Below are 72,089 nucleotides of genomic sequence, written 5' to 3'. Positions count from 1 at the left end.
TATTAAGCAGGGCAATTATAGGGTGTATTTTCATCATAAGTATTAATATTCCCATTTATGAATTAATTTACTAGCATAGGAGCAAGGATCTAAAGGACAATATAATTTTAATTCCTTGGTTTTATCTCTAGAAACAGTTGTTTTCACTTCTTCAACCCACAAATTAAATGGAAAGGAAGAATTACATAGAGTCAAAGCTATTTAAAGTTGAGATGATCAAAAAGAAAAGAGCAGGGCACTTCAGCTTTCTGTCAACACATATTTTATATGCATCGCCTTCATATAGTCATACGGAGGCCAAAGATAACTATTAGCCGTATTTTCCCTATATGCTGGGAAAGCAGAAAAGGTGACACTGCTCCAAGCTTGTCATTTTATTTCTTACACACAGAAAAGCACACACATTTAGGAGGTGCTCATTCATTGCACTACACAATTGCTAATCTCTGAATTCAGGAGACATAGAAATAAAATCAAATAATCCCTGTTTTATTATGATGCTATTCATCATGTATTTCTTGGCTGGTGAAAACTGGCACTGGAAACAGAGTGATCTATTGTATCAGCTGAGAACTGGGCAGTCGCATTCAAGTTGGAGCTGGAAGACTTGCCCTAGGTTGGCTGCATTAGGTGCATTGCTCCTAACCCCACGCGGCGTGTCTTGTGGAGCTTGGCTGCTCCGTATCACCTGAAGTTTAAATGAAGCACTGCCCTGTCTCAGGTTCATCCATGCACTAATTCCCAGTCCAAGTGTTTAATTGTGTGTCGTCATAAGCAGCAGCTTGAGTGAGCGAAACTCACAGGCTGCTTCACAATCCCTTTTCTTCAGCTCAGGTGTTATTTCCGTAGGAGGGCTGCTCTCCTTCAAACTAAGCAAACACAAGAGGAGTACTTTAAGAAAAACTAACTCTCCTGTGAGGACTTGCCAGAATATGTTTCCTATTGTGCCAAAAAAAAGTTTAATGCAACTATTTTCTTACGGGTTTTGTGCTCTTGTTGATCCTGGGATATGAAACAGTTAAAGTAATGTATATCAGGTTTTGCATATTCGTTACCCAATGTAGAATATCTGTATTTTTTTGAGAAAAAGTGCTGAAGGTGGGAGAATTTAATCCACTATCATCTGGGGAATCTGAATTTTCACAAACAGGATTGCACATATGTTCCTCCATTGTGTTGCATTTCTGTTTAATTGATAGAGAATACTTTAAACACAGCGTGTTAGTTCCAGAAAGCTTATCTGAGGAAGAACAGTACTATTTAAGCCACTTTATAAAGCAGGCGACTCGAGTGAAAGGTTAGCAAATGGGCAAAACCATCACTGCAGCTGTGAAAATCACATCTGGATCCAAAAGTTACCATTAAAGCTGATCTCTTCACAACAGATATGTGTACAAATACATCTTTTTTAGCTTGTAGAATACAAAGTACCTAACTGTGTAAAACTGTCTTTTCCTCATTATATACATTGGCTTGGGAATAACTACAAAACTGAGTAGGTCTGTGTGCACTACATTTCTTTCAGTTTGTCGGGATCAAACTAACTCATGTTTTTAAGCATATATTTTCTGCATACCTCATATGTGTCACATGTGCTATGAAAAGTCAAACCTGAAGATGGCCTATGGTTTGATACAGGAGAATGTACAATTTTGCATGAAAAGTATTAATTTTCCTTCTTTTCTGATGAAAAAAGTGTCTTTGAATGCTCTCATTTGGATATTTAAAATAAATGTCTTCCCAATCAAATTGCAATTTAATTAAGTTAGAATTAAATGCTATATACAACAGCTATAGGTTTTTAATACACTCCTTAGCATAAAAGTAGGTTACAGTCACTTTTGAGACTGGGATCATCCCATGAAATCAAACGGTAAAACCTTACCAAAGTCACTTTTTCTCTGGCATTTAATTGAAGAGCTAAGTACGCAATCACTACATGCATTTTCATAAAGCTACTCAAGGGATGACATGTGAAAATAATTTGTCTGCTTTATGCAAGGTCGTTAGCGCTCATACAGAACACCAATAATGACACTAAACCATCCATATACTTATCATGTTTGCATAATACAGTATTTTTGGTGAAAAAAGGAATTTAATGGCAAAGGCTGTGTCTTTTGAAATAGAGTATTTAAAGGTTGCCGATGTTTTGATGGAATTCTTTTTTGTGGGATGTTTAGTCTGCATGTGAGTTGCATAAAAATAGACTCATATAAGTGAAATTTCTGTACAATTTTGAGGAAATTTTAGCTTTAGAAAAAAACAGCTGTAGCCATTAAGTGAAGCAGCTGTGTACTGTAAGAGTTAGTTTTGGTCCATGAGGATGACTTTTGTGTGTCTGTGTGTTCTTTGCTTTTGGACTGCTACATTCTGTATGGTTGATTAGAGCATGCAGCTGAAGCACAGACTTTATCATGTATACCTTTACAAACACAGAATAAGAACCAGACTTTGCCCTGAAAGATTACAGTCTAGGCAGATAAATAGGATGGAATCTTAAAATAAAGTCAGAATAATCTCATCCTAAAAGATGATGAAGAATTAGAAGTGATACAGGACTTGGTACAAAAGCATTAATTTGGTCAAATAGAAATGGTTAATTTATTTAGTTCCATTTAAAAATCACCAGGAGTTTTAAATTCTCTTTCTGCACATAGCCATCACTGCCCCAGGCAGTTCAGCAGTTTCCTTCTAGCCACTCCAAGTTGCAAAATCAAAATGTTCCTTGCTTCAGTTGCCTAACCTGAGCAGGTCAGGCTGTTAGGTGGGCTCATTCCATCCCTATCCCTACTGATAGCATTGGGTGGTTTAAAAAAAGTAGTTGAATTGGTTTATTTTAAAAATAATGCAGCTAATACTTTCATAATAATCTAGTCTTTAGGGTACTCAGTAAGAAACCTACGTGCCATACTCTTCTCAAATCCACACTATCCACAAACTAGGGTAATGCCTTATCCTTTTGCATAGGAAAAGGGAATGAAAATGCATTTTCTGTCTGTCCTGCTACAAAAAAGGTAATGTAGTGCCATGTGTTACACTCTTAGGGGAGAGTAAGCACTGCTTGTGTGTAGAGCATCGTCTTCAGTTAAACCCCCCTTAGACCGTTCTGCTCCCTGGGACCTGTGCACATGGTGGAACATCCTTCTCCCACATCATCCTGTGTTTGCACGTTAGAAATGCCAGTTCCAGAGTGTTTGTGACAGGCGTTCGCTGGGACAGCCTTACCCATATTGTACTGGCCATGAAAAGACATCGTCTACTAGTTAGACCCACACAACGTAGGCAATAGTAACGCTATTAGCATGCAAGGCTCTGTATCTTCTTACCCATTATCTCAGCCTTTTTCTTACAAGCACGCACATCCTCTTCACTACCTGGCAGCTGTATCCACTCTTCCTCAAGACTATCCATATTCACTGATTTAAGATAAAATTTTGTGGACAAAAGCGGCAAAGCAGTATCTCACATGCTGTTTATTGTTAAGGGGATATTTAATAGCTTTTAAATTCATTTAAGAAAATGGGAGCAGTGAGTCACATGTAATTATTCCCAGATAGATCATTAATTACTTGATAAAGTTTCTACATAATGCTGCCTTTTGCTTCTTTGCCATAATGATGGGTTATTTCTCATTTATCTCAGTTTGCTTGTCAGTTATTCCAGTTCCCTTTCATCCCCTATCTGTGGTATGTATGTAAATGTTACAGATTGAGATTGATAAAGGTTTTAAAAAAAAGGCTGTTACTTTATTGGATTACAGAATAGTTTACGAGAAACTCATTTGATTATTGTTAGAATGGCATCATTTGCACCAATACAAGTATGGCTGGTTTGGTACCTAAACAGTAACTGCATTTTTCATAGGTTTGTTATTCAGCTTTAGAAATTTGAGTTTGTCTGAGAATGCCAAACAAAAATACAAATACAAAAACTACATTTGGAACTAAAATTGCTCTTTAAAAAAAGTTCACCTGATTACACTAGGCTTTTCTTCATTTAATCACAATTTTAGATGAAGTCCTCAGAACTTTAAAAAGGTTGCAGGTGCATTTAAGCTATATGTTTTTTAAGAACAACCAGTATATAGGCTCTAGCAAATTAGTAAGATGGATGTGCCAACTTAACTGGACATCTAGATTGATATCTTTTTCTCCCTTGTCTCTTTTGAGACTCAACCTGGAGAGTTCAGAAGGAAGGAGAAACATGAGAGGCTGAAACTCACGGAAAAGTCATTTGTTCTCCCCCATTTTTATCAGTTTGTTAATTTTACTGTTGAGCTAATTGGGATAACCTGTGGCAATGTGTTTCGTTGGTGCTGCTTCATCTACCACCTGCTGTATCTTCAAACATTCCTCCCAACGTAAGTTAGAGAGTAACAACAGTACAGAAAAGGCACACTGCTGTACCACTTCCTCAGAGGTTACGTTTGATTACAGCTATCCCCTAGCTGTATTGCCTTTGGCATTCAGACATAATCAGAATATCTGTGCTAATGTCTTTCAAACACCAGAATGACACAAGTAGGTGTGTACATTTTATACAAAATAAAATAACGTCAGGTAGCCAGACGGCTGACAATTTGATTGTTCTTTGCAGGCAGCACATAGTGTCTTAGATATGCCCAGGTGATTTAAGTGTCTGACTAGGCACAGCTCTCCAGCAACACCTATAGAAGATCTGAAACAGAATAGTGATAACTTGCTCAGTAGCAGCTGGTGAACTCTGGGAATAAATTTATTCTCCTCCATAAACACTTGGACATTTATGAGTGCAGGCTGTATTTGTTCTCTGATACACCCAATGCTGTTGTGAGGTTATTACTAAGTTATTATTATCCTGCCGACTAAAACACATCTAGCAGAAATGTTTTAGATTAGCTTTACTGTTCCACATTATACTCTTTATTTCTCTGTAAATAAACAAAAATAGAAGAACTGCCATGGGGAAGTGTAGAGAGCTGAAGTCAAACATCTTTATGATGTTTGAGTCCTAACTGTTCCCAGGATCCCAAAGATTGTGTACTTTACCCTATGGCAGTTGATCGTTCTAGCGTACCATGAGGGATATGTTGCTGTTTTAGCAATCGTTGCAAAGTGTCTTTCTTCCAAGAAGACAGGAAGGATCATCTGCTGTCCGGTGAACTGATAACACGACAATAATGCTGGCTGCAGTACTACCCTACATCTGCTGTCAATTACTCTGCAGCTAGCTTAGTGCAAAGCTTAGGGATGGACGTCAGTAGCAAGTCTTAAAACTGTCTGCAAAAGCTAAACAAAGCTTAACAAACCTAAACATCTGGAAGGATGCCCAGTCGTTGTCACCAATAACCAAGGTCAGCTGTCTGTCCAAGCTTCAGGCATCTTGGGACCAAACTAAAAGTCCAAGTAGACACAACTCAGTGTTACAGCACCTTCCAGTCAGAGAGATTAAATAATGCACGCGATTACGGGCTTTGGGACTAGGCTCAGCTATTAATTCTTTAGAACCTTTGCAGTCTTTGTTTAAAAGTAGCTGTCTGCTTCTTGCTGGTTTTTTTCAATGCCTGAATTATTGAGTAGATGCCATGATAGTGTGGGATTTATAACATCTTACAAATATTTTGGCCAAAACAAAGATTCAGAAATTCAGATACAAAGTTCGTTCTTCCAGCAGCACAAGTGTATGGCATAAATGGTTTATTTATATAGTGCATATAAATGGAATACAGGATCAACCTTAGATAATGAACCTAGAAATACTTGTTTGCATCATCAGTGTTCAAAACCTGGGGACTATAGACAGTGAAGTGGGAATTAGTTCAGACCACCAACCGAATCCTAAATTTATATTCTAGCCTGGGGAGTGAATGCAAATACACCTCACTAGGCTATCAAAGATTAAGGCATATTTCACATTTTCTGGTCAAGATATTATTTTGAAAAAGAATGAAAAAACAGAATTTGTCTCACCAGGGTTTGATGAAGTAAGATACCAGCTATAGGAAATGGTCTGCTTCAGCTGTGGCATGGATGATGTTAGCCCTGTCCTACGCAAATTACATTTATATCAGTCACAGAGATAATTCTCTGATGTAGTATGGTATAAAATAAAGTAAGTGGAAGCATCTGGTTTTCTAGACTCTTTGATACTTTCTTCAGGTTCTCATGGGACACGTGCTCCCCAGAGCCTGATGTGAAGGCCTTTGAAGTCTACAGAAATCCTTCTGTTGACTTCATACAGCTTTGGACTTGGTTTCTACAGCTGGGGGTGTAGAAATGTGCTTCATCTCTCTGGATCAATGTCATCAGCTTTCCTGGCCTTTTAAGGACAAGGTCTGTTTTTAGAGAAACATGGAACAATATGAAAGAGCCAGAAACAGAACAAACTTCAATACAACTTGGAAACCTGTTGCTTTGGAGCAGTAGGCTAATACTTGTTTTTTTAGCATCTTGGCTGCTTTAAGGATACTGATTGCTGTAGGATTTTAATGACAATTCCCAGATCCTGATCCAGGCCCACCCATCCCCTTCCCGCAGGACAGTGATGTTCAGTCAGCTGGAACAAATTTCAGCAACCACTGACCTGGGATAAATCAAACTAGTAGCCTTGAGATAAAACACCTTTTCCAGTTCCCAGCCCACAATCATGGTTTGAGTACTGTTATATTTAACATGTGAGACTTCACAGCAGATTAGCAGAACTAGCTTGTAAGAGGAGCAGAACTTCCCAAAATCATGTTTATGGAAGTTTAATAACAGCCCTCTTGTGCACTAAATGATACGTGGCACACACGTTCCACTGTATGGGAAGAGTGGTTTATGTATTTCATGTTAATGACTGCAATACAGTTAGTAACAATTTATACCAAATTTAATTTTAAACGTTCTAAATGTGCTGTATTTTTTTAAACATACTTTGTAAATATTCTAGGGTCCAAACATTTTATTCTAATAATATATCTGTCAGTTAATGAAGCTAGCCAATTTAGGGCTAATTTGGTACATACAAAAGTTAATGTAAATACTTAAATTGATTTAAATGAGACAAATACTTCACTTTGAGGTCTGCTGTATTAGCATCCAAGTTTTAGGACATAAAATATATTTTTAGATTAAATCTATTTAAAACACATACATTAAAATATTTTAATGTTGACTATTAAAATTTTAATTCTAGGGAGCTAGAGGTAACTGCCACATTACACTTTATTAATTACAGTACCTTAATTTACATTACTGGTGTTTTGTCTAACAGTACTATTATTCCAGGTCTGGTTTTATGTGGACACCAGCTTGCCTCTGGGGCAGCAAAGGTGTGTAATGACAAGGCTGTTGGTGGGACAGCATTCTCTGGGAACACTGAGCTCTCCCTTGAGGATTCAGGTTAATATTTCTGCCTTCTTCAGCTTTCTGTTCTACCCATTCTTCATATTATTTATCTTCATACTAAAGATGTTTTCTATGGGATGGGATAAGTAGGACAGAAAATAACCTTGTAGTGACCAGTAGCAGTGAAGTCTGAAGTGGATGCTTTCACTTTAAAAAGGAATTACTCATTTCCTTTGTGGCAAAGCATTAACAGCTCACATGAAGCAGCCCCCTCCTGATGGTGAGGACTCTTAATTGCATATATTTGCATGGAGCTGAGCATGGATGTGTGCAAGGTTTGATGGAAGTAAACAAGCAAGAACCATAATCAAGTGGTGTACAAGTATAAATCAATTAATCAGTTCATAACTGTGATTTTAACCTTATGGTCTTTGGTTTAATAATGCTAAACTTTGAATTCAAGCCTTACATGTATATCTTCATTTATCCTGGAGCAGTAGGCTGTAACTTTAGAGGATTAAGAACTATCTTTATCTTGTAGCTCATTTCACAGCTTGCTGCCTTTATACCTGAAGATTCATCATTGGGGTTTTTTTGCCCTTTCCATTCACTTAAGAAAAATTTCTTTAAATAAAAAAAAAAAAAATAAAGGGCCTCAAATGGTTATACCCCATGCTGATTGCTTTTGCTTAATGGCCTGTTTTCTGAGCTTTAAAAAACCCACAACTTCAAACATAATAACAGCATTTGCTATATGCTTGGGACTGGAAGAAAATTATAGGCCTGAGCCATTTTAATGTAGCCATCTTTTCTTTTGGTTCATTTCTGAAAAAGAAGCAAGGGACTATATTTACCACTGTCAATAACATTTGATTTATTATTTATTATGTGTCATGGTATGCAGTGACTTAAATTTACATTCCACTTTTAACAAGAGGAGAGTTGTGATATAAATTGTAATAATAATGGTTGATGTGTTGGAAAACCTGCCTGCATTGTGTAACACTTTCTAAATAACTAAATACTATTTGATAAATATTTGTTAAATCTTTTTATTTTTATTATTGTTTTTACTTCATTAGTCATTCAGGATCAGGTTCACTGTTTGTTTCTCTTTCAATGCCAAGAAGAGGTGGTAGTAGGAAGTGAAAGAAAAGGCTACTTTATTTTTGGAACCTGCGTGTAGAGGTAGAGGTTATGTTTTGGTTTTAGAACTTTCTGGCCCACATTCTCCAATACCAGGTAAGCTGAGCTTTGGCGTAAGTCCAAAGAGGAAAGTGCCAATATGGGTTACAGCTACCTGGAAGGTCCTCTCGGATCTCAGAGTGATCTTGCTGACAGCGTAAAGTGGTGCAGTACACACGAGCTGCTTTCACACCACCTGAATGCACCCTCAGACTCATCTTTCTGTCTGGATTGGCTCAAAATAAGTTTCCATTTTAGCACTTTTTAAATAAGTAGACAGCTGTAGTGATCCACAGACCAAATGTATCTATTTAATAGCTAGCCAGGGTAATTTTTAAAGAAATGCTGTGATTTCATTTAGCAATCAGTAAGTGAAGCCTTCAAAATAGGTGTCTTGCATGCAGAATGGTTTGCCCAGTTTTGATGGTTGTGGGAAGGTCAGGCTTTGAACAAAGACAGTAGGAAAATAGGTGAAAGAATTTTACAGGATTTTCCAAATTATTTTTAAAATTAGCTTACATAAAATGTTGAATGTTTTGATGAGGAAAAAGAGAGGCCCTCCTGGATGCGTGAAGGATCAGGTGGAACTAGAAACTCACTGAACTTCAGGCAAAGGATGAGTGCAGAGCTGATGAGGAGAACCTGGGGTTTACAGCCAGAACCCTGGCTGTAAAGGGAGCACTTCTTCTATTTTAGAGGTGGATGCAGGGGGGAGACCTGTTATTCATCTCTAGCCCTCAAGCTGCTGGCTCTACCACTAAATTAGACCTTTTAAAATAAATGAGTTCAATGTTAGATACTAGCTAGGGGTTTTTTGTTGGGCTTTTTTAATTTGTCAGTCTTGAAACTCCTCCAAACCTCAGTATTTACAACCTAGTAATAATACCACAATATATGTATTTTTACTAGACTTTCTATTGAACACTAGTCTAATACCTTTGCTGTCTTTATTTATGATGAGATTGTTTCCAGCTACTGTTAATTTATTTTACACAGCCCATGATGTAATCGTTAAGCAGTTGTAATGAAGATTGAAGGTTTAATAATGCCAAGTGTTACAAATTTCTATTTAATCATTCCTAAATCGATTAGTTACTTTCACCCAAATGCCGTGCCATTGAATCAGAGAGAGCTAAAGATACAAACCACTGTGGCCAGTGTTTGATAAATGTTATTTTGGTGCAGTGGTAATTGAGTTATTGAATTTACTCATCTTCCAAATGATGTTTGCATTGTCTCAGCCATATGTGTTTAGGGCCAGGGGAAGGTCATTAGGAGCTTCAGACCGGGGGCATGTTTGGGTTAAAGTGATTTTGAACAGCCAGTGTTGAGGTTAGTCAATTAAAAGAAATAGCACAGAGAGATGCTACAGAAGGGCATGTTAGACGCTGGTCAGTAGGAAGGTCCCAAAGGCCTGTTTAAAATAGTCTAAAGATTCTGTAAGTAAATGTCTAGTCCTAGCCCCAGGCTCTTTAGCCACTGACAAATTACTGTGTAAGATGCCCTTCACTTAAAACAGGCTTCAGCTATAAACAAATATCACACTTTTATGGCTACATATAGGACAAGCCTATAAAGGCCAAGGTAAAACATTAAATGATAATACCTTTTGTATGTATAAACACACCCTTAAATGAACTTCCTTAAGGGAGAATCAGGGCTGTGGGTAGGACACAGAAAATGTACCCAAGCTGCTCAAGGCACAGCAAATTCTGCAGATCTGTGTTTGGTGGCATGGGACATCCTGGGCTGGTTTGGTGGCTCATCCTTAGCGCCTGTGCCTTGTCACTGCTGAGCCCTGCATAAAGATCAGCTCCATATTCAGGGATTATTAGTTTGATACGGTTAAGCTGTTTCAGAGACACAGTTCAATAGATAATATATCTACATCCTGGACACAGAGCTTGCAAGTGCTTTATTCTCCCAAGGAGTGCGTCATTTCTATTTAAGGCTGCGTGCTGATGACCGCATCTCTGTGGTGATCAGCTTCCCTGAAATGGGCAGGAAGATTCCCCTCATAATCAGACAGTACATCTCTTGAGTGACCAAGTACCAGTTCCAGTAGAGTTCAAATACCCAATTCATAATCGCTGTCTGCATTTTGAATTAAAAACAAAGGAGTTTTGTCATTTTTTAGGTGTTTATGAATAATTAGACTGCTAGAACCAGATAAAAGTAAGAAGGCCTCCATGTTTCTGTGTTCTCACATTAAATTCAAAGATTTTCAGGGGACCTGGTATCCTCTACTACCCTGAACAGAGTCAGGGGGAGAGCAGAATCGCTCCTGAAGTGAAAAATGGACCCACTTTATTTTTAATATTTGGCTAGTTGCTGTATATAGAGATCATTTTTTAGTTTCAAAGTACTGGAGAGAGGCTCATGTTTTCTAATACTTCTGTTGTGCAATTCTTTAAAAACCTGTTGTTTTTATTAATACACTGCTTTGTATTTGATTTCTGTCTTCTAAACACTATTTAAATCAGAAGTAATAATTTCTAATCCTGTAAAATGCCCAAAGCTTAAATCGATAAACATTTGATGAATACATAACCCGAGGACATTCTGTTTGGCTGATAAATGATAATTGTGGGAGTGCCTGGCAGCTTTTGTAGTTAAATCTTTGCTTTTATACAATTAAATGGCCGACTCCTTCAAACACTGAACACGCTCTTAATGATAATTGCACAAGGAGTCGGAGAGCTTGGGGATAAGTGAAACAAAGACCTTTCTCTTGGTGCCTCTAAACAATCAGCTGGAAAGCCAGGGTGGTTGGGGCCCTGCGCGCTGCTGCCCTAGGGGCCTCAGGACTCTGTCCCTGTGCAACTTTCTGGATCACCACTCTTGTTGTGTGTGAAGTATCCCCTCTGCCTGCCTGTCCTGCCAGGGGTGCTGCCCTGCAGCCATCCTCTGCCACCCCTCCACGTCTGCTGCTGCCATAACCTCTGCCTGGGCCATAAACTCTCCGGCTGCCCTGAGGCCAGGCAAGTGTTCCCGTGGCAAAGAGCACCCCAGTCTCAGGGGGACACATAAAACTGGCCAGGACACATCTGTACCCAGTGGTACCGTAATGACAGTGGAATCCTCTGCAGTCATTCATGGTCAGTTTATATCATTTTATGAGATCTGAGCCCAATAAAGGGACTATATGATCACTGTAATAATATACAGACTGTGGGATTTCCTCCTGGAAGCATCATGCACTACCTGTGAATGTATCTCAGTCATGTGTTAATACATAAAACCCATCCGCCATCCTCCACTGTGCATTCCCTCCAGCCTTCCATGTAATTTCCCTCATATCCAGCAAAGCCACCCCAAAGTATATGCATACCTGCAGTTCCTTCCTCCCCAGTCTACCCTGTTCTAGAAACTGCACCTGCAATAAATCAAAGGTGTTTGTAGTTTGCACAGTTGCAAAAGGAGAAGTGTTACTACATGCAGGATGGTATTGTCCTGTAGTTTGTAGCTGCTGAGTCATTTTCAGCCTCTGCAGTTGCTCTACCATATGCCAAATTTGTAAAATCTTGTTCACATTATTTTTCTCTCCCTTCACCAGAGAACAGCTCTTTAGGGGAGAAACATGGAGCTGACAATTACAGTGCTTCCCGCTGTGAATAAACTGTAGGACATCCCCAGCCATCAGGCTTTACAGGGAGACTTAAGAAGTATCTTTAGCCTTTCTTCCCTGTGTTGATGAAGTTACAAAGTGAGGCACAAGCAGTTTAACTATAAGATGAGAAATCAGCCAGGAAAAATGATCCTGTTTTAATGTACTGTAGTTCCTTTATGTTGACTCGTGCATCATTCAGGCAGAAATGATGAAAAAAAAAGTGGGAGAAAATGAAACACTAATTATTTTTAGCTTTAATGATCACTGGCAAAATAAACAGAGCATTTAGAGATTCTGGCATATATAAGATTGTGTGTGTTTATTTTCTGTATTATTCTAGCCACAGTGTCACCCAGGACCACATCTCACATAACAAGGAGCAATTAAAGGAAAATGTGTCCAGGCTATGCCCCTGCCAAACTGAATCATGACCCTTCTTTTGGCAGCCTCATGCATGAATCCCTCTCCTTGGGGAACACCAGGCAGTAGCTGATTTGCCAACTGACACAACACATACATTTTTTTTGTGCATGTATGTCGATGGTAGTGACATTACGCACTCGTTGAAAACAGAGCTTATATCAGCATAATGCACTAGTTTTAATGTTGCTTAGATATTCGGAGATTAACAGTAAGGTCCAAGGAGAGGGACAGTGTCTCTTCATAGGGTGTTTGCTTTGTTCCAAGTCAAAATTCACAGCCATTTGATTTTAAAAGACACTGTACAATATATACAGATATAAGTGTGTTAAATTACCTAGTTTGAATATAAACAGCTGTGGATATAGTAGCTGAGAGCACCTGGGGAGTTGTATACTACAGACATAGGATTTTCTGTACAATTTATTCAATTAAAGTGTGAAATGTGTCTAAAAGAGTTATTTGAAGGGCTTTTGTTCTCCTGCACAATTTCTGCCTCCCACTCCCTTCTTATGTACCGAAGTCCCAGAACACAGCTCAGAAAGGGAATAATGAAGTAAGAAGTATCTAGGAAGGGCACGCTACACAGCAAAGCAAGCTTAGCAACATCACTTCCACTATTTCTGGTTCATAAAGGAGATTTGAATAACTGTCCTGTATATTTAACATAAAGCTATTCATTAGAATTCAACTTGTTTATATTTCCTCCATAGAAAATATTTTCTTTATTTCAGATAAAGACATCTCACTAGCTAAAGGAACATTGCAATGACTTATGGACCAAAACACAATAAACAAAGCAAGAAACTATACAGAATCACATCTGATCTGCGTGTGTGTTTAATTTATCTAGATGTAACCACAGCTCAGGTTGTTCCAGCTGCCTGATGAGCTTGGCAATAGCATTCATACAATGCCTGAGCTGGGATTTTGTTGCCACAACATGCAAATTTATTGGCATTTTAGGCACTGTGGAGTATCAGGACTGGCCTCCAGATACTGCTCCCAGAGGGTTGCGGGTCCTCCTAAGCCCTGCATCCTACGTGTTAGGTGTATGGAAGTCTTCAGGCATCTTAGATGACACTGGGTATCTATATCTACCTTTCTGCAAGTGAACCCAGCCCTTACAGATTAACAGTGAAGTTGCTGACTTGACTTCTGCTCTGGAGAAAACACAGAACGTGCCATTTACTGGTGACAGTCGTTCACAAGGTATGGAAATGAAGCAAGGGAACAAAACCTCCAGATTTCTATCTTGAGAACATAGCTCATTTGATGCTGTAAGTCTTTATTTCTGCAGAACAACCATACAAGCCTTTGCTTCCCCATCAGTATTTGCAAAAATGAAGTGAAATACTACCTGCGCAGCCAGTTTCCATTAGGGAGTCATAGCGTCTCCACCTCGGACTGCATAAATCCAAAGTCTGAAAAACTCGGTAAGGCACACTGTTTCTCTACAGAAGGTACATCTAAGAGATGCCCTAAGTCCCAGTACAGAGTGAGAGGTCTTGCACTAACTGGGTTGGTTTTCCTCACATATTACCACCCAGTTCGAATATTATGCTAAGAGAAACTCGCTATTTCTTGGCAACAGAAAACAGCTTCTGTTAATCTGAGTTTTCCAACACAGACTACGTATTCACAAATCACCTAGAACTGTCTCTTCATACCAAGTCTGCTAGAAAAGGGAAAGAACAAAACCTGTGGCAAAGTTGGGGTCGCTGCTCTAGGAGCAGTAGCCCATGCTGTCATCAGAAAGCCCATCACACGAATAATGCTGTTAAGAGATAAATAACTTGCAAGAACTAAGATTTTGGGGACCCCATCCTCAGTCCTTCACTTCTTATATGTCTGTTATAACAGCTGAAGAGTGAACATTAGCCTTATTTAAAGATCATCACAGATCACTGTTCTGTTCTGCCTTCTGAAACTGGACCTGTCGTACAGTATTCTTCTAGGTGTCCTATTTCTCTCCTTGCTAAAGAATAATTGTAGCACAGAATTACACAAATACTGCCATTAAATACAGATTCAGGTTTTGAAAAATACAATTGTAAACCATTTCGCACAAGAGAGGAATCATAATATATTCTCAAATTTATAATCACTCATTACAGTCATTCAAGTCCAATATAATTCCCTTAACATAATCCACCTATTTTTAAATGAAATCTAGTTGGTATTAATCAATAAGAAAGCTTCAATAATTAACTGGGATCATCCTGTGAAAATGAAAACTCCTACTGGTGATTAAACATAATATTTATGATAAAAAAATCTGAAGCCCAAGTACTTCAGTACTTAAAAGCAACATTAGTATCTGGAAAATTTTGCAATTGTTCCAGAGTAACCTTTTGTCCAGCTAATAGAGCGGCTGGGTCTGTGTCTTTGTGTGGTAACAGCATGAGACAGCATTAATTTTACCAGCATCCTAATATCCAAAGTGAAGGTAGGCACAGTTGGTAAACATGAGAAGGTAAAACATGAGCAGGTATTGTATTCATGAGCCCCAGCCTCCTTACAATTTCCAAAAAACAGAGAAATTGGAAAAAACATGACTGCTTTGCCAGAATCTTACTTTTTGTTGGTATCAGTCTGTAACGGCTTGGTGCTATGTACTCGTTATACAGCTGGAGAGAGAAAGAACTGGTTTGTACTCCCTAGCTGGCTTCTGGTGGTTTCAAGAGGCAGGAATACCTACACTGTGCGTTCATTCCTCCAGTTGCTGCTTATAGGAGGGAAGATTTCCCATGCCCACTTTTTTGCTTTGATGTGTATTTTCCATGTCTCAACAAATACTTCTATAACTGCTTATAGCCCTTCTGCAGCATAAGTGCCTCAACAGCAGCAGGATTCCTGATCATTTTACAAGGTTACAAGCAGCAGTGTAAGCACTCAGATCCTCGGCAGATCCGGGGAGGGGGACTGTGTTATTTCAGAGTTGTGACACTTGATGGAAGGGGTAGAAATGTTTCTTCTTTTCAACAGAAATTCATTTTTGCAGTTGCTGGTGGTATAGATCAGGGCTTTCCAGGATAAACTTCTCACTCAAAGATGAACAGTTTTTCAGAGCTAACATGTAATTCAAAGACATTTAGTACAAGCAGTTGTTCAATTTATCATTTTGGAGTGCCACCATTTTTAATAAAATTAACAAACAGGCACCTCATGGCAAGCAGGGTGAAATTACTTTTTTTTTTAATTAGACTTCAGACAATGTTATATTATGTAGTTAAGGAAAAGGAACTTTGCCTCAAATTTCAAAGTGGTGAATCTCAGTTTAATTCTGCTAATGGCAGTTAACACAGATGGCTAAAAAGAGTAATTATCTTCTTTAGCTTTCTGCCACCTGCCACAAATGAACTGTTTTCTTTAATTGCTCAGAATTACTCTTAATCACACAAAACAGATACTTAAATCCTAGTCACATATTGCAACTCAAGAGCAAGATTTTTAACCCTAAGCACACAACTTAAGAAATTACCACCCTGACCAAGAGCACAATGCCGCCTGTGTGCTGTGACAGTTGAAAAGAGTAATCCTTTCTCTTCCAGGTAGGAGCAAAGTTTGCAGGCTAATCATACATGTCCTGTAGTCTCATCCAAGTAATTACCAGAGCAACCAAAAGGCTATATCCGCAGTAGCAGGAAAAAAATTCACACAATTTCTTCCTGCTGATATGCTTTCTCCAACAAATGGTCACTTTTAAAAGCCACATAATCAGACAGACTTATCTTAAAAATGACTTACTGAAGAACTTAAAGATGTAACAGTAATGATACTTGATTGATGAGTCAAAGCTTTTTTAGATTCCTAGAGATATGTTAACAGAGATAATAATCCCATTTCCATTGGGGCATCATTTTGAATTAAATCAATGTTAGGCATTTAAAAATCCCAACATGACACCCTTTGGAAGGTTCTGGCTACATTATATTTTATAACAGCAATTCTTGCCCCCCACCATTCAGAGGTGATGTGTTTGTTGGAAGAACAGCAAGTCTTCCCTTTCTTCTTTACTACTGTTCTTGATGTCTGAACTAAAAACCGACAAATTCAGCTTCTGCCAAAAAACTCAGAAGCCATCTTTGAATTCTGCCTACAGAGTCACCACATTAAACTGGAAAAGCACTAATGCAAATCCTGAGTTTTAGATAGTTCTCTGTGCTTAAGAGAAAGTAAAAAGCACCAATCTTACTGTTCCATGAATTACAAAGTCAGTAACTCTCCATCACCATTTCTCCCAAATTCATTAGAGAAAGTTCCCAGTAAAATTTATACACAAAGTGGCAAGATGAAAATTAGGGTGGACATCTCTTAATAAGAACTCTTTAACTGAAACCCAAAACCAAGCAGTTTGAATTCTCAGTATAAAATAATATACTGTAGTAGAGATCTGTTCTGTAGGTATTGCACCTTTCTGAGAACATTGTTTTAAAAAAATTATTCCATTATTTTGAAATAAGATCGTGAATACTGCAGTTTAGCCTCTTTTTGCTGTTACAGCTTTGCATTTTCAAATGGGTGAGTGGCAGAGAAAAACTAAATCATTTAGAAGCACAGACCTGGAAAACAACTTTAAGAAGCTTCTATGTGTTCACTAATCTAAGGATAAACAGAGACCTAAAATATTAAATTAGCAGTGACTGAGAAACTCCACAGAAAAAGATTTCTGAACTTGATCTTTATGGAAGTAAATTATCTATGACACTAATGTTGTATACCAGGGCTTTGCGCTGTGCTCCAACTTAGTGAGAGTTTCTGTTTTGTAAATTCTTTTTAGTAGTCTGACTACCACTTCTAAGAGAGCTTCAGCTGTACAAAATGTCCAAGAGTAGGTGTGAGAAAGAAAAGGTCTGACATTGCCCCAGTGTATTTATAACCACAGCAGGGAAAGTTAGTCTAATAATAGTATTTACCTTTGTTACTTGGTAAATAACAAACTATTATTGGACAATTATAGTAAAGGTCAGTATCCACTTTCTTTTTTCTCCTTTAAAAAACGTGCTTACTCTGTGTTTACCTTCAGTTAAGAAGGGCTTTTCATAAAGTAATATAGTGCAGCAAAAATTTTAATGTATCAGAGCTTACGATGCTAATTTAATGGTAAAAGATAAGAATTTTTCAGTGGTGCTTGCTCAGGTATCCTTATTACCATCTGGCTCCAGCTTTCATATTGGTTTGTTACAATAATAATAATAATAATAACAATAAGGATTCATAAAATGTAGCTATTTGCATATAAATGTTGTCCAAGTGACAATAGATTTTTATAATCGGCTCAAGCAGTGGCCAGCGAACACTCTGCTGGTGTGTGGTTGCTGGGAGTGCACACTGCTGCAGGAAATGAAAACAACTTCAGAAGGAGGAAAGATTAAATACAATCAATCCATCACAGTATGATAAGTAACGGGCTTTCAGAGTTTTAATGGACTAAATAGTGTAATGTGTTTGGTTTGGTAACCACAGAGTTTAATCAAGTGTTTTTAAATTTTTAAACAGGAAATGGCCTTTTCTCCAAAGGATATACACATTTGCAGAGCATAAATCAGATCCTGAGTCCCAGAATCCTGATCTCATGGTCTTTACCATGCAATTAACTCTTTTTTCTGAAAAAACTCCTGGTCATTCTGGTAGCGAAACATGATTTGATGAGTTGTTGCTGTTGTTTTTCCATCATTTTGTTCCATTCAAGCTCTCGCCCCAACACTGTTCCTCTAAACCATCTCCAGGCTGTGGGTTAGCCCCATACCCCATCCCGGAGTAAGCTTCAGGTAATGGAGTGCTACCTGAGCAGCCCAGCAATGGCACGACCATTTGCCACCCAGACCTCCTGCGCAGTGTTCCCGGGCAGACAAACACCACCGTCTCCGCCACCACCGCAAAGAATGCTGGACGGTCTTGTCTTGTTTCACCTTTCATGTCTAACCCTTTCCCAAAGTACAACCACATTTGGTTTAAGCCCAGCCTGCATGGTTCTGCACCCCACTGCCCTGCACGGGTGTCCCCAGCCGTGGCTGCTGGCCAGGGGAATGGGCAGGCTCACGTTTAGGGCGCTGAGCACAGTATGAGGTTTATTTAACACTGTACAAATGTCAGATTTTAGACAGGATAGCATGTAGCTATGACAGCTGTCTTTTAAATTATGCAGAAGAACAAGCTGAGGACAAATAGTACCGAGCAGTGGCTTGTTAAAGGAATCTACTGAATACAGCAATGTTTATTCTGTCAGAAAACCCATAGTATCATTTTGCAGTAAAATCAGGTAAAATTGTAGGTGCATGTATTTTCTGACATGCTTGCTAGATATCATGATATAAATACATATTACCAACATAAAATATGCACACACACTCACACACATATATCTCTCTTCTGAGATTACCGATAACTTACCCTTTGCCAAAATGAGACGGAAAATTTACAAAACATGTATAGTTAATATACCCACTCACGGACTACTTTTGAAAAATCTAATTCATAAATTATACATTAAGTCAGCAACTGCATATACATGCATCGACAGGATATTATTATGACGAAGACAGCTATCTTTTCAAAACGTAGGGGACGCATTAAAACACTATTGAATGACAAGCAGAATTGGGAACCTTTCAGCAGAGCTTAATCAAAGACTCTTCTGGAAGCTAAAAAGAGGAGTGCTGGGAATCCCTTTTTCTCCAAAGAATCAGACACCTCCAAATATAATCTGTGTACAAATCCCCTCGTTTACAAGCAGAGGATCCCCACAGACTATTAGCCCTGCTACCTCCTGCACAAGAAATACTTTCAGTATTAAAGCTTGAATTTAGGAAAGTCTTATTATCCAAAGTTAGTTTTTAATTAAATTAATGTTACAGTAAGGAAGAAAATATGACTGCAGGGATAGAAAATGTTTGAAACACTTTCAATTAAACACTGAAACTACATGGAAAATGTTTGAAACATAAATGTTCCTATGCAAGTTATGGGAAAGGTTTTCTGAAGTAGGCAGTAATTAAGGAAGACATACAAGACACAGGGAAGTATTCATGACTATACCTGTGATACTGTATGGAAAAATACTGGAAGATACTAAAAACCATGAAGTTGTCTTCCTCCTTTTAAAGCAAATTTCAAGTAGAGGGTGTTCTACTTTAACACTCTCAGATGAAGAATCGCTGTAAAACTGTGCGTGAACAAGATACTACTCTACTAAAATGCTTGACAGAGTTGCAAAATAAGCCAACAAACTACTGAAGAAAAACAATCTAGCTCTGAATACAGCATTGCTGTGATTCCAGATTCTTGTTTCCTAATGATACACCAACGTGCATAGATAGCTTCATATATGCAGCTTTCACAATGAAAATTATAAACTGCTTGAATAATTTTAATATAAATAATAGCAGGGAAACAGATACACATTAATATCCAAAAAAAACCGTGATAATTTTATGATTTTTTTAAAAATGTGAAATTCCTTAAAAAACTGCACCCACAGGTGAAAGTATTTCAGCTAATAAAACTGTATTTTAGATTGTAACATTCTTTTATAGCTATTTTTTTCCATTGGCATTTGTTTTCTATTCATTTGCTTCCTTAGTACTGTCTTATGTGGTATCATGCCACCATGACCAAAGTGACAGACTTTTTTCTCTGCTGGATTAATCAGTGTGTTCTTTGATCCATAACATATGCTCCTAGTAGACATTTAGCGTCAACATATTCAAGATTTGTGGTCTGGCAGTTCGGTGCCTGATGTTAACCTACCTGATAGACAGTTTAGAGTATTTAATTATTTTTTTTTTTTAATTGAGCCTGCCTTTCGTCCATAGAGCTTAAACAATGGAATAAAATATATGCTTAAATATTTGGGTTGATATCTTTGCTTGGAGATTAATTTTTTTTTCTGCGTGAGAAAGCACCGAGAGGCTGCCCAGACAAATATCAGAGCTCCATAGGCACAACACGGACATTTTTATGCACATCTTAGGCGCAGGGTTTGTGTATTCATGGTCGGGGAAGCCTGTCCTCACAAAAGAGGATGTGAGCTCCACACCACCACTTCTGAGGGTGGTCCCAGGTGCCTGTCCAGGACCTTGCTACGCTGACACTGCTCCAGGGGCATGGCTGGGTGCTACAGCCAATGGAAAAGCCCCAGGGGCAGTTAGTTAAGTTACCAAAAACTGGCCTGCTATGACTTAGGCTTGAGAGGACTTTATGGTGGGAACCCAAAGTCAGTCTGCTGGGATGGTCCTGACAGCTGGTGGGGGATGCAGGAGAGCCTGTGGTAGCCCACGGCATCAGGAGCCGCTGGGCTCTTCCCAGTGAGCCCTTACTGCTTGCCCAGCCTGCTCCCAAGGGACGAGGACCTACACGGGGCTGTGAGAGCGGGTGGTTGACACAAAGTTTTATTTCCTCTAGGTGCTGTGTGAAATTATTAAGAAGTTGGATCAAACGAAACCAGTAAAGAGCAGGGTGAAGGGGGCAGAAAGAGTAGGGTGGCAACCCAAGATATTTTTCCTTTAGTATATCAATTAAATAAAGGATATCAATTAATGAGATTCAAACTATTTAATTAGTTTTTCATCGAGGTATAGCACATGATTTATGGCTCAGCTACTCCTTTACTGATGGTACCGCTATAAAGTGCTGCATAATATATTGCTTTCTACTATGTCATGCACAGATAGAAACGGCAAGTGTAAAATGGGATTAACTGCCCTCAAAATAGTCTGGGCTTGAAATTACTTATACAAGGCCAATGTCAAAACTCCCTTTGACTTCCGAGGGTGCTGAGTTACCTCCTCATCCCCATCTTCCTCTGCACGCAGGCACATCCCTGTCCATGGCAGACCTATACTGGGCCCCAAAATAGCATCTATAATACAGAGGAGAGAGGATATATATTTTTTTTTTTTTTACAGTGTTGTCCTGCCATGAACAATTAAACAGAAAATGAATGGAGAAACTAAATGTCAGCTGCCCCCTTAGACTTCAAGGCTCAGGAAACCCTGCTTAGTGGGAGTGGGAAAAGACTGACAGGCTGAAATATAAGAGAATAATTGTATTATAAGATTATGGAAGATTATTTTTCTTGTGGACCCCAGATTTCTGCAAAAACAATCCTGAATTGCATCCTACAAGGCAAAATGGATTCACCCATTCCTCTAAACAACAGGGTTTTATTTACTGTGTATTCATTTGGTGTGCGCAAAATTGAAAATGGGCTCATATTACAAAAAGTTACATGCATCTTTCTTTCATTTGACAACATGGAGCTCAGTGTGATTAACAATGTGGCTGTTGATAGCAACAAGAAAAATAATTGTTTTTTCGATATACAACCCCCATAATAATTCAGAAATCAATATGCATCCTCAGAGAATTTCCCCCAGCAGAGGTTTGGAGGAAGCAGGGTGGCCTGCCTTCATTTCCTTATGAATGTGAAGCTGTTGCAGCCCTGGCTAGCCTGGCTTTTTTATTTTAATGTGTAACTATAACCACTGGGACTGGAATCATAGCTTCAAGTGGCCTAGTATGAATATTAATAAGACACTGGGCCATGGAGTTCCTTGCTGATTTTGACAGTTTAAAGGATCAGTTAGTTAATTAGAAGATGACATGGCACATCGCATCCCTTGGCTCCATCCTGCCTTCTGTCTCCTCTTTTCATTTTCCTTCTTGACATGTTAGATTACATCATTACTTGTAGTTTCACTTGTTAGCCACACCATGAAATGAGAATATTTTAAGCTGTAATTATTGTGATTTCTCTCCTCTGCTAAGAACATGAAACTCAAAGAAAGCATACAGAAACTTGAATTTCAAAGACTTAGGAATATATGCTTGGTAGTTTATAACCTTCTAACTACAGCCAATAAACAGAAAAAGATTTTAAGTGGCACAGAAAATTGTCTTGATCATCATACTGGCAACCAATCTACTATTTTAAGTAGGTGCCCCCATAGTCTGTGCTTTATTTGTTATTTAATGCTTTCATAGGTGTATTTCTCAGAAATCTAGTCTTTTCACCTCAGCCATGAACTGACTGTGCCTCTAGACATGTATACGCAATCCAGCACATTCATTGCATTGTACTATCCTAAAAAAAGTATGAGTTTTCTATCATCATCATAGTCAGAACAGACAAAAGTAATGTGAACAGAAAGCACCGTACTATGCAGCAGACCTCTCATTAGGGGGAACAACAAAGGAAAACAAAGATGTACAGTGGATAATAAATTTCATTGAAACGTTATTTTTCAACTAAACCTGATACCCCAAAATAGGCAAGCCACAACTCAAAACATAAAAATAAAATAAAATAAAAAAACCTGCAAAGCTACAGTCATACCATAAATCATAAAATCTTCCAAGTTTTGCATCCTAGCGTCACCCTGCAGTTAGCCATCAGCTACTAGCTATCATGCTACCAAGACTGGAAGAACCACAACCACTTATTTTGTGTATCACTAGGTAATCTCATTAATTAATATTTGGCTTCTAACTTATATTTTGCCTGTAAAATTCTTATCAAGGATATTGGTCTACTTCCGCAGAGAAATGCAGAGAAACAAATACGCATCTTACGTTCTCAGTAGGCTTACCAGTCTGCAAACAGAAGAGTCTGCAGGAAAATCAGAGGCAGTTTATGCATTGTGGAAAGGCTGCAGCTCTGGGGCTTCATTGGAAATGACAAGATTAGTGGGTAAATGTGTCTTCCAATAGGAATGATCATTTCTGGGTTATTATTGGTATTCATCACGGTGTCTAGTTGCCTGTGTACTTTCACATTTCTTTTATCAAATGTTTATATTTGTGTATTCATTTCAATACTACTTAATCAATACTGGTTATCAGAATATGGTTTTTGATAGAAGAAATTTCAGAGGAAGTATAACTACATAAAAACTCAATGCAGCTAGCCAATACAATAACCTGTGTAGGTAATTTATTTTTTTCATTAAGGTAAACATGTAACCTCCCATTGATTCACAGGGCTTCACAGAAATACAGTGCTAATAACAGGTGGAAATCGCTTCCACTGCCATTGAAGATAAAGCTAGGTAATGTTACCTGTAGAAGGAACAAAGTTGGGAGTTGTGTGCCCTCCAACAGCAGACTTTACTCATTAAACTGGAATTCATTGTTCCAGGTGAACCAAGTTAGGCATGAAAAGTGTCCTTGTATCAGAGAAGGGATTAACACCTTAGAGTATCTTTTATCAAATCAAAGTTATTGCAGTAGTATTGATTTCATAATGAAACAAGAAATGAACCAGCATCGCTGCAATGTCATAGGCTGATGAGATTATATTGTAAAGAGGATAAATGGAAATCAAACACAACGCTATATTGGTGGTGTTTTTCATACACTGAACAACAGAAAGCCGTGCACTAGGGCACTCAGCAGGACCTTAGCCATCTTCTCTATTCTTCTCTAGTTTCAAGATTATGTCTTGGGAAAGCACAGCCTGTCTCTGGGACTGCAAACCCAGTCGGAGTCCCCATTTGCCTGTTACTTTTTTCTCTTACCCCATACGTCTGATCTGTTCTGACTGTACTTTTGGTGAAGCAGAGACATCTGCTGCTTCACATACCCAGCAGAGTCCTGTGGTCACTGCTGGCCCCTCCGTGTGCCCACAGTGGAATTAATCGCACAGACCAGTTCTGGGGCTAATGCCCGTCTCCCTCAGTGGAAATGCATCTTTCCCAATTTCAAAGACAGAAATGAACACTTACATTTCCTTTGTTCCTAAAAGACTTAAATCCCATTTCAGTCAAGGTCTGCTCATCTTCTGGGTCTTTTCTGCATAGGAGCTCTAGCCGAGAATTAGCAATCAGATTCCTCATTGTCCACCTGAACCTAGAAATGAACATAAGGGCAAACATATAAGCAACTCTTTTCATTTTGACTGCCATTTACCATTAATACTTAATATTCCCACATATCCTTTTCATCAGATGGTTAATATAAAACCTAGTGAACCATAGATGGCATTCCTGTTTTGCTCCATTTCAAATTAAGTGTGGAGCAGTAAAAACTGAGAAATGAAAGTTAATATCTTTTCAAATAGAAATGGCTTAAAATTCATAATATGAATACAGTAACTAAAATACAAAAGTAAGTGAAGACTGTGATCCTTGGCAGGTCTTGGCAGTTTCTGGCCATATATTATTAAGCATTATTCAGCTGACCCTAAGGGGAGTTCATCTGGCAACGTTAAGGTCAAAGAGTAGAAGCATTTGGACACAGTCAAATGGATTTTACACCTTTGTATCTTTCTGACATTACTGTTTTGCTTCAGCAAACTGCCTAATATCAGATATATCCTACTGGGTACCTTTCTAAATCACTTCAATTTTCTTTGTCCCTGGGCTACAGTTATATGATCAGGATCCAAAGCTATCACAGACTATGATATACTATTTTACTTGCTCGTTTGTATTAGAATGAACTTTATTAGCTTTTGGGCACATGTCTATCAGTTTTAAAGATTAAGTATTATGTCAATAGTTTTTATGCAGCATTCAAGTCCACTGAATCATTTTGCTTGCTCTGAGATTATTAAAAGTGTATTATCACTTTTACAGAAAACATTTTTATTTTAAAATGAACTATCACTCATAGCAGTCTGTGCTTACCAATGCTATCCCTCAAAAGAGATATTTCACAGCAAAATCAAAATGGGGATAGATGCTCTGTAAGTAATTTTAGATTTGAGAGTACGTGAGCCTTATAAACACAAGTGTATAACTAACATTTGACTCCACACTCCTAGGCTTTCATTATCCACTTTCTTCCTTTAAATAGTCTTAATTTTCTATTCTATATTCTTGTAACTGCTAACAATAACCACAGCACTTTTACTATGTAAAAACTGACAATTTGTGCAAGGTTGAATTTGTCTTTCTTCTTAAACAGAAACTATCTAGTTAAATAACCCATAAAAAATTATAGAGATGAGCTTGGCTGTTTAGGTATCACAACCAGGAAATCAAAGATGCTTTTTTGTGAGGAAGCTGAGGTTTCAGCTAACATGGAAGAAGCTTTTAGAGCACAAATACAGCCTATAATCAGATTTTCTCATTTCCTTGCCAGTCTTCCGTACTTTTGGTTTTGTGGTTTGTAGTGGCTGGCTACATTGTGTCACAAACGGGAAAGTAGAGGAGGATAGTGTGCCGGGGCTTTGAGCTGAAGAACAAGTATTGAAAGTGTGATCTGCCTCCAGGTCCTTCACTTGGGCATTGCTAGGCTTGAAGCATCGCAGCTGGCAGATGGTGATTTCAGAGCTGGTTTATGATTAGGTGAAAGAGCACTCCCTTTCTGATTAGTTCATTCTCTGTCCTCAGTAGCTGAAACCCTGTTTCACCCGCTTCCATCACGGTGTCATCACTGTAAATCCCGCGTGTACATCCTCTGGTTCAGGGATCACCTTTTGTCTTAAATCTTAGCCCAAGACCTCTTGGCACTGCTGTAATAGACACCCAAAGAGGCAGCCCACACTAGGAGGAGTTTCGTAGTCCATAGGTCAGCTCTTAGCATTCTAATTCTCCCCCTCAGAAGGTCTCAGTGGCATATTAAACAGTTATTTAGCCTATTCTGACCTCATCATTTCTGCTTCATGAAAGACTGAATTAACACAATAGCGTTCTCGTATCTCCTGGCCTTACAGTGCTTACAGCGATGTTGCTCTAATGTTCCTATGATATTACTGTCTTTCTCAAGTGGCATAAATGAAAGAGATATCAGACTCCTTAATGAGCTTAGAGGACAGAACAGTTCCTTCAGAGGTTGAACAATAAGTATCATTTCATTTAAGTTACTTCTGAGAATTGGAACTCTTTCAGAGATGCTAAGTGGAGCAAATAAGGATCTCAAGACTTCAACATTAACTGATGGGAATAAAGCCAAAGTTTTACATTTGCTTTCACATCCTCTCTTGTGGTATGTTTTAGTTTAAATATTTTGGCTCCAGTCTTGACGCTTCCAATGCATAGGCAGATTGCTATGCCCACATACAAAAAAAAAATACAGAATTGAGATCTTTTTGCTGTTATATTTAGAGTATGTATTTAATTGTCGTGCCTGCACAATGCCATAGAAAATCCTGGTTTGATTTCACATATTCAAAAAAGGACTTTTTAGAAGAGTATTTTTAAAGTAGATCTACAGTAATTAAATGTACTATTAAGAATCCAACACTTCACAGCTATCAATTGATTGTCGTATTGAAAATTTGCAAATAAACACAGGGAAACAGAATTCAATCTGAACACATTCTCAACAACGAGGCACTCAGGCTTTAATAGAGGTAACCCAATGGCTATAATTAAAAAGCACCCTAACACACTTTGAAAAATTCCAGATACTTACTTTAAAGTACAGTTGTGTAGCACAGTTTTCTTTCACACCACTCTATGTAATCATACTCTGTACAGTTTCCTGACTTCTGTTTATATAACACACCAATGCGAGAATTATTTATAAAGTCACAGCTGTTCTCTTTCCTAGCCTTTGTTTCTCTCAAGTCTTAAATATTTGTAAAAACAAGAAAAGTAATTAAAGTATTGATACATTAAGCAAACGTTTCCCTGATCACACCGCTTAAGTAGGAATCATTTATTTAAACAGAACTTCCTAAGTATATGTACAAAAATATAATGTTAAATAGTTACTACATACTAGGAAAGCCAACTTGCATTTAAAGAAACAAAATAAACAATGCCAAACCATTACTAATATTTCAGTCAGCCACTCAAACATTGGGAGCTCCCAGAACCGAGTGCAACGGTTTGGTGTTTGCCCAGATCTGTGAAGTAGCTATGTGCCATCTGCTCCTCGCACAAAGGACATGAGTTTATTCTTGCTGGTGGGAACTGCTGTCTAAGAGCCAACACTTGGCAGCGTAAGTCCTTACCCTTGAAAAGCTGGCAGAGAGCGCTTTTTAGCCTTTGAGTTCCCTAATAATGTTCCCCTCCAGGGCGCAGGTCCCTCATGAGTGCTTTATTTCCCTCTTTATTCTGATTCACCATCCCGTGCAGACAGGCAAGACACCTCAGGTGCATTGGTCTCCTGTGGATTCCCCTTACCTGCCAACACCTGACAGGCTTAATTGTAAAATAAATCAAACATTTAAATAGCAAAATTTATACTAGGCTGGTAGTTACAAGCTGAGAGGTTGTAGGTTGCAACTAAGACAAATACAAAAAGCAAAACCAGCCTGTGGTCTGTGGCGGGATTCCCTCCTCGCTGTCACCCACCGTCTGTCCAGGACATCCAGCTTCCCAGAGACAGGCGCAGCACCCTGCCCGTCATGGTGGCCCGTGCAGTCTGGCTGCTTTCCACCTTCTGTTCCCTGGGAATTAGCTTTTGGACACAAAAGCAAATGTCTGATAGTCGGAGCCAGGTATCTTGGTAAAAGGGATTTTGCAGACTTGGTCACATGCAATCAGTCAGGGAGCAAGTAATCTAGATAAATGCTAATGAAAGCTCTTGCTGGCACCTTGTGTGTTCAAAGGCTATTTACTATTGTTCCTAGTCAGCTGGCTCGCTAACTTCCCATTCAGTCTGGATTGCTCAGATTCAGCTGGGACCACTATAATATTCACATTACACATGATAGAAGCCATCCACTACACGTACATTTTGTTAAGCTCATTATCTGTGGCACGCTGGCGAGACCACACATGACACATTGTTAACGCAGATGACAGATCCCGTAATGAGCTGCCTTATCTGGACAAACCAAAGGAAGCCAGTTTACCTCCACCACGTAGGGCACACACTGGTGGGCTGAACACACTGGGCTTGCCTCTGTACAGATGTTATAAAGCAAGTGTAATGACACAATTAACATCCACCCCATCCTGGACAGCTCAGGTGGCTCTTTCTGGCTGGCTGCATCCAGCAGTGAGGGGCACTGAGATCTCTTTGTTCTTGATATCAGTCCTTGAACCTCACAAAGAGCAATTAAGAAACAGCCCTGGCCTCATCAGACCTTTTGGCATCACCCACCGAACTCATTTATAGTGGAAGAAGTCTCCAAAGAATTAAACTGAAAACTCGTAGCAACTTTATCCTGAGAACATGCAATCTGCAACAGCTTAAAGGCTGACCAAATTTAGCAGATTTCACAGGGACAAACCGTCCCTGTGCAAAACTTCAAATTCTTGTTTCAAATTATGCTGATACTAAAGCCTTCTCAAAGAAAACATATCCAGAATTTCTTAACATGGGCAAACCGTGTATTTTTTTCTGTAATCTTACTCTTGAAAATGACTGAAACACTTCGGCTCAAGTGTACCATTAAAAGCAAAAATCAGCATTGGACAATGCCCAGAACACAAGTTTACAGCCCAAATGTTTAAAGTTTGGCAAAGTACTGTAAAAACTGGTCTATATTAACCTGAGGCAGCGCTACCATTTCTGCCTATGAGATGAACAGAGAAATATGAGTTAAATTTCAATAATGGAAACCATCTCCGTTGAGATAAGCACTGGCCTGACTGTCAGGCTGAGCTTATTTACCAGAGCAACAGTGCAACAAAGCCAACTGCACTCTTAAGCCACACTGTTTGCTGCTGAGCAACGTGCTTAGGCTTTGTTAGGTGAGGAATCTGAAACATCACATTTATGGGATCCCTCCACTCTTACATCAAAACAACAGTCTTCTGCTGGACTTACTCTCCTGGCCTTGTTTATGGATTATCTTTTTGAATCAGATGAAACATTACCTCATGTAGTCTATCATGTTGCCATAGGAAAATAACAAATAGGTGCATTTCCGTTGAAACTGGAAATGAAATATCCTGCATGTTTCTGTTTTATTTCTAATCCAATCCAGCTGTGTGCTCTTTCTAAAAAAAAATCCTGACTGAACTCAGCCACCTGAACTGAACAATAATATTTAAATAGCAACTAGGGTTTAAGAAGAAAAAAACAAAAATCATAGGCAACGTTTTTGAAAGTTTTACCTTAAGTTGCTTAATCAAATTACATAACTAAAAAAAAGCTAATCAAAACCACAAATTTGTTTACAATATCACTAGGGGGGCTTTTTTTTTTTTTACTTAAATCAGTTATCATCATCATCTTTTCTGCTTTTAGGGAACACTAGTTCCCTCATGTAAGAACTTTCCAGTTGTTTGAGATCCACAGCCACTGGCTGTCAACCAGCTTTGGAAAAGCCTGTAGTCTGTGGCTGTCATATCTAACCAGGGATAGCCCAAATCATTCTTCAGCTTAGAGGGCCAGCACTTAAGATCCAGGCTACCTCTGGTTTGCTCTAACCTTGCAAGTTCCACCACCATTGCAGTGGTAATCTCATCAGGGAAACATCATAGTCACAGCACGGGGATGGAGTCCCTGCCTGCTTTCAGATGTTTGGCAGGGATTTGAAGAGGTCTCCTTTCTTTCTTTTCCTGTAGATAGGTAGATTTTGCTACCAAAACACAGTCTCAGAGTTAGGGGACCCCTTCTTGGCACTAAAGTTTAGTACTAAAACACATAGAGGGCATGAACTACATTTCAGTAGCTGATCGTTTTAACGGAAATTGTGAGTCAGTATGACTGCGGCAGTAGCTGGGTGTCCTACAGGCTACCTATAGCAAGATACCTATGTACAGGTTCAGAGATAAAAGCTGCATATAATCCTTGCACAACATTTCCATTGTCATCCACAGAAACTTGCTAAGCAAGTAGTCAGAAGTCAGTTAAATAACCACAGCTTGAGATCCAGGCCCCCTGCCTTGCAATGCCTGTATGGGAATTACACCCTTGGTCTCATTCCTAGCTGTTCTGTCATCTCTTCTTTATAGCAGAATCAATTGAAATAAATATTATAAAAACCTGCACCTTCTGAATGCTTAAACAATTGGAAAAAGTATGGTCAATCCAAACTCCTACCACAAGGCAGGATTTACAACAGACTGGAAAATATCCATAAAGCTTATGACTTATGAGTACTTTTCTAGTTCTTCAGGCTGTTCACTGATGTTTTATTCTTTACATCTATGGCACAGGTCAGTGTGGATCTAGGCACTCAAACACTGAATAGTCATAAATGACATACTTACTTTATTGTGTATCTTTGTAATCTGATAAAGTTTATATTTTTAATATAACAAATAATATGTGAACCTGTTATTTACACTCTTCAACAAGACTCAGTAGCATAGATGGCCATTTTTCACTTGGTATAAACATCAGTCTAAAACTAATCTATAAATATTAGTCCAAGGCACTTTTTTTTTTTTTTTTATTCCTAAATCCACATATATTCACATATATCTCTTTTGCTTTGTAGCCAGGTCCTACGGCTGCATGTAGGCTTTCAGGGACAGAGACAGCCTTTCTCTGTTGTGTTTGTTAAACGCCTAGTTCAGTCATCTCCTGCTATAAAACTGAGGCTCTCAGATGCCACCACAGTATGAGAGGAAAATAAATGCTACTAAGCATATTCAACTTTGCCACAGCCACCGCTGAGTTTTGTACCATTATGTTCATTTCCTTGTGACTTGCATTTAAACTGTGCTAGCCAGCTTAAATACATTAAGAATTAACCTGAGGGACCACAGTAAAATGTAGTTGTGTTTATTTGTAATTGCTACAAAATGGTTTACAAAATTGTTAGTGTCTTTTATTATGCCTCCTACTGAAGCACTTGCCTGTTAATTAGAGAAATTTCAGCTGTCATAGCTGGCAATTATAGCTTCTATATCACTGTCTGTTATGAATAGTCAATGAGAGCTGATTAATATGCATGAGTAGCAGTATATAGCATGTGCATCGGAGCCCAGTGCCGCAGCCAGAGCGGCGCGGCAGAGGGAGTGCTGTGTGCTGCCAGGGAAGGAGGGAGAGCACGAAAGGAGAGCACTGTTCTTCTGCAGCACCCTCTGCGATACCACCGTGAACTGTTGCGGTCCAGCCGACCCACCGAGGGCTTGCCAAGGATACCTGCATGCATGCTGGCTACCAGAGCTTTCTGTGGCTGCTCTGGTGAATAAGGGAGGTTATCTCTGCCACTTATTTAAACATGGGATGCAGTTTGTGCACTCTACAGAAGCAAGAAGAACAGTACAAGTTACTGTATGAAGTTTGTCAGGTAAAGAATTAGTTTTCATTTCTAAAAGCAAATGTTCTCCTTTAGGCTTGTGACCACTGTTAATGAGAGGGAAGATGGAATACCAAAAACTGCTTATACAAGTAGAAATGAAAGGGGGTTTTGCCTTATTTGACATGTGTATGATAATTATGGTTTTATGATCAACCTTCCAATTCACACTTGCAGAACATCAAATATTTAAATGTATGCTATTATGTATCTAACTTCTTACAAAACTTAACATCAGAAAATAGGACTCCCTTGTTAATTACTCCAGTATGCATTAGGTAAAATTTCTTGATGAGGATCATGGCTTGGCCACACACTCTGAACAAGTTAGGAAAGATGTGCAAGGAAGGTTTTGTATCTGTTGATGAGTCCATGCAGACACTTCTTTCTGTGCAATGCATTCATTCAGTGCTCAGTCTGGTCTTTAAGTGCCTGTTCCTGTCAGTGTAAGTTTATGTCTAGTTGTTCTAGTTTTTGCACCTCTGGGTGTAGAAATGCCAGCTAGCAAATAGTTACGTTGGACAGCAGATTAAAACTACTGCTCTACGGATCTTTATATATCAAATTACTCATATTAAGCATCTGATAAGTTTTCTAAAAATGTGATAACACATTAACCTCTATTACAAAAATGTTATTTCCTGCTTCTGCTTTTCCTTCTGTCTGACTCTGAAATTTCTTTCTCTGTCACATCTGAAGTACGATTTGGACCAAAACAGTGTGATGGAATCATGCAAAGCGATGACCAGGTGTTTAGGGACGTACTCCTAAGAAGAGAGAGATCTCTCTTGAAATAATCATAGGTAGATAGCTTATGGTTAACCCCTGAAAACGTGAAGTGGGTTGTCTGTACAAACCCTCCAGATAAGAAGAAACTACCTGGATCCTTCAAGCTGTACTTTACCACCTTGCTGTTCCCTAAGGCAGTTTAGTCAGTGACAATTACCCCCAGTCACAGGAGCGTGGGGCCGGTGACATTTCCCTATGCTCGCCGGCAGAGGGAATTGCTCAGCGGTGCACAGGAGTGAAAGAAACCCTGTGGTCCTCCTTGCATTACCACCTGCATCTGATCCCAGATACTGATGTCACTGACAGCAAAGTGAATAAAAGATGGGGTTTGTATGTTATGCTAGTAGGGAAGTGATTAAATTTTAAACACATAGTTTTGATCTAATTCTCACTCACCCAAAGGACACTGATGCTTTGTGGAAGAAAAAAACTTGTGAGAGCAAATAGGAAGACATGTTTACTGTCATTTCTATTTATACTAACTCACTTCCACTTGCTAAGCTGCTAGGCATGTGATGGTGGGAAGAATTTTAGAGAAAGGTAATCGGATTTCTTGGACATTATTCTGTGCTGAGAACTAGTTTCAGACACTGCTTGCAACAGCAGACTGGTGCCAGGTATTGTTTGTGTGAATCCTCCCTTCAGATCAGGCAGTGGCTGTGGTAATAGTTATTTATCCCTCAAGGTCACCAAGTTTTCATGCAGTCTAGGTTTGAGGACTGTCAGTGAATCACACTCAGAGGTATAACAACCAGAACTAACTAAGACAACAACAAATTATGAATATTTTGATTGTTTAGGAAGCTTGCACAATTTTTGTTGTGAAATAAAGGTGGCAGAGAAGCTTAGCAGGTTACTGACATCTCCTAACAGATACAGGACAACATTCTTTAAATAAGTGTCCTTAAAATCAGTCACAGGAGCAGTGTGATATCTGAGATGACTGAACTATCCGGTGCTGGCTGCAGGTGCAGATCCCTGGCAGTACTTTGGATTCAGAAATCAACCTGCAAAGTGCTGCAACCTTGTTTCAGCAATGTGTGGGGCACAGTGCACAGCACTTGTGATTAACTTTAAGCATGGAAGTCCTTTGGGAAACATGGTTGGAATACCCTCAGCTTCCACAGAAGTGAGAGGTGTGTGTAATCCTATAAAACTGGGATTTCTAACATAGTAAAACCTGAATTATTTAAGACTATAATCCCTGATTTTCCAGAATATAAATTATGCAAAATTATTTTAACAGGGTAACTACTTTGATTTCTCTGTTTCACAAGATAGAAGGGAGGGAATTCTATTGCTTATAGAGTACATCCAGATAATTAAATGTCACCATAAAAACACATCCTCATGTAACCTACACATAAGAGCAATCACTTAAAATTTAATGGCGAGGGAGATGAAGAATCATTATAATTTAAAATAAGAGTATATAAAAGACAAAAATTTCAAAATACGCTAGCAGTAACAAATACCTCATACAGTAGTTTTATTTTGTATCATCCATGTAACCCTAATATCATGTGATGACATTGCCATTTCAGAGTAAAAACTAAAAGAAGCTTTTTTTATCATCTGAGTTAGACAAAATTTGCATAACTTGGTTTTAGGAAATACTGAGCATTGTTACAAATAAGTCCCTTTAGCCTTATTTTTGAAAAGTTCATGACACTGAGATGTAGGAATTCAGAAAACACTTGCAAGAATTAATAATAGTACATAACTGCACTTTCTTTATTAGGCCAAGAGCTTTAGCGTGGCTGGGAAATTAATGCTTCAATAAATTACAATTCCAGAAGGTCCAGTACGTCTGGCTCCGTAAGTCCTCATAACAGAGAGCACAAAGAGGATCAAATATACCAGGGCTCAGGCTTTATCCCTTCCTCATCCATAGATAATTCAAAGAGATCCTCTTCATTAAGGGCTTTGGCACACTGCCTACAATTTCTTTTTGGGCCGCTGTGAGCTTAATGATGCAGAACAATGGTCTTCCCTCTTGTTGAACACATACCTTATTGTACCTTTAATCACATAATAAAAAACAAATTAAGACACCTCGTCATTAGTCTATTGTAGCTGTGCATATCAATGCTTTGTATTACAAATACAGAGGGGACTGTGGCAGCTTGAAATCTTGATGCAGAACAGTGTCACCGATGAGAAGCATGCTTGTGGCAGCAACATGATGCATGTAATATCTTCAGTGTATCCTGAGGTTTACTTCCCAGTTGCGTGCAGCATATGAAGTGAAGTAATTGTATGCTATTAGATTTTGGGTTTCTAGTTAAACAGAAATTTTCTTGAGAAAATTTTAAAGGCTGTGAAAATGGAGGGAGAAGGGGGAAGAAAGAAAACCAGAAAATTGAGAGGGTGTTTTAGACCAGTTTTCCAGTTTGCTTTTCTCAACATCATGAGCTCCTATACAAACAATAACAGAAGTAAGGGCTTTTCCCTTTGTAGGAAAACTCCTGGGGGACTATAAAGTAAGCTCCATTGAAGGAAACTTCTAGAAGAATGAGTCATCTCAGATAGAGCTTTTGAGTTTGCAAAATAAAATAAAAAAGGTTAAGACCTCAATTTAAGAAACTTTCTCAGGACGTATTTCATAGTAAGCACATGTTTACACACAGTTCAGGAGGTACGCACACCCAGTGAAATCATTTCCTAAATGGACACAACATTTCCAAGGGTAAGAACATCGAATTTTAAATCACAGATGACTCTAAACTGCCTGGGCAATGCTCAGAGCTGTTCCCTGGGATTCAAGATGATGGAGTTCATCCAGTTCTCATGGTGGGAAGATATCATAAAAACAACCCATCAAAACTGGCACTTCCAGCTGAGAAATCATGTGATAAGTGAGTATGGAGACTAACCCCTTCCTCCAGGCTGTCCCTCCAGAATAAGGATAGAAACGCTGGCAGGAAACAAGCTCATGTTGCCACTGCCCTTGCTTCAAATGATCTGAGGTCAGAAGATTTCTGCCTCTGTGATTGTTGAGCTGGCACCTTTCACAAATACTAAAGTTCATGTATAAATAAACAGTTGATGTAATGACCTTTTAGTGTTTTAGTAACTTGAAAGCCTCTTTCACATGCTCTTGGCCTGGCACATCTCTGAGACAAACAAAAATGACAGTGTTGGTAAAAACAATAGTGGGCAAGCTGGATCTGTCTTTTAAACTAGACTAAGATAACGATGCAGCCAAGGTTATATAAGCACCATGGTCAGCATACAAATTGCTGTGCTAATGAGAAGACGGTAGCGATGAGGAACTAACCGACACTATATTTCATTGGCAACTTCCAGCAGCACCACTTGCAAGGAGACTACTGCTTCAGCAGGACTCACGCACAAACCAGTTGCACTGAGCCGATCACCAATACAGTTCCCTTCGCCTTTAGAATTCCATTTACATGTTTAGACTTGCAAAAATTAGACTGAAGTAATCAGTCATTAAGAAAGCCTGATTCAAGGAAACAGTCTAACTAGACTTAAACCTACTGAGCAATGATGCTATCCTAAATCAGGGCCAAAAGGAAGTTGGCCAAAATAAACATTCAGCTTAAAAAAAAATTTCTAATCAAAACTGCAAGATTTGGGAAACAAAAATAATTGCTTCCTACATATGCTTTTCACACCTTCAAATTTAATTGGGCAGCCAGAGAATTAGTTGGTCTACATTTCAGTAGTTTTCCACGTTAAGATCGAACTGGTTGTGCCAATTATAGTAAACAGGTCTACTTGAAATACACTGTACGGCTTCATATACTTTGTATGTACAGTCTGTGCTGCAGCTGAAATTAAGAATAGCGTTGAAGTTATGTTCTGTCACTTCACTACCATTAAACTCGACCTCAATAACAGTTGTGAAACTATCACACTTACTTCAAAGTAGGCATGTGTTTGCTTAAACAAGATGTTAATTCCAAGGGCTTTGTTCTAGACAGGGTTTTCTACTGCTGAATTAGTTCAGCTGTAGAAAAACTCTGCTTGACAGACTGGAGACTCATAATCTTCAGAAAACTACCCTTTAATGATTGTGGCGCCTGTCTGTGGCTCAGAAGTCCCTTTTCTTAATTAGACATTTACCAGAAACTGGCAATTGAAATTTTCCTCTTCACTTGACGATGAATAATGCAATGCCTCTGTTAGGATTTATCTGGAAGATACTCTTCATTGCATGTTAGAGGAATATTTTGGTCATTAAAGGAACATAAACAAGATGTGATATGAAAGAAACAAAATGCCTAATGGTCACCTATGTTATAAAGGGATAATTCTACCTACTGTGCACATGAAATATCTTGCTTCATAATCTTCCTAAAATTTACAGTGCCTTCTTTACATTGAGCAGATAAAATGCTTAACCACCACATAGATTTATTTGGAATTTTTTTAAGCAATAAATGATTGAAAAGATGAGTTTCGTAATGCCTTACACTTACACATCTGTTTAATGCTATGAAGCAGGTGGCAAGAAGTCACAAGGGAGAATGCACTAGGGACAATCACTCTGTGCTTTACTGTCACATGTCAGACATGGGCTGGGAAAAAGGAAACATATGGAGTAATGAAAAAGTGCAGATTTAATAAATGTGTTTTGTTGTGTTCATTAATATTGAAACAAAAGGTCAGGCTTCACTTTCACTAGGACAGGACAACACTATGTTTGTACATAGATTGGGATTGTTCCTTTCAGAGACGCGGTGCGTAAATGTAAGCAGATCCAGCTAGCCCTCCTGAACTCGCTATGAGTTAGGGAGTTGCCGGGAGAGTGGCAGAATAAATAATACAAAATATACATAAACTTGAAACAAGACTACAGCAGTTACTACTTTAAACAGTGACTGTTGAAGGAAGCCTTCCTATTAACACAGTAGATCTTCAGGCAAAAAGCCAGAGGCCGCCATCTAAAAGAGGAATGGTAAGCATCATGGCAAATGGTAAGCATCATGGCAGTGTTTTCTTACTTGTGTCAATACAGTGATAGCTCTGGACATAGACATGTTGTAGGTGATCAGACATGTTGTCCACTGGCATGGGAACTGGGCACTTCCTTATTTCATTTCAATTGCTGAAACTTCTGGCTTTAGCAGCGTTCAGTAGCACCCCATTTCTCAACCACTACCATCAGACTCCTTGGGAACACTTGAGAAATAAGTGTTCTGCTTCACAGAAAGTGTAACTATACTATCAGACTAAGACCATATTTGGTTTATGTATTTTCATGGATCATGAGCATTTACAGAGTAAATTAGCTCCTCTGGCATCATTTTAGAGAAAATGATCATTCATATGTTGAAAGATCACAGCTGATAAGAAAGCCTTTTCAAGTTTGGCAGAGTTGCTTGCAGAGTGCAACAGAAGCTTTTGTATCTGACCTGACAGCATCTCTGTAACTGCCATCAATCTGAGCCAAAAAAGGAAAATGAAAGTGTTTTTATCAGTAGCACACTATGAGAATTCTAGGCCATGGTCAAGCAGCATGGACTGGAAGGGTAGAATGAGGTGGTGGTGGGACTCCTACCCACATGACACCTTCTGAGGTTAGTTTTCCTCAGGTGAAAACAGAATCACAGAATCATCGAGGTTGGAAAAGACCTTGAAGATCATCCAGTCCAACCATTAACCTAACACTGCCAGTTCCCAACTACACCATATCCCTCAGCACTATGTCAACGCGACTCAAACACCTCCAGCGATGGGGACTCCACCACTGCCTTGGGCAGCCCATTCCAACACCTAACAACCTGTTCTGTAAAGAAATACTTCCTAATATCCAGTCTAAACCTTCCCTGGCTCAGCTGGAGGCCATTCGCTCTTGTCCTATTGCTTGTTACTTGGTTAAAGAGACTCATCTCCAGTTCTCTGCAACCTCCTTTCAGGTAGTTTTAGAGGGCGATGAGGTCTCCCCTCAGCCTCCTCCAGACTAAACAACCCCAGTTCCCTCAGCTGTTCCTCATACAACATGTTCTCCAGACCCTTCACCAGCTTCTCTGCCCTTCTTTGGACACGCTCAAGTAATTCAATGTCCGTTTTGTAGTGAGGGGCCCAAAACTGAACACAGTAATCGAGGTGTGGCCTCACCAGTGCAGAGTACAGGGGCAAGATCACTTCCCTGTCCCTGCTGGCCACGCTAGTTCTGATACAAACCAAGATACCATTGGCCTTCTTGGCCACCTGGGCACACTGCTGGCTCATGTTCAGCCGGCTGTCAATCAACACCCCCAGGTCCCTCTCTGACTGGCAGCTCTCCAGCCACTCCTCCCCAAGCCTGTAGCACTGCTGGGGGTTGTTGTGGCCGAAGTGCACTTTACTTCTGAAAGCAGATGGCCCAAGATGACAAAGCCTACTCTGCAGGTACCAGGTAGCTACTGAAGCAGCAGGGCCTCTTATTAACAAACCCACTTGGATCTGTCACTGCTGCTGGGTTCCCAGATAGCAGCACTGGATGTTTTTTCCATCTTTTCTTGGCACCAACTTCAATGACCCTCTTCAACACAGATTATCTTAAGAGCTATCCATAATTGCCCTTTCTGTGTCTTACATCACTGAGACATTTGTGGAAGAAGGGAGAGACCGGGAGGATGGACTCAAAAACTACAAATTATGAGCAACAGCACAGAAATGGGAACGTCGTGAATTAGAATGGTCTTAAGTACAGTCTCAGAGATCAGTGTTCAGGTTTCAGTTGCGGTGTGCTCTCACGTGACCTTGGGTAGATCACTAACTCGGTTTGTGTTTCATCTTCTCAACTGTACAATACTCGTTTTGTCTTTTTGCTTGGAGTAGGCTTTCCAGAGGAATCCCTGTCTTTTGTTCTCTGTTTGCATAGTGTGATATGCTACTAAAATAATATCAGTATTGTTTGAAGGCCTGGTCTAGACACCAACTTTTACTACTCTGATTTTTGTTGAGGTATGGTGTTAAATATTGCTGGACTCTCAACTATTTGAGCTGTAGGTGCTGGAAGGGCAGGGCAGGGGAAAACTCCCTCCAAATATGTTTTATTCTTACACCATTCTCAAAGCACCCTCTGCATGCCACTCTTGGAGAAAGGCGACTGGTCTACAGGGACATTTGGCCTGATTAGTACAAGAATTGGTTTCTTATGTTACTCCAATTTAGCTTAAATCCATGTAACATTACACCCAGATTAATCTTTTAATGCTATTTACTATCACTGTGTATTATTTTAAACAAATATAGAAATACAGAGCTTTTTAAAAAGTTGTCATCATAAGAAAGCTGTAATTTGCTGTACTAGGCGAATACCTAGACCTAGGTTTTGCCTCTTGGGAAGAGCACATTTGAGAAGGGCGAGAGCCATTTTGATGCAGTGTCACAGCAGAGCAGCCCAAGGCACCACACTGGAAGCACAGTGCTATACGTGGGCAAGCCTAAAGAACAGGAGAAAGTGGGTAATTGCACTTGCTGAATTTTGGTCATTAGTAATTCATGATTATTTATGGCTGTCATTTGTACCTCACTCAGAAATATAATTGATCTGCACCCTCTGGGTCATGCTACTGAAATGGCAGAAAGAGTCATTTAAAAGGGAGGGCCTGTAAACATCTGTCTGTGCTTTATATGGACCAGTATTATTAAGCCATGAACAGATACACAAAAGATCACTTTTTTAATGCTGACAAAATATGAAAAAGTACTTCTACCCAGATATAAAAACATTTAACGTGATGAATGCCTATTTAAGAAAAAAGCGCCTTAAGTAAACTTTGCTTATAGAGAAAGTACAGGAGTCTTGGAAGCCCCAGCAGTAGTCTAAATCTGTTTTCATTGAAGCAAATGATAAAATTCCCTGTGGTTTTGTTTTGATTCATGATACATAGGAGCGGAGCCTAAGAATCCAACCAAAAGCAGGCACATTTTAGTATGCTGTATACAGTACTAGCGCTGCCTTGTTAATACGTAAATGTGCTAATTACTAGCAGAATGAAAATTCCTTTATTTCAGGGGTCTTTCTCCCAAGATTTTCCATTTGGAAGTTAACGGTTTAGAGAACAAATGTATTCTGTACTCCTAAGTAAAGAATTTTTCTTTGGTCTTAACTATTTTGTCATGGATGGCTCACAAGGCAGAAGGGAAATGCACACACATGGAAACAGTCTATTACTAAACAATATAATTCTGGTTTTTTGAAAAAGAGAGAGACTGTCCATATGAGGGAAATAAAAGAGGGATTAGATGGAGCTGCGAGAAGAATTAACCTATATTTTGAACCTCCTTCTCCAATTCCTGAGGAAAAGGGGGTTTAGAAAATAGGCTTTTTGCAGCTCTAGTTTCTATAAAAATCTTTAAAGTTCTGCTGCTTTTTCTTAATATGCAGACTTCTTAAGAACTTGCTAAAGAAGTGAATCAGACCATAAAGAGCATTTTAAATGGAGCACAGACATCTGTAGTCTAACAGAACTAGCATTTTTACAGTGCACTTCCCAAGGATTTGCATGAATTTATACAAAGAAAAGCTGCTTACTCATTCTCAAGCAAAAAAGTTTTTTCTCTGTGACATTTGTGAAGCATGGAAGAACCAACAAGCCGCACAACGCATACAAATGTTTACCATTCATGACGTTAAACCCATAAAAATCAGTCTAACTTGATGGATGGAAAAGTAATTTTCTTTTACTGAAACCTTTCTAGTTTCTGTTGTGTACTACCAACATCCAGCAATGTTACACACTATTTAAGCAAAAATAAAGTACAAAGTAATTCTAACTACATACAGTAAACTCTTATGTGCAGGGTTTCTCAACTTTTCAGTAAACTACTTAAGACAATGTCCAGTGTTACTTCATCCATACTATTGCAAAGTATGTTTGCACTTGCTTGAATGTAAACTTCCTCACCTACATGCATTGAGCGTCCTGCCTCACTGTCCTTTGCAAACCTCCTCCCAGCCCGGCCCAGCCCTGTTGCCTTTGCATCGCCTCTCCGGGTCTGCAGGGCTCCCAGGGGCTCGTGCGTGTGTCCCCCTCGGGACTGCAAGGGGGGAACCGGCAGTCAGCTTGAGGAACATCTTTCTTGCATAAATAACCTGGGTGTGTAAATTCTGCCACCACAGGAAAAGAGAAAGAACAAGTACTGGATTTTACATAAACATTGTATCAGAAGGGAAAGAAAATAAGAACTAGTGGTAACCAGGAGAAATTTTGTCTGTGTAAACAAGTGGCAGATTTTTATATACCTGAAAGCCCCTCATTTATGTCTGCCATCAACAGAGAGGCAATTAATTAGTCTCTCTACCCACCCAGAAAAATAAAACATGTAAATCATTTACCTTTCTGAATAATTAAACAGCAGCTACTGATAAAATGACATTTATGTAACAACACAGCTGTGTACTATCTTATCAAAATATCTTCCTCATACCTCAGACAAAAATAAGAATGTGTTTTCTAGTAGCAGTACAATTACTAGTACTCTTACTAGTACAGTTGTACTCTAGAGTAAGAGTAGAATTCTGTCCTCTCAGTCATGGCTGTAAACTCCCATTGACTTGCACGGGAGGTCCAGCCTTGTCTTGGCAGCATGAAGGTTGGAGGGCTCCCAGCCTCCAGACCTCTGCCAATTTTGACCTCAGAAAGATTTGGCCTGAAATTAGCATCTAAACAGTGGTAGTTGGCTCAGGAATTGCTGGAGGATACCAAATCTCTCAGTAGAATAATTATGTTAAAGTAAAAGCACATATGTATGGCATAAAACAATATGAGAAAAACATGTCCTCACAAAAGGTATCTCACTGTGACATATATCCAGAATTAAGAGGAAGGAGGAGATTTCAACAGGAGGGATGCCAAACACCTCACACAGCTCTGACAGAGAGAAGCCGTTGTATATCCAATACCTTACACACTCACAGCACCGTAAAATTATATGGAAAGCCATGTCCTAGCTATGTACTGCAAATTCTTCACAGGCCTAAAAAGTCATGAGGTTTTTTTCTTGTTTTTTTTCCTTTTCTCCTTGTTGATTTGCCCATCACTGATTTGCTCTTTCTCCCTCTCTAGTGGCCATGTGTGCTGTAGCGCTCTATATAATACATAAGCATCCAACGTTAGATGATGCACAGGTTCATAATACATTGCATCTGACAAACTACTTAATAAGTAGCTACCAAGGCAAGAGAGATTTGAAAACAGACTCAAGAACACACATGAGTCTTGCCAACACTACATGCAGCAAGATCCTTCTGCACATTCTTATTCATTTATCTCCAAGGTAGTACTCAAACTTTTCCAGCCTTTTTCACAGCTCTTAGAAGTTTAAAAGTATAGCCACATTGTCCTTGTTGCTTCCACATCTCCTAACTGTCATGGGCTGTTCAGCAGTTTCACCTGATGTTTAGGGTTCAGCAGTGAAGTTCATCTGCTGCTTCCATTTTCAGCCAGATACAGCATATTGTCATTATTTTTTTTTTCTTTTCATTAATCCCTGTGTATTTTTCTCACCATTTACTTCTTGGAAATAGAAATTAATGGAAGCCTTATGATTGAAATGAAAGTTTAAGACATTTTCATTTATTTGTTTGGTGGGATCCTCCATTTGGATTTGTGTCACGGCCTCCCCCATTACACCTTGTTGCATCATCTCTCTTTTTCTCAATTACAAATATACATCACATTTTACCTTAGTTGACCATGACAGCATTTTCCTTTCCATTATCTCAGTTTGGCTGTGCTAGTTGAATGCTGATGGCATGCTCAGCATCATAACGTCTTGCTTTGCTCTTGGACTCATCTCTGTTTCAGTCAGAGCCTGAACTAAGGCATTGCAAAGGCAAAACTCCCAGTGACTTTAGTGAGCATCAAATCAAGCTCAACTGACTGTTTTATTTTCATTCCAAGTATTACAAGAAAACTTCTAGGAGAGGCTGACCTCCCAGACAGGATTATGCTGTGTTTATCTATAGATTTCTTGCTGCCTTTACAAAGTAGCTTTTAGGTAGCAGGCTCTCTGCAGCCTACTTCTGCGCAAAAGAATGTAACGTACAGTATATACAAATAAATTAGTATACTATAAATTAAAATAGTATAAATACTATTCTATTTCATAATCATTACATAATTTCTATTTAAAAAATCAAGCATCCCTTCCTTATTTACTGCATGGTCTTAATTCAGAGTATTTATCTGTGTGTCTCATTCAGTTGCTAAGCCTGCTATCTGGCTCCACCACAAATCTCATCAAGGTCCATTCAGTTCAGTTTAACTACATACACTTCACTTTAACTACAGCTTTCTCCATATTCAGTATATTTCCAATGCAAAGAAGGTCCAAAAGCTAAGCATTTCAACACTTCAGACAAGTTAATTTATCCATCTTTTGTGCCATGAAAGATCCCCATTGTCTCTGTCACATGGCATGTAAGGTTCTTAAGAAATTATGCATATTCGTAGTTTTTGGCACTCTTCTGAAGCATTCATATGCATGGATCTTTTTTCTTCTATGTTATTTCAGATGTAACTATTTATAAGGAAGAATTTTGCTGAGCACAATTCAGCATTAGGAATAAAGTCTATGATTATAGAGCCCCCTTTTTTTTAACAAAGTGAAACTGTACAGATATATTTATTGGCTTTTAAGCACTGGGAATAATTGTCAATTGTGAAGAATTTCCTGGATAGAAACCAAACATCTTAATATCATCTATTTGCTAAAGTTTCGGAAGGACTCAAGATTAGTTACAAGTACCAAGTCTACACAGACACCAGAAATCAGGCCACTTAGATCATCCCAGTATATTTTTCTTCTGCATCATTGTTGTGCTACTAAAAATAAAATACCAATACCTGCTACATTTTCTAGACAAAAAAGCAATTTAGCTCTGTTATATATAGCAGACTTGAGAATTATTAGTTTTCATTATCCAAATATTTTAACAGTTCCCATCCCCATGTCCTTTCAACCAAAAATTATATTAATTCATGTGCTGGGATGGGAAATACTATAAAGTAGTAAATACAAACTATTCACTGCTCGGTGTTTACCACATAAAGTGGCAGTTACTGCAGGTTTTTAAGGGGCCAGGTTCAGACAGTGTAATTTCCCTTCTGTAAATCACTTTAAAGCATGTTTTTGCATCATTTCATATTCTTCCATCATTCCACATTCAGAATCTAAATGGTTAACAGTGATAGCTCTGTACAACCCATTAACTCTTATTTTGTTAGTGCAGTTCTGAACACATAGGTCAGCAGTCCACCATGTTGGCCAAGACCACTAATCAAAACAGAACTGCAGAGCTAAAAGGATTCCCCTTGGTTTGAGTTTAGGAATCAGTCTCTTGTAAGAGATCCACAGACTGACCCTGAAACCATTCATCGTGTGAACAGCTATTGGCCAGAGAATTGTTTGCTTAATATGATAGGGGTGCTGCCATATTTTATAGAATTATTAACTTTTAAAGAAAAGATCCCCAACCATATTTTAGCAGTGGGTTAAGAAACCCATAATAATAACAGTACAGTGAGTTATGCTTTCATTTTACTATAATCATTGCCATCTTCTCAAACCCAGGATATAAAATTGTATATATATCAAATATAAATCCCCTTTTAGAGTTATTTATTCACCATGTTTTGCAGAGTCCTTGTGTTCTGAAATGCCCAAGTGGAGACTGTTGAACACAAATACCCAATGAAATGCTCAAATCTGACTTGGAGCCAGGAATGCAAGATGAAAGGTTCTAACAGAGCAGCCCTGATGCCATCACTTAGAGCCCTTTTAACGTCCCTGCCCCCAGGTTTTCCCTAGCCCCTCTGCTGGGGCTGTCCCTGTAGCCAGCGAAGCAGAGCAAGATGAGCACGTGCTCCTCAACAGTCTAATTCACTGTCCAGTAGCTACAGTTAAGCCCCTGATGAATGGGCATTTGTGAAATCCCACATGTATCAGTTCTGCTGCCACTGCTGTCAGAGGGGGAACTCGGCAGCGGCAGGAGCCTACAACATGCTGAGTCTCAACCCAAAGCCAAATGCCAGAAAGTCACTGACCTTTTCTACGCAAGGTCCCCTTTGCAAGAGTAGAGGTTTTAGGTTAAAATTTAGCTGGCTCTTCTCCCTAATTCTAAAATCTGGTCTTATGTCCTCCTGTCTGGCTATGCAACACTTCTCTTTTTCACTGCGTTATCGGCTCGTAGAAAACATAGTCAGGATACTACTTGGAAGTAATTCCTGTAGTAACAATTCATGATAAATCCGACTATCGCCTGTTCCCTGCACGATATCAACCTTACTTTGAAGTTATGATTATTTAATAAACAATTACATATGAAAACACAAAGAGAATGCCAGTCCACAGATTTGCAGAAATAAAAGTGTCCTAAGGAGCCTAAACTAAAATGCAGGCCTGTACTAAACTGTCTGTAATCCAAGTTCATTACAATATTGAGGAATAAACCAGAAAGCTCTCCTTTGCATGACTTCACCAGTTTTTAGCATAAAGATATAGAAAGCAACTCACATGAAAGGTTTCCTGCTCAGGAGTATTCCGAGCACATTTCTGAAAAAACACTACACTTGCTGCAATTTAGATTCTTTTATTTTGATTGCTTGTTCAATTTAGTTGTACCAAAAAAAAAATTAGGATGCACACAGTAAAATGTGCAACATTTAATTTGCAGCAAATAATAAAACTCAAACCATAATCAGCATTTCCTTTTTCCAGAGAAAACATTACACTGAACTTAATTTTACAGCTGTACAAATTGTTTTAAAGTAATCTGCTCAACTGGGCGAGTTAATGATATTTAATTTGACCAGGCCAAACTTTACACGCGATGCATTACTGTGAGCAATTGTGTTCAAGACAAGTGTTTGTGTAACGTAAATGTCATGCTAACACCTTCCATTCTCAGCTGGCTTAACAAAAAAACCTGGTGTCATCGCCTCTCTAAGATAAACCAAAGATGACAGTGTAAAAAGCATTATATGCACGAGGTAATTCAGCAGGAATTTAGTATTTTCAATCTATTCTGCACTCCAGTTAACCCCCTTTATTATCACTCAGCTTTTTGCTGTGGGCAATACATTAAGTATGGGCTAAATTCAGTTACTGCGCTGAGTAATGTTACTTGTTCAGTTGCCCCACTTAGTTTAATGGGACAACTAAACGTGGCATAGCACAGTGTTAACTGAGTGCGATCTGATACAAGTAAAGACAGCAGAATCCAGACATATATTTCAGTTTTCAATCATATTCAGGAAGCTAATGTGACTACATTAGTGTACATTTCAGACATGTACAGAAATGATTAAATGACAAAGTAGTAGCCACCGCTAATACCTGAGGCTAGACACTATTGCATCTATGTCCAATCAAGGCAATTCATTTTTTTTCTGCCTTGGAAAAAATATGCTACTCTTCCATGCACTTCCATGCAGAAGGCAAGAGTTTCCACTGTGGGACTCATCCCTCTGATAACAGAGACAGCAGCACGGTTTATCAAGCGAATAGCTGCCTGACTGGAAAGAGTATAATGTAAGACATCACTCAAAGAAAATATATAAACAAAGTATGCTCCTTGATAAGAGTGACTGCTATGAGAGGGGCCCTCACTGTCAGCACTAGTAGCATCTTCATATCTCGAATTGCAGTTTATCTCTATGTGTCAGCCAACATTTGCCCCAGTCCAAAGAACATGGTAACAATTATATCATAGCATGATGCTTTAGGATCATAATTTCACTATACAGCTTTCACAAACAAATTGCTCTGCGCAGCTTCTCTTTAATTACTTCTTTTAATCTGTATTAAAACGCCAACAGTTTGCAGGTTAAAAGAGAATAAAAGTTTATTGGAGTTACCAGTGGTTCCCACTATTTCTGTAACGTAGTTTTTTGCGTATGAGCCCATAAAGCTTTTGGATTTGCAGATGTCTCAACAAACAGGCCAAATTTCAAAAGAGATCTCCATGTTAGGCTGGAAACAGCAGGAAGTGGGCACACATTCAGTCTTTTCGCCACAGTTGCCTTTTTTCAGTTCATTCCAAACTGTTCATTGTGTTTAGTTCCCTTAAAATTACAATCCATATGGTCAGAGACACACAGAAACATTAACATTTCTCACAAACCAAAACTTGAAATGAGAATTATGGTTTTGCAGCTTTATAAAAATTCTGGCAAATGTGACCTCATCTCTTTCACAGCCCCTAGGTAGACTTAGATACTTATGGTAGAATTCATTAGAAACCATGTGAGGAAGGAGGCTAAGCATGAGTGAAACAAAGCCACAGTGGGTTGGAAGCGCTCAAGACCTATCTCTGGATCAGGAAGGGCACCTCTGCTTGCCAAAGATTTGAAGCTCTGTATAGAATTGAATGCCTTGTTTCAGTTTTGCTGCTGTGAACAGAAGCTTCACTGCTCCTTTGAGATAGGAGGGATCTGTGTTCAACTTCTCTTCTCAGACACCCACCTTCCAAGGCCTGGCGTGTCGAATATTGGTAGTTCACAGTGGGGTGTTTCAGTCATGTTTAGTAAAGGTGTTCTGTTACATATAACTATTCGCTCGACCAGGAGATAATGGTGGTGAGATCTGAGGATGGGAAATGGCCAAGCCACGCAGACAAAAAGTTACTTTGGAAAGCTCATGATTGTTTTTTTCCTTATTATTTCTATTCACTATCCCAGTATGACCCATGCCCATCCCTAAAAAGCAGGTTTTTATTGCAGTGACTGAGTACCACCATCATGTTTCGTCTGAAAAATTATCAGACACAAATACATAGTTTTGTAATTTCAGGTCTTGTCCCAGTAGTTCTGTTCAGCAAAAAGGTTAGAAGATTAAAACACAAATAAAAACGAGAAAAATTACAGGAGAATCAATAACTTGTTCTGTTTGAACAAGGGCTGAGGGATTTCTAATCTGCAAGAAACAAATGGGATGCTGGTTTGTTAGCTCAAAGAGCAAGCCCAGTAAAATCTTAATAATCAAAATAAAAAGCAAAGCACAGGATCTGTAAAGTTGCGGTAGTGAAAGGGGAAAATGAGAGATGCATAACATTGCATAAATAGTTCCTAGTACTGTATATACCTTTAGGTGGAAGCTGAGACTTCTAAATTAACAGCCAAAACCAACAAAGAAATCCTTCACTTTCTGACTGTTTCTCTTATGGCTTTGCTTGCTTTCTTCCCACAGGTCAATGGGAAGGATTTATCTAAAGCAACACACGAGCAGGCAGTGGAAGCATTCAAAACAGCCAAGGAGCCCATCGTGGTGCAGGTCCTGAGAAGAACTCCCCGCACCAAGGTCTTCACTCCTCCTCATGACTCGCAGCTGGTAGATGTGGGCACGCAGACAGATATCACTTTTGAACACATCATGGCTCTAAGCAAGATGGGCTCACCTACTCCACCCGTCTCTGTGCTAGACCCATACCTCCTACCTGAAGAGTAAGTAACAGTTGGTGAAGCGCTTGAAAATCCTGGCATTCTTTAATGTGGCATGTTGAAAGTAGTTCACAAGCCCACCTTCACTTGCTGGTGAACATGTACTCCCAGAAGCAGCCAAGATTCATACACCATTGAGCCATAACTCAAAACATTTTCAATTTTTTCTACATATTACAAAGCCATTACTCACATGAGTAATGCCACTGAGTCACAAGATGGCCTTATAAAGCTCATTTTTTTCTGGAATTTGATGGATAAAGTTATTGCTTTTTGTAATTCCTCTCACTGCCTCTTTGGGTTGCTTATGTTTTAACTTTATTTTTTATGGCTGCTATAAATTGTGTAATGCTAAGAGCTGCTACATTCTGTTCCATTGTATTAATTACTTTATTATAACCCTGCAGCAATGTTACTCAAATAAATTATTTTTTAGGACTAAAATTACTTACCAGTGCTATCATGGATGTTTTAGAATCAAATTTTAATTATTGTTAATGGTAGTTTGATGCCTTTGTACTTACAAATAAAAATGACAATTATCTCCTGGCACACACACACCACGCCCTCACACGCTGTTCAAGAGGAGAACAGCTCCCCGAGGAGCCCATGCAAATTGCCTGTCATCTTGCCATGCATCTCCACAAGGGAAAAAGTAATAGAAAGGATTCTGAATGCCTGTCGCTGTGTACAAGACACCGTGATCTGGTCAGCCCACAGCAATATCTGGTTTGGAGGCAATCCTCTACAGGGCAAGAGGCGGTGCTGGTGTGCGTGTGTCCTGGCTGTGCAGCACAGCTCTGGAAGGGAAACCCCCCCAATAGCCCGAGCTGCGGACATCAGTCAGCACACAAACACGCCCCAGCGCCTCTTCGGACATCCCCGTCAGTGCTCCGAGGAAATTGTGTTTGACTACAAACAGGCACTGATCCTGTACTAAGTGACTTTCATGGCATGTTAACGTTCACACACTCAGCCAGGAACTGGGCTTCTGTGTGCAACGTCTGTTCCTTTCATGACTCCCAGTGCTGAAAGATGGTTCCATGGGATATTACTGCACGGCCACCTATTCCCAGCCCATTGAAAATTCAAGCACAGCTGCATGTTTTAGTGAAAACGTTTGACAAAAGGCTGTAGCTTTGAGCTTGTTTGCAGTGAACAAGCAGCAGGACTTAGAGCACTGTGGAGAGGACACACATTCTTAGAGCGCCTACGTGCATAGCCCCAAACACATTTGCAAGAGGGGCTTTCAATATGTGCAACTTTCCAACTGCAAAACTAATTGCATTAGAAAAACGGCAAAGCTTAATTCACAATGAATCATTCAGGTTGCAACACACCTGCATAATACCAGCTCAGTCCTGTCAGGTAACTTCATATTGCCCCTTAATCGTTAGACATAGATTCCAACCGCTAGCATCAGCAGTGGCCTTATGTCGAGCTGTAGATGTTGGTGCTGACCACTTTGCCTGCCTCAGGCTGTCCCTGCATGCAAGGGCAGGAGGTCGGCTATTCAAGTATGCCATCACCCAGCACATGCAAGCAAGCAGAGTCGTTTTTTTCCTAATGCTTCCTGTAACTTCTCCAAATCCCATTCAGATTAATCTAGCCTGCGTATAACAGCTTGGGTATCTTAGCCAGTTAGCAGATGCTGTTACGTAAATAGCCTCACACTTACAAAGAAACATGTATCTAGTTAACAGAGAATTAAAGGGAGTTTACTTTCATTGCAGAAAAAAAAAATCCAGCATAAAAAAAAATTATCACAGGAGCATTACACTGCTTACAGCTTCCAAAATACAGACAGTGAAAGTGTCAGAGAGCTCAAGCAGTATGCCAGTAGTGAATGGCAAAACAAAGAGTAGTACATACTTAAATATTATTTACATCATTATGCACAGCCTGTTGGATTCAAATCAAACAACAGAATGCTGTTGATCCATATAGTTGGGTGGACAATTATTTTTATAATACTCAGCAATTTGATAAGATTTGTGTCTTTAAGGTAAAGTAAAAATGCCAAGCAGCTCGGCAAGAATGATTTTACTTTCATGTCTGCAAATAACCTGAGCTCACAAGTAAATAATCTAGTATTCCCTCTCATCTTGAACCCTCATCTGCCCACTCAGCTGTCCCCTGGTACCCCTTAGCCTACTTTGTCGCTATTCTCTCTGTATATTATTTCCCCAAGTCAGCTCCACATCTGGAGAAAAATCATTAATAAATGCTAAGACTACAACTTTCTCATTTATCATCAGGTGCCAAATGTTTCAGACTCCTCTTACAATACATGTAAATTTTAATACATTTATTGGTGTAAATGGTATAGTGTATATAATTAACCACATGCAACTTCTTGGTGTGGTTGTTAGTCAGTCATGTTCATGATGACTTGCTATAAGCTTCAAATGGATTAATATGCTAACTAGAGTACCGAGTGCTGTCCTAAAACATACCTTTCTTTTCTCAGCCATCCATCAGTGCATGAGTACTATGACCCAAATGACTACATGGGAGGAATTCATCAAGAAATGGACCGAGACGAGTTGGAATTAGAGGTACTTAGACTTTAGTAACTATTTCATTTGCTGACAGTTTAACATGTGCATGTCACGCTCTTTATATTCTATATGAAGCGAAAAAGACATTTTAAAGCAGATATTTGCAATAACATTGCTCATTAGTTACTTTGCAAGTTGCAAACCTTACTGATACCCTTAGCAGTGTATTTAACTGTGTGCCGTGGACTGATAAGCCAGATCTTCAGCTACCAAATTAACATAAATAATGAAGTAATTGATTTCATTAATTAAATTCAGAGTAACTCTGCTGATTTAGACTTTTTGCAAATCTGAAAGACTTTGCAAGTTTGCTGAGTGGCAGGACCTGTTCCACATAGAAACAGTAAAATGTGTGAGTTAAATATTCCCCAGATGAGAAACAGATGTTCTTGATCATATAATTTAGAAGTATTTTAAGTTTACAAGAAAAGACCAGAATAGATTTGCCACTATACTAAGCTTTTCCTCCCTTTTTCATTACTGAAAAGTTACATATGTATACATATAAAATTATAGATAATAAAAGTTGAACCAGTCATGAAGATATGCAAGTCCATTTTCCTGCCAAATCTTTAAGAGTCATTTGTGCTTTTAGTACTTGTGTATCCCATCAGAAGTTCACCTTCAGTTTTCTCATTCTTAATTTTCATAACCTGCTCCCAACCATTCAGAGTACAGCATATAAATTGTGGGCCTTAGTTCTGCAAGATACTTAAGCAGTACTGACCCACTGAAGTGTTTTGAATCATTTGTAATAAATAGCAGTAAAGTATCTCAGTATTTGTAAATACTGCCAGCCATGTCTGACCCAGCTAATCCATTCAAGATTATCAGTAATTGAATAGTTTACTCTTAGCTCGCTTGCACTTCTGATTTCTTAGATCCTGGTCCTGCGAATGCTTATTTGTCAAAGCAAGCGATGCTGACCTGTCTGTAGCTCTTTTTAAATCAGTGGTAGATTTATCAACAGCTTCAATGGGAGCAGAGTTCAGCTGTTCTACGAGCACCAAGTTGTTCCCTTCTGTAAAAGTGTTTGCAGGATCAAGGACTAAAACCCCATAAAAACTTTGCAAGCTGTTCTCAGATTCTGCAGATCTGGTAGTAATTCATCTCTATATACAAACGCAAATCAAAGTCAGGATAAAATCAAAGTGCCAGTAAAACAAATGCTGTTTAGCAGACTTCAAGGCCTTACTTTTCAAACAAGTGCTTTTTTTTTTTTTAAAAAAAAAAAAGATATATATTTCAGTCTTAAGGGAAAATGTAGAACAAATTAGTATTTTCTGCCAGTATCTTTTCAAAACCTATCTTTTAGGAAATCTAATATTGTGGACAAATTATATTGCTTCCATTAGAAGGTCGACCAGTTGAGCTGAAAACAGTTTAAACACACGCACTTCAGTAGCTAGACGTTAATATGCCTTAAACCACGACATTAATAATTTTGACATTGATATAGTACTTGATGGCAAAAGGTGATCAGCTCCGTAACACAGGGAGATGAACATCAGAAAAGTCTCTGTAGCCTAATAGTATTTCTTAAAAACCACTAAAGATTCTTGTTCAAATTGTAGAGACTATGATCAATGGTAAGGTCAAAGTGCTAACAGGGACTCAACTGGCTAGTTGCTTTTTTGTTTGCCTTTTGATATATATGTTTTAAAAGACCACAAAGGCACTGTTTCATTGACTGCAGCAGGAATGTCTAAAGTAAGAAAGCCATCAAGTCAGCCTTCTGGGTTTCTATGTCCATAAAATGTGCTTTGAATTTAAATCAGAAGCTTCTCATCTAAACTTTTATGGTCTATAACTGACTGGTTAGTGATTTGTAACAAGTAAACAAGACAGAAACAGTGAAATACCCAAGTTCACAAGCTTCTAATGTAAATATCTGTAGGAAGGAATTTATGCTGGCAGTATTGCCAAGACACCGAAATTGTCTTCTCGTTTTATCTCTCAACATTTTTCTTAAAATTGATGAGTCAGAGGTAACGGCCATGTATTCCCTACTACAGAAATAAATAAATACCATTTCTTTTCTTTTGAAGTTTACATGCCACAAGGAAAAAGGGACTCAATCCTGAACTATTATTTTATTATAAATTAAAAGTACATTCATTCTTCACAGAGGCCCAGCCAGAAGTCATTTCAGGTTCATAAAGGAAGAATAATGTCACTCCAGGATTCCCCAGCAGCATTATGCTTTAATATGTTTATTCAAACAAGCCTGTCCAGCTGTCAGACACACAGCCCAAGTGAAGGCTTTCTCAGTGTGTTAATTTTCTCAGATTACAAAGCAGAACATTCTACATCAAAATGAAGGCTTGTTCTCTCACATTTGACTTTCTTTCTTGACCCTTTCCTATATGCGACTTGTATGTAGGTCTTGCTTTCTTTCTGAATAGAGAAACTGAACTGAACTCAGCTGAACGGCTACTTGAGACTAAGTGCAGCTTAGAGATTAAAAACTGCATGAAACATTTGCTAACTGCTACAAAATCTCCCTTCCATACTCTCACTCAGTCTTGGACAGAAGCAAAGTCTTCACGTCAGAAGACTGGAGGACAACAGATTCATTCAAAGAACTTTTTGCCCTCGCAGTGCACAGCGCTTGCATGGTGTTCCCAGCCTGAAGCCACATCATCTCATCAGCAAAAAAATAACACGCTGAGCACCAAAATCCATGCTCCAAAATTTGAAATTAATACTTCACTGCTTTTAGGAAACCATAAATAAAAGTTGAATATCAGGGTTTCAAGCTCTCCCCTTTACTGTACTTTGATACTTTGGTTAAAAGTTTTCTTTTACTTTTCCAATAATCAGTTTGCAAGGGAGGGAAGGAGGCGAGAGGTAACTATCTGAATATGGGAGTCAGTAGGCTCCATTACAGGCACTCTTCAGTTTTTATTCCATCCTGGTTGTAAAGCTTTTGAAAGCATCTTTTATGTGAATATATTTCTTCTCAACAAAAACACCCACTCTGCAGGGAGTTGCAGTGATCAGGAGCTTCTCAAGGCATTACTATGCCTCTGAATACAAAGGACTTTCCTAAGACAAATATTTGTATGTTCTTTGTTAGGAACAAATCCAAAAGTGGTAAAACATTTCAGCTTGCTGACAAGCTAACACTGAAAGGTTATCCTCCCTTAGCTCTCTGGAGGACTTTAACCTGGCCTTAACACCTCTTACTGCATAAGAAAGATCTTAATTGTGGACCACTGGCCATCTGCTTGGCAAAGAGCCTGGGCATCCTTCAAATTACCTTACTTAGGCATCCGAAACATCTTTTCATCAGGGTGAGAAACACTTTTCTTCAGCCTTCCCCTGCACCACTGATGACTCACGCCAGTCCAGTCTCTATAGTCTATCAGAGAATTACCATCATAGAGCTGGATAGCACAGAAAACTCCAGGTAGATTTTTACTTCTTCTCTAGGGCAAAGAATTCTGGAATGAAAACCTGTTTTATAAAACCTTCTTCTCTGAAAAGTGGAGGGGTGGGGTTTTTGCTTTTTACCTATGTTGAAAGCCACATTTATGTGAAAAGACAAATCTAAAGATCACTTTCTTTAGTTTCAAGACAGGAGGAACAAGATTTTTTTTTTTTCCCCTCCTCCTGTACCAGGGTCAGTTGCCAAAAGGTAGCAAGAAGGCCTCAACACAGTATAAAAGGAAATAGTTCTTTATATTTACTTCCCTGACATTCTTTTCTGGGTGAAACCTATTAGCGGAATAGCAGAAAAGTAAGCCTTGCTGGTCAGGCATGTCAGAAGTCAGCACAGAAAAAAACACCACCACTTTTTACAGAGACAAAAGGACAGAGTACGTATCATGCAAGCTTTGGATAGTGCTTTGTGAATGTTTGAACTTTTTTTACCCCATCATTGTCCTCTCATTTCAGATTTCTACTGCTCATTTCTGTCTTGTTAGGGAAAGCACTTTGATTTTTATACATTTGCAGGCAGGTCATAATTTTAAATCACCAGTACAGTAATTCAATAATCTCTTGCAAATGAAGGATCTTCTGAGCTTATAGAGGTTAATTTACTATTATCACTTACTCCTAATTCATTATTATGAGCAGTTACAGGTATAATGTCATAGTGCACATTCATTTCTTCTTGACTTGCTACAAATGCCATATGGATTTCAGCAACTATCTCTTTGAGCCCTCCTTGGCTCTACATTTGATATGGAGCCAATAATCTTTCAGACAGTTCTCTTGTGCAGACTCTATTTTGAAATAGCATAAAAATATTTCTCTTGAACATCTCTCAAAATGTCACTTTTACCTGATCTAAAGAAGCAGATTTTAATTATCTGTTTGTGTAAAAGTTATATCATATATGAAATGTTCACATTTATCATATTAACACAGCCCTGACATTACCGCTCTCTGTGGATACCGCCATGGTCTGGTAACTAATTTCTGCAGATCTAGACCAGGTGCTGACTAACTTCAGTGTCTCCTTTCTGCAGTGTAGGTGGCTGATACATTTCATATGATTTTATACAGATTTCATGACAGTAGTATATCTGAACCTCAGTTGAGCACTAAATATTCTTTCATCTCAAGACCATGCAGTACAGCAGACTAATCTGACAGCACACACATCTAGCAGGGTCTCTGGAAGCAGTCCAGCTGCTCTGAAGCAGGAGCACAGGATTGGGCCCTTGGGCTCTCTAGAAGTGCAACACTGGAGACAGAGGAGTAAGAAATGGCAAGTCCAGTGGCGTTGCAAGCACATGAACCTACACCTTCAAAGTTCTCTAGGCCCATATTAATTCCTAGACTTTAATTAATTCCTGGTACAATTACACAAAGTACCATAATACCTGTACTTGCAGGTGCCAATTTTCTGTTCTGTTTTTCCTTTTGATGTATCTGTGCATTACACAGACTCTGCTCTGAACATGGGAAATAATCTTTGCTTTGAAGACTCTGAAGTTGGTTCTTCAACTCCAACTGGAATTGCACACTTTTATCTCTCAAATATTTCAAACCTTTATGATTATATTAAAACTTTATTGATGCAAAGATGCACAGAAAGCAGCTGTTCCTATCTTTAAGGACACAAAATTATCATATTTGGGTAGCATCAAACCCACTTACTCTTTTCCTACCAAGGACTACAGGGATTGTGCCCAAGGGTAAGTCTGTCAACTAATTTCTCATAAAAATTCAGATTCTAAACACCTGCTCTAAGAATTTTTTGTTTGCTTTAGCTTTTTGCTGCTTTATTTGTGAGTGTGTTTTTAAACTATATATATCTGTATTCCTTTTAAAACATATGTTTAATTTACCAGATGATTTATTACCTTCTAGTATATCACAGGTAATGTCTTAGATGCTGCATTTTGAATGTAAACCCATCATTATTTTTTAATTATAAAACACACTTCATAGTTGTCTTATGTTGGAAAAACACCTATTGTGATTCAAAATGTGCAGCAGGTAAGAATGAAACTAATAGCTTGCTCCCTCCTCTCCTTCTACTCCAAAAGGTGCTGGCAAGTGTTTATGGTTACACAGGATCTATTTAAACAATGGCCAAAGTCACCATGCTTTTTTTTGTTTCGTGGTGGGTTTTTTTGGTTTTTTTTAACATTACATATATTTTTCACTAACAGTATGACAAATAGTATAATGAGCTACAGCACTAGTTTCTTGCCACTATTTCATTGCCACATTTTCAAATGAGTAAACTATATAAAAACTTTCCTCAAGACATGAAATCTTTTTGTTCAAGCATGCAAGAAATACAGAAATCATTCTAGGGCTGAATTAGGCCCAGTGCACAAATTCCTACCTTGTACCCAGTTCTCACCATGATTAAATGCAGAGTAAACGCACTGACTGCAGTGATGTGCCCAAGGATCAAAGAGATCAGAATCAAATCAACTTTGTCTGATTGTTTCTTCTGAAGAATTTCTATCTCCTCTCTAGAAAGCCCCAAAAACTTTAGAAATCTGAAAAAAAAACCCCACTATTAAAGCATTGTGTTCAAACCTTTAAGTAACAAAAGAGGGAGAAAAAGAACAGCATTTCACCATGGATACTATTGATTGAAACCATTTAAATACCATCTGAAATGTCACTGACATTTACAACTACTTTTCTTTTAAAAAAAAAAGAAAAGAAATTACACATGTTGACAAGTAAATAACATGAGATTGCTGATCTTGGCAGCTGTCATCTAGACATGCCAATAAATTATTCATATCAGCTTGTTTTATTGTTTTGCCCCTTACAAATGGCACAGCACAGATCAAAACAGAGAGATGTTCAGAAATAAGGAGTTGTGTTATCAGGACTTCTTCACTGGAGGGGACGGGTCCAAGCATGAGAACGTGGTTCAGGGTCCACCCTGGGACTGGGACAGCCCTTGGATCCCGCACAGGCTGGGATGACTCTCTCAGCCTGTGGCCTTTGCACCCCCTGGCCAGTCCCACTCTTCCCCTTTGCAGCAGCGGGGCTCGAGCCCCACAGCCACCACCTCCATCCTGCCTGGCGTTAGGCTACAGAGGAGTGGGACCTTTCAAAGCCTCGCTTGCTGCAAGCTCTCTTGTAAGAGAAGTAAAAAACACAACTACAGTTGGTATTACACGTCTGCCTATGAAGAATCATCCTTCCTCCCCAGGGCAGCATCCTCAGGACCAACACAGCAGTCGCAATAAGCTGGTTAAGCACGTTAGGCCCCCCAGGGTTCTCAGGCTCCCGGGATGTCCCTTGGAAGCAAGAAATCAAAGCAGAGAGATGCTCCATGGATGGTCATGCTGAGTGCACACCAGCCAGGAGCATCCTACCACTTGTGGGCAGCTCCGTGGATTTTACAAACCTTTATACCAACTGGCATCACAGAGCGGTAGCAAATGTAGGGAAAAAATAACCCACATGATGTCAATGTGTCAAAAAACCATAGAGGAAAAAGCGTATATTTTTAAGATGGCTTAAATGTCTCCAGGACTAACGAGACCACCAAAGACCACTAGAATGATAAACTATAACCTGCTCAAACCAAACCCATGCTTATTATATTTCTATTACCAATGCCGAATGCTTTGCTGACAATATATTGATCTTCAGTCACGCTTTTGAGAAATTTATTACATCATTTCACGAAAATTACAAAGTTAAGGTAATAGAGTATTATATTTTTCTCTGAAAAGCCAGAAAATTTCCCTGCTTATAAGGAAATATATATCAGCTGTGGCAAATATTAAAATCATACTTTATAAGTATTTTGGCGTTTGAAGTCTTACCACTACATGAAATATAGGTAATTTTTCTTCTTTAAGATCAATAAAAGGTCTGTTTTCAAAATGACTTCATATTGATTGAAGGGTCAAAAATGCCCCAGGTATTGATTGTCTGCATATAATCACATTTTGCTCAGTAAGTTAACCTCGTCTACAAGTGAAATGAAAAGACATCCACTATATCACTTAAGCAAAATATTTTCATTGTATTTGAAAAATTCCTTCCATCAGTCACCAGTGTCTCATTGACAATTTTTTTTTTTTTTTTTTTTTTTTTTGAAACCTCAGGAAGTAGATTTACATAGAGTGAACAGCCAGGACAAGCTTGGCCTTACTGTATGTTACAGAACAGATGATGAAGACGACATGGGTATTTATGTGAGTGAGGTAAGATTGAGCTGATTTCCATAAGATACAATTTGTCTTTTAAACTGCAGCATTGGACATTTGAGACATTTGTCTCTGTTTGTACCATTTTCGAAAAACAGCCAGAATGCAGTAATTGGAAGAAATCTAATTATTTTTCCTTTTCTCTGAGCTGAGTGAAATCCTGCATCCACTGAAGTCAGGCTTTGTTATATTAACATCTAGTGTTCATTCTTCCCCTAACACAGTCTCAGCATTTAATTTCAGATTACATTTTCAAAGTATTTTTAATATATTCCTCCTTTAATTTTTGTCCTCAATTATTCCAGAAACAATATAAATGGAAAAAAAAAACCCACACATTTTTATTTGTAAAGATTTGGGGCCCATTTGTCTCTCTTGGCCCCCTTTCACGAAATAAGTAGCATTTTATATGTGATCTTTTTATCGTGCAGATCTATTTCAAATTTGTAGCAGCAGTTTGGGAAAAGAAACTCATAACTAAATCTAAAATCTTCCATTAAAATGCATCACTTAACACATAATCCTTCCTGTTCTATATGCAAAAACTGGTTCTAATCAGAGCACTCTGTTGTAAAGCAAAATGTTAAATTATGTGGTAACTCGATATCATGCAAACATGATAAACCTACATTCTCTGAAGACACATCTCAGGCATAAATGTTTTGGGTTTGACTTGATCATTTTAATTTGCATTTCACTTTATCTCACATAAGCAAGGAAGAGTCCTGTAATCACTAAGCGAGACGTAACAACCACAGATACAGCAGCAATGACACCCAGGCCTACAGTATCAGTCATATTACCAATACTGGGTTTACAATGGGAGGTAAATACTGAATCCCTTATTTTGTAGATTGATCCAAACAGTATTGCTGCAAAAGATGGTCGACTCCGAGAAGGGGATCGCATTATTCAGGTACGTAAGCGGTTGAAAGTCTGCTAACACACTATAATCTGCTGCAGTGTCTTTATTTCAGTATAATTCTTACAAACCATTCCCTTCAGACTGCTATTCATATGCTTCCTTTTAACTTTCTGAGGATATTTCCCTTTCCTCTGCTGTATCTCAGACAGATTTTGATAGTCCTGGCCAGGTAAAGCCCTATATTGGCCCTACTCTGCAGATGTCAGCAGATGTCACATGTTTCCAGCACATATTCTGATACACTTCCACTTTTTTAAGTCTTTGTTCTACTACAGAAACCCTCCATTTGGCCTAAGTAATTATTCCTCTTTGCAGACCCTCTTGGGGCAGCCCTGTTTATTCACGGGGATGTTAGTACGTGTTCAGCAGGCTGAACACCTGGTGCTGTGTGCTGGAATGAGTTGTCTTCCAAGTGCAACAATCCTCCACCACAGGGGCTTTGTCAGAAGTGGTCTGTCATCTGAACAGATAGAGGTAGAGGTCCACATCCCGTTCAGTCTCTGGGAGCAGCATCCACAGCCTCACCTCTCCCACACAAGGATGTTCCTGTTCCTTTCCACCCACCAGAGCTGATGTTATAATTCTGCTCCTGACCAACTCTTCTTCTCATAACACGACTCCACATGTCACATGTAGCAGTGTGGAACAGCTTCACATGTCCAAACCAACACACTTGCCCAACACTTACCTGAACAACACAGCTGTAGATGTGAACATGGACTGTGCCTGGCCTGCACTGAGATCTATCCAGCCATGCACTTCTGGAGAGCTCATCTCAGCAGCACTTAATTAGCTCTATGAAAAGATTTCATTGTATTGCTTTTTCCTTTAAAGATCAATGGCATAGAGGTACAGAACCGAGAAGAAGCTGTGGCACTTCTCACCAGTGAAGAGAGCAAGAATATCTCCTTACTTGTGGCAAGACCAGAAATTCAGGTACTGTAGCAACAACAAAAGAACCCTCCCGAGTCTTAATTAAAAGAATTGCTGTTTTGTAGAAAGCAGTTCTTTTGAAGAACTTCAACCTGCCTAAATCTACCAAATACACCTAAAACCATATTACACACTTTGACTGGACATTTATATGGTCTAAAATAATGGAATTCAGCAGTCACAGTACCTATATATATATTTTATATTAAAGTTCAATTTATAAGATGTTTGGTGATTTATATATGCTGCAATGCTATTATAAACATCAGTGGAAGGTATTATGGATGGTTTCAAGCCATAGCTTTGAAGAACATACTGAACTCTAATTCCTACAGCTATTGATTATTCATTCATTAAAACACCTATTATTTAGTCCTTTATACACCATCTCTTAATGTAGTTAAATACTGTCCAGAAGCATCCTCAGCTGTAATAAAAGGTTGAACCAGATCCCTTTGTAGAGCAGGGATTAGCACAACAAAGGTGTTGAACAAACAGCCATGAGCACTATTGTTTGATCTGTCTCTGCTCCTCCTGCTGGGAGAGCAACCCTTGCCAAGGCACCTGGAGACACAGGGTCAGGCTCATGACTGTCCTCTTAGCCTCGCTGTTTCTGATCTTTCCCTCGGGAATATAATTGAGGCTGGGAGTAAAAAAGTCTTACAGACCCCTAGCAAGCATTCTTCTCTCTGGCCCTTGATGCTGCCTCGCCAGTGGTGTGTTCAAGCTTTGGGCTCCAGAGTAATTTTATACATCCTAATCAAGTCATGCACAAATCAAAACAGCCCCAGGTCTTCGAAGTATTTCCATGGATGAAAAGGCTGGTTTTGTTTCATATATAAAGGGCTGTTGAAGATAAAACCATGCTGCTGGGGATGGAGGCAGCTGTGGGGGGAGGTAGGAAAGTCAATACCCACACACTTCACACGAGATGTGTGCTCCTTCCCAGGACACAGCAGCACTGTCACAGGAAGGAATCTCCTAAGATTTCCCGATCACTTTCCACAAAGAAGGAACATAAATTATGTCAGTCTTCATTCTTTTGACAACATTTGGTTTGCTTTTCCCCTCCCTTTTCACATAGCTGGATGAAGGATGGATGGATGATGACAGAAATGATTTTCTGGATGACTTGCACATGGACATGTTAGAGGAACAGCACCACCAGGCAATGCAATTTACTGCCAGCATGCTTCAGCAGGTACTGCCTTTCTGTTGTGCACTAGTGTCAAAACTTCACATTGCACTCAATATTCCAGTACTGAGCTTGACTGAATACACTTAGTGTCTTGAATGACGATCAAGGCAAAAGGACTTTCTGTAAAATCAAACTTCATCTCGGGGACTAAAATGTATTAAAATGTTACCTTTTTTACTTTGCCCCTTACAACAACATAATCACAGTTCTTAGAAATCCACCGTTCTGGCTGTGGTCACCGGGAGAAGTACAAGCTCGGCATATGGTAGATATAGCAGGCAGAGAGCTAACGTATAAAATTTTCTTTTTGATACACATGCACATACTGAAAACATCCTGACTCCTGAAACCTTAAAATCCAAATGAAGAACTCTGGCAAATGACTGAAATAAGGTCTATATATGGAGAGAAAGGCAAAGAAAAAGTTTTTACATAGCAAAGTTTACGCAGGGCCACAGATTTGGGCCTGTACTGCCCATTGTTCTGCCATGATTAATGCAATCATGCAAGTTCATGAACATTTTTTGAACTTTTGTCTAGAGTTTTTTTTCCTAGAGTTTTGTAAAACTCTGCGTCCTCTGGGGCATCCACATTTTTTGAAGAGACATATTCTCACTACAGCACCATAGTAGAACTGGATACATTTGTGCACCTAAGTGGGAAAAGAAGCATTTTGAAAACGTGGCTTCTACCATTGCTGCTATATAACTGAAAAGCAGACCTCAGGTTCTCCTGAAAAGGACATCCACAGCCAGCTGTGGTTTTGGTGACCGTGTCTATGAGTTCTTAATAATATTCTTTCCCTACAAGACAAAGATGCAGAAAGTGTAACAAGTGACAGATTACAAAAACTATTAAAAAATAAATACCCTGAAATATTTTATGCTCTTGCATTAATTTCTCTTTCTGTCTTTTCATTTTTGCTGTTAGAAGAAGCATGAGGAGGATGGAGGTACCACAGATACAGCCACTATTTTGTCTAACCAGCACGAGAAGGACAGTGGCGTGGGGCGCACAGACGACAGCACTCGCAACGATGAGAGCTCTGAGCAGGAAAACAACGTGGATGATCACACCACCTCCTCCAACACTTTAGGGAGTCAGAAGAAGCTGACGTACAGTCATGACACCCTAGGAAGTGGCGATATGCAGTTCAGCAACGAGTCGTTTATCTCTGCCGACTGCACAGACGTCGACTTCCTTGGCATCCCCATAGACGAATGCGAGCGATTCCGGGAACTGCTGGAACTGAAGTGCCAGGTGAAGTCTGCCAACCCTTACAGTCTGTATTATCATAACAGCACTCTGGATATGAGCAAAAGTGACCAAGAAAGCGTTGACAGAGAGCTGGAGATGTTGAATGAGGAGCTGCGCAATATTGAGCTAGAGTGCCTGAATATTGTGAGAGCTCATAAAATGCAGCAGCTGAAAGATCAGTACCGGGAGCCCTGGATGCTACATAACAGTGGATTCCGCAACTATAACACAAGCATCGATGTTCGCAGGCACGAGCTCTCAGACATTACAGAGCTCCCTGAGAAGTCTGACAAGGATAGCTCGAGTGCATATAACACAGGCGAAAGCTGCCGAAGCACACCACTCACGCTGGAGATTTCCCCTGACAATTCGCTGCGCAGAACTGCAGAAGGCATTAACTGTCAAGGTAATGAGGGGGCAGTGGCATATAACGTCTCCCAAAAGAATTTATTTGCTAGCTCAGAAAGTCATGAATCCAGCTCTGGTAAATGCCCTGCCTCTGCTAAAGATCCTGACCTTGGCAAGCAGCTGGAAAGCAAGGAGAGAAAAGCTAGTGATGGGAGCAAAAGCCCTACTCATGGTCAAAAACCTTCTGGATCCTACGCCTCCCCGTACCATCACTCTCCATATAAGCATGCTCATATCCCTGCCCACGCCCAGCACTATCAAAGCTACATGCAGCTGATCCAACAGAAATCAGCGGTGGAGTATGCACAGAGTCAAATGAGTCTGGTGAGTATGTGCAAAGACTTTAATTCAAGCCAGAGTGAACCGAGGATGGAGTGGAAAGTCAAGGTCAGAAGCGATGGGACCCGCTACATTACAAAGAGGCCAGTCAGGGACAGGCTGCTGAGAGAACGTGCTATAAAGATTAAGGAGGAGCGCAGTGGTATGACTACCGATGATGATGCCATAAGTGAAATGAAGATGGGCCGTTACTGGAGCAAGGAAGAGCGGAAGCAGCATTTAGTGAAAGCGAAGGAGCAGAGGAGGCGGCGTGAGTTTATGATGCAGAGCAGGTTAGATTGCTTAAAGGAACAGCAAGGTGCAGAAGAAAAGAAAGAGATGAATATCATTGAACTGAGCCACAAAAAAATGATGAAGAAGAGAAATAAAAAAATATTTGACAATTGGATGACAATCCAAGAACTGCTAACCCATGGAACAAAGTCACCAGATGGCACACGGGTGTACAATTCCTTCCTGTCAGTGACTACTGTATAATCGCCATTGCTAAATTATGTACATAAAACACTACCAATGGGGTAGAAATCAATGCCTCGTTCAATGTGGCAAGATTTTTGTATATAAGATAAAGTCATCGAGTTTATAGTTCAAATACTGAACTCTACAACTGTGGGTGCCAGGATCTCCATTATGAAGTGGAGAGGAAGCTTGCCCATCTCCTTCAAAGGCAATATTAGCAGTGCTTTTTGGAATACTGATTGTACTTTTTTACTTGTTACCTTTTACATGAAGTGTTTAAATATCAGAAATGTATTAACCATACTTACACAGGTAATTTGCTTAAACTATATTCATATTAAAAGGTACCCATGCTTTTCTTTACCTAAAAAAAAAAAATGCAAAAAACCCACAAGAGCAACTGCACATATGTATTTTTCCCATATTTTGTGGTATTTTTTTGCTGTTGTTCACTTCTACACAGAGTGCTGTTTATCAGTATTTAGCTCAAGGTTTAAACTCAGAACTAGAGTCATTCTCTTGTAATATTTAACAGTTATCAAACAGCAGTTTTTAGAGTTATGCTCAACACTTAAACATTTTTCTTTTTAAGGTTTCTGAAGAAAGTATATAGGTTTCATCTGAAAAGCCTGAAGCAAAGTACACTATACTGCAGCTTTAAAGGATTTTAAAGCATGTTTGCAAATGTTGCAACCTATTGAAAAAATGTGCATGTACAGCTAATTTGTTTATATAAGACAGTTTGTGGAATTTGAAAAGCCCATGGTAGTAACTGTTTGCTATATAGATTTGAATGTATTGAATTATAAAAGCAGTTTCATGAAATCATCATTAGCTACAAACGTTAACAAGTAAAATGAAGTAAAATAAATTATTGTTTTCTATTTCAAACTATTTTAAATTCTTTTGACTCCCTTCTGGTTTCACCACACAGAGTATTCTTTCCTCAAGCATAGCTCCTGTGCTGCAGAAATGCCTGGACAGCCTGCCAGAGTCAAACCCAACCAAATAATCTGCATTCTGACTCTGGGGGAATTTGGATTGAGGTTTTCTTGAGGAAATAGGTAAGAGAGAAGTACAAGGAATATCAAGAGTAGAATAAAGCAATGCAAATCTTCAGCTCACAAGGCATGTAAGATGACCTCTAAATGAGAAAAAAATAGGACTTCTACTCTCCTGTTTTGCTTTTTTTTGTGGTTTCTTAGTGGTATATAAGACCCACCAACAAAGTGGGTTAGCATTAAAAACAGACAATACATAAATTAAAGCAAATATATAAATTAAAAGATATGGTGAAAAAGACAAAAGCTAAATGTCAGAGGTATCATTCCTTTTCTTGTTTTCTAATTCTAATTAAAAATTCATATATAATTTGGAATATTCTGATGGATTAAGTAATGTAGACTCATTATAAATAGCTCCCAGATTCTCCATCCCATTTCCTTTGCCCCCACAGAAAACTTGCTCCCAAACCCTTCTAAGTTTTTGTTCTGGACTTTTTCATCATAACTATACAGAGCAAAAATTATAATCTTAATGGTAAAAGTGAAGAGTTGGAAGGGGTGACATTAACATCATCTCAGTGCCTGTTTTGTCTATTAATCGACAGAGTTGTTCAGGACTTTTTTCTACTCGCTGTGTGGATTAACACTGAATTAGCATTGAATGTATGTCTACCATATTCCACAATAAAATCTTTCAGATACCTGAAAATGCAACTTCAGCCCATGTAAATTGTCACTACCCTTTGAAATCCAGCACTTACATCAATAAGCCTCTGCAAATTTATCTTCAAACGATACTTTCCTTGGGGATAAAGTACTAGTCCTACTGTAGTCTATGAAAGATTTGCTATTGACTTTGTTAGAGCCAGATTTCACCTGACATACTAGCAGCCAATATCATCACGAGTGGTACAGTAGGAAAAATAATGATTTTTCACAACGCACGGCCTTCAACATGCTTGCAATTTCCATCTCAAATCTGCTTTACTCTGAGTTTGTTCTCTCTTCATCCCAGTTACAGGTGTGAGAGCTGTAGGAAAATACTGCCTCTCCTAAAGTTCAGAAATTCAGATGCACAGGCAGAGCTATAATTAGTGTGGAATCACAATCCTTAAACCAGGCATGAAAAGACAGTTAATCCATCTTTAGTCTACCTGGAAATACTAGAGCAAGATTTGAAGTGCTGTAATAAGGAGGAACTATCATCAAGGTATTCCTCAAAAATAGGCTCCTTTGGAATAACTTCACAGGTAATGGTTCCATTAGATATCAGTTGTATAAATGCTGAGCATTGTATGCACGTGTGTAACAGCAGAAACTTATTTGGGAATTCAAGTGTGATGTGTAGAAATTACACCAAAGCATCAACAGTATAAAATTTACATTCTTTAAGATGTTGAATAAAATTATTGGCCAAGAATTATTCTCAAACCTTTGAATTTTTCCTCACTAAACATTTGTTATTTCAGTCAGTTAAAAATCACCTCTCTCCTTTAGTATTATGATTTCGTTAACTAGTATCAGTTCACAGAATCCATCAGGTATCCTGGAAATCGGGGCAAAAGAAGATGGAAAATGTGCAGTTTGCAAAGCCTTCTCACTTATCTTATCACACACCGTTTTTCATTGCCTTATCAAAGTATATAATGTGGTGTTGAAAAGGGAGATTTTAGGTCTTTTTATTGCTTGCAAGGAAACATTGGAAATTACCATAATGTTAGTCCAAACCTGACCTCATTACAGTGAAATGAATCAGACTAGAAAGCAGCCTTTGATGCCCAAGAGGAAATATTTCATCCAACAGCTTTTCTAAAAATTGCATTATAGTACATAGCCCAGTGCTTAAAAGATAACAACTGAAATTGTTGTTCTAGTTGCCTACAGGACATCTCATGCAAGAAATCTCCATGCAACAGTGGAGATTGTGTCTCCTGTCTCACTGCAGGCTTTGCCTGAAACCCAGTGCTCCCCACCAACTGCTGCACACCCTGCAGAGTGACAGAGCCATCTTTGCCGCAGGGCCCTGTCCCACAGCAAGATGCTGGCTCATCGGGTGAGTTGACCCTGGCTGGACACTCAACTTCAAGCCCAGTTACTCAGACTCCTGCAGGGATCGGCACTGGGGGGTGTGCTCCTTCCACTGATGAGGCTCATTCCAAGTGGTTTTTGAAGTTCATTTAAACCTGGAAGGAGCTAAAAGGAGCATTGCTCACCTGAAAGTATAAATCTTCATTTCCATCCTCCTTTTCCCATCCTCAGCCCCTTTACTGAGCGTAATCTCAAGCTTGAGTGATAACTGATCCCAAAATAGTACATACACAGGAAGAGATCCTAAGTACACAAAGGGGGAACAAGCAACTGCCAAGCAGCCTGAGAGGTTTTACCAGACCCCACGTGCGCAGCTCCCCAGGAGCTCTCATGCAGCCGTTACTCCTTCCTACTGCCCCACACCCCATCTCTGCTTCTGCCCTGGTAGCAGTGCAACACAGTCACAGACTAACACCTCAGTCCCCATCCTTTGCCAACATGTGCACTTTTGGTAAACCAGAGATGTCAGTGGGATGCCCTGGATGCAGGTTGGTGCAGAATTTGGCTTGATTCTTTGCAATGAAAATAGGCTCTGTGTCAAACCGGAGTCAGTTTCCCTAAATTGCAGAACATCTCCCAGATGTAAGATCTATAAAAATGTAAAATACTTACTTGCGAATAGGGTTTAAATCAGCGTGGAATCACCCAGTTTAGATGTGCACCAAAATGGGAAAGCCCTGAACCAAACCTAACAGCATTTTTTTGTAAATTAAAAGAAGAGAACTTGCACATTAGGGATGGCAAATAAAATGAGGTAAGACTACATATTGCCTAGGGACTACTGGTTGGAGAACTAATTAGGATTATAAACTGAAAGTATGTAAATTAACCAAATATAATTATCTGCTAGTGGCCTTTGGAAATAGGTTACAGGATACTTGTTAGCAAAATTGCTCAAATGCCTGGAAGCCATACAAAGCAAGCCATAAGCAATTTAAACTCCTCTTTTTGTTTTATTTTCAATTGTTTTTTAAAGCAGTTGTTGTATTAAGGATTTATTGGAACATAAACTAATTAGAGAGAAAACTCAAAAACCAAGAGTAAGACAGAAACTGTCACAGCAGATGCTGTGCCTCCATCCCAAGGCCCCTGGTTTTATTAAATGTAAATTCTTTAACGTGACAAAATAGCAAAGATTCTGCTTGGGCTTTCATCCCAGCAGCTTCACTGCTCCATCAGAACAGCTTCTGTGAGCTTCCAGCCAGAGTTAATCTGGAAGAGTGGTGGCTTTCTTGCACGAGTCCATCTTCTCAGCTATACTGGGTTTAGAAAGTTTCATTCACTAGTCAAATGCAACCATGCTGAATTAACATCCCTTTCCTCTTAAGCATCTGTCATGACACAAAGTAGTACTAGATTCAGGGGCTTCTGTGGGGAAATCTCACTCCCAGTCCATGTCATCGGAAACACAAGATTGGCCACTGGAGAGACTGATGGTAGTTGAGACAGTGGTGTATATTATACATTGAAAAAAATAAAGGGGAGTCACATATAAAGGTTAGCTGGGCTGATTCTCATGCTCAAGCATGAGGACTTTAATACAGAGGTCTGACACAAAGCCCACTTGTGTGATCTGAAAACCTCCAAGCAATCTCAGAGGATTTGAAAACGGACTATTAACTTACGTAGTTAATTATCCTAAACTGTACAAATAAAGGATATGAAGGGCCATCACAGCTTTGTGTATCAGAGCACAACTTGATTTTCTGCTTCTAACCACATCTCCCAACATACCTTCTAATGGTCACTGCTTAAAAAGAAAAAAGTTAATTGCCTTGCAGCCCTACTAATCTACTGCCACGCCAAGCTGTACCCCTTCAGAAGGTACATGAGATCTGTGTCAGAGCTCATACTGCAAAATAAATTATGCAACAATTTCTGTTGCAGGACTGATCATAAACTAGGTTCACAAGTTCGCATGCACTGCTCAGAAGTGTTCTTGTGTCAACTCCTCCTCTCAGTTGGGTCCTAAACCTTCTTGCTGGAATCCTAAAATGGCCAAAACATTAGAAACATCCTAATTTCTGTAGCATAAAAAGATGCAATTGCCTACTCTGAAGGTAGAAAACAAAACCAAAATTAATTAAAAAGCAAAATGTCTGCTCTACTGGATTCAATGTACCAGTTTTGAATTTTGGGAATTAAAACTTCATCCGAGTTCTGTTACCTAAATTAGTAAATCAACATCATGGATTTAAGAGCATAATTACAATGCTCTTTACTGATCAAGTCCAGAATAGAAACAAAGTTCTACCACTTTTCTACTAAAAACTGCGTCCTCTTCTGAGACACGGACTGAATAGGCAACTAGTGTTTTAATTTACAAAAATATAATGCCTATCTTATAAAAATCAGTGTAGCTCCACTGAAGTCAAAGCCCAAATAAAAATCTGGGCTAGTATTCTTACCTTTTCCTTCTGCACAAAATAAAAGTAATTTTTAAAAGATAACTACGTTTCTCCAAGATCTTCTTCAAGCACCTCTATGAAAAATCAAGTTAAAGCAAGCCCAAACAGCCCATACCTATCTCTCTCAGCAGATGATAATTGGCCTTAGGTCACGCGCTTCTCGCACCCTGCTCCCATCTCCTTTCTGGGAAAAATGAGTCAGTTTAGTCAGAAAGGGACTAGAAACAATAATCCCCACAGTTTTCAGCTGGGTCTGGGCCCAGCTATGACTAGGGATCAATTACATACGCAGGAAATTACATATGTAACGCACACACAAAAAAAGGCCAAGTCTGGCTCTGCTTATATATTTTGATTTTGTGTTTGATTCTTAAGGACAAAAAAAGGACCTAGTCCATCTCACATATGGTATGATAAGCACATCATATTTCATGTTAAATTATAAATCTGTTGTGTTAGGACTACAAAAATCCCCAAAGGACTGGAAATGTCTTTATTTCCACAGCATAAAAAGATTAAATGGCTTGCTCTGCAACCCAGGTAGGAGATTCTATTATAAAATACAACCCGAAAGAGCAGCACTTGCTCAGAAACAAGGGGTCAAAATCAAAATGCTGACAAGTCCTAAACTGCAAAAGTGTAAACGGGCATGATAGTTTGGGTGGCTGGGTCATGGACCGCTCAGTCTGGCCAGGACAGAACACTTGGTCTGTCCTTTCACATAATTTTGCCAGGGAGGAACTTTAAAGGTAATTTCTTTGACAATCCATCCTTTTTATGTTAAGCAAGTGCAGGACCATGCAACAGGGAGCCCCATTAACTGAGAATAAGAACTTCTCTGTAAAAGTGAACTTTTGGTGACCTTCACTCAAAGAAAATACTTTATCATATTGGAGTGCGGGCCTCCCAGGTGTCACGGCAAGGCTCGGACCGGGTGGGCTTCCATTGTCCCTGTTAGGAGAGCCAGCTTTGATTTTCGTTAATCCATCCTTCGGCTTAGCTGGGCTTTGTTAGCTTAGAATGCCATAAACAAAGACTCCTCAAAAGGCAAATCCAGCTAGAATTGTTTAATAAAAGTAATTCAAAAGGCTGCAAATTGAAGGCACCCAAGGTTTGTCAAGTTTCTACTCAGCTCCAGTTAAATGTAAGCGTCCAACTTTTACTAGTCCTTAGGTCTCAAGGTGGCAACCACAATAAAAGCAGTAAGGTCACATTTCCACAAGAAACACAACTCAGTTATGCCATAAGGTCCAGCAAGCACCGATGCCAAATGTGACAAAAAACAAAGCCAATTTTACAAAGCTATTCCAGAAAACGCTTCTCTGCTCTACTGCATTTAAACTCTCATTCAGAGAAACTCCACAGGCTTCCTCCACAAACTGAACTCAAGGCAGAGGCAAGCACTACATGGTTGGTAATGAACTGATGAGCTTTTTCAGTATTTCCATTCCAAAGTCATCAAAAACTCTAGTAAGGAAAGGCTGACCCTTTCTATATATACAGCCACACAGCTTTCTCCTACATGTCAGTGTTTTTCAATGAGGCTAAAAGTTTTTTGCTTCATTTATTCTTTCCAAGAGTCTTTGTAGACATCTCTCTGTGCATTTGTATTACAGAATAATTGAGGCTGGAATAAATCTCTGGAGATCATCTAGCCCCATCCACCACTCAAACACAGCATTATCAAGGACTGCTAAACACAACAAACAAATAAGGTGCCACAGAATGCAGATTTAAGGCAAAGCCCACAGGCGCAATGAAGCAGACAGTGAAAAGGGGGGTTGATAGTTTCAACACAAGCTCTGCTTTTCTTCTCCACAAGCATTTTTTGACAGACATACCCTTTGTGTCCTTGTCCTGCAAGGCTTTGCATTAAGGACCCTAAGTACCAGCTCTCCTAACGCAAACAATGGCACGGTCTCAGGTTATAGAAAGGTGAGGTCAAGAAGCAGGAACAAGGCTCTAGCATCACACTGCAAAACTGTTGTGCCACAGCCCTAAATGTGGTCAGGCACGAGAGGAAAAGCAGTTGTGCAAGGCT

The 72,089-nt window shown here is 39.1% G+C and overlaps 1 protein-coding gene across 2 annotated transcripts; it reads left to right on the top strand.

Moving 5' to 3' along the window:
* The first annotated feature begins 31,330 nt into the window (after nt 1–31,330).
* On the top strand, nt 31,331–66,972 carry PDZRN3 (PDZ domain containing ring finger 3). Of its 2 annotated transcripts, none has more exons than XM_074836050.1 (8): nt 31,331–31,615; nt 48,653–48,822; nt 51,290–51,377; nt 58,928–59,026; nt 59,883–59,945; nt 60,789–60,890; nt 61,972–62,088; nt 63,016–66,972. In XM_074836050.1, the coding sequence occupies exons 1-8, from the start codon at nt 31,547–31,549 to the stop codon at nt 64,564–64,566; spliced, it is 2,259 nt and encodes a 752-aa protein (XP_074692151.1). In that variant the 5' UTR covers nt 31,331–31,546; the 3' UTR covers nt 64,567–66,972. The 2 variants fall into 2 exon arrangements, with proteins under 2 accessions (XP_074692151.1, XP_074692150.1); XM_074836049.1 differs by having other exon boundaries at nt 48,569–48,822.
* Nucleotides 66,973–72,089: the final 5,117 nt, after the last annotated feature.

The sequence above is a fragment of the Strix aluco genome, chromosome 11 (assembly GCF_031877795.1).
Source record: "Strix aluco isolate bStrAlu1 chromosome 11, bStrAlu1.hap1, whole genome shotgun sequence".
Classification (NCBI taxonomy): Eukaryota; Metazoa; Chordata; class Aves; order Strigiformes; family Strigidae; genus Strix; species Strix aluco.
The sequence above is the reverse complement of the archived record's forward strand: the minus strand, read 5'-3'. Positions and strand labels throughout refer to the sequence as shown.

What these genes read in the sequence shown, in the direction of transcription:
- PDZRN3 (XM_074836049.1), top strand. Translation starts at nt 31,547, where the DNA reads ATGGGATGCAGTTTGTGCACTCTACAGAAGCAAGAAGAACAGTACAAG. An exon ending in CCATACCTCCTACCTGAAGA is followed by an intron (nt 48,823 to 51,289) that starts GTAAGTAACAGT and finishes TTCTTTTCTCAG; the next exon opens with CCATCCATCAGTGCATGAGT. An exon ending in TGGCAAGACCAGAAATTCAG is followed by an intron (nt 60,891 to 61,971) that starts GTACTGTAGCAA and finishes CTTTTCACATAG; the next exon opens with CTGGATGAAGGATGGATGGA.